The sequence below is a fragment of the Rhinatrema bivittatum genome, chromosome 2, assembly GCF_901001135.1.
Source record: "Rhinatrema bivittatum chromosome 2, aRhiBiv1.1, whole genome shotgun sequence".
Classification (NCBI taxonomy): Eukaryota; Metazoa; Chordata; class Amphibia; order Gymnophiona; family Rhinatrematidae; genus Rhinatrema; species Rhinatrema bivittatum.
In genome coordinates this window covers 558548240-558620328 of record NC_042616.1, presented here as the reverse complement: position 1 = coordinate 558620328, position 72089 = coordinate 558548240, and positions in this window count along the sequence as shown.

The window sequence follows — 72089 nt, the reverse complement described above, 5'->3', positions numbered from 1 at the left end:
TTGGTTCTAAGTCTTCCTCTCTGGAATTTCAAATTGTGGTCCCTAGTTCTACTGAATCGTTTCCAATGGAAAAGATTTGTTGATGACCATGGATCATTAAAACCTTTCAAATATCTGAAGGTTTTTATCATATCACCCCTGATCCTCCTCTCCTCTAGAGTATACATATTCAGGTTCTTCTGCCTCTCCTCAGAGGACAGAAAGAGCATGGTTCATCTTGTATAATATTTAATTTCTTTAGTACAGTGTCTCTTTTTTTTTCTACTATATTTTATCAACAGCTGTACTAGGAGGAAAAGAACACAATCTTTCTGAAACCAAGCATTAGCATTCTACAAATAAGAACACATTTTGACATTCTTGACTCTAATACCATTTAATTCAAATGTGTATTTATGAAATGCTTTTCAAAAATTCACTTAGCCCTTTGACTATGGATATATGAAAGCTACTTTTTCAAATGTACATTATTTAAACATAAGTCATGTTTGCCAATGTTAATACGGTTGTTGTTTTTTTATTCCAAACAGAAAGCACTCTAAAGTTAGCATGGGTATCTGCAGGGCTGCTCATTAGAGACAGGAAAAGACAGGGCAGGGTGGAAAATGAACAGTAAAACTATTCTACATAATACCATGGTTGAGGAATGAAGCACAGCTGGTATCACTGTAGGAGGTAGTTACTAACAACAAAGGAAGAATAAGCAATTTCTTAAGGTAACCTTGAGAAGTAAAGGCAGAAATAAATTACTAATGTGCTAAAGTTGTGATTTTTTTTTTTAAAGAGAAGTATATTGAAAGTGTTTCCAAAACTCTCTGTTCTGATACTACAGTAGGAAAAGGTAAATCAGTCAAGATGATAGATTATATATATATATATGATCATAGTCAAATAAAGTCACTAACTTTATCAAACTTGAATAATATTTCCCTTGCCCTCAGTTCCAATAATAATGTTGATATTTTTTGTAAATTGTGGAGCGATGGAGGACAGGCAGGAAGAGAGGGAACTCCCTTAGCATCCTAAACTACTGAATGTGGAATGTAGCATCACAAGCAATGGGCAGCACCATGACTCCTCAACCCAATTCCAGGATTTATGACATCTGATTCAGCACAGAGGAGAATGACCTTCGGTTCTATCAAGTCCTGGGGCACTATTCAGGACTCTCTGAGAGAGACTCCAGCAAGAAGTTCACAGTGGAAAGGGACAAGTAGTAGAAGGAGATAGCCATGGCCTTCATCAGTTTAAGGATTCCTGACATAAAACAAAAACAAACCCCAAAAACCAAAAACAATATGAGAAAAAAGTATAGAGACTGCAAGTGAAAACTTTGGGAAAAGGAAGTGAAGATTCAGGCTCATGAAAGGAAGATTTGAAGATAGAGGTCATAATTCATGCAGTATTCTTTATCCCTATGTGGGCTGTTTGAAAATGTCCTCCCTAGGGCTTTCCATATGGTTCTTTGAAAATCTAACTTAAGGAAATCATGTCTTTCTTCTTCTGATTATTATAACCTACAAATATGCAGGTCCACACTTTGATAAAAAAAAAAAAAATGTGTGATAAAAGAACATTTGAACCTCATTCTCACTGTACTTTGATGGCTTTGAAATAGTTGTTACCATTTTCAGGGACCATCCTCAACCAAAGCATCCTCTATAGTTAATACAGTAATGTCCTTCACTGACTTGATAGGTACTTCTTTTTTCTTTCTCTCATTTTCCTCCTCTTTTTTGTTCTTTTATTGGATACTTAAAATAGTAATTGTTTTTTTTTATTTCTTTTAATTGTAAGAATAAAATCTATTCAATATAAACTATCTCAACTGAAAAAGTATTTTCATGAAATGCAACTTTATTAAGTACCAAAACTGCACAAAAACATCATATCTGTGCTCCCAAAAATCTTATCCTCAATTATAATCCTCCCTGATTATCACCATTTCTATTGTTTTTTCTATTTTATTCTCTATGGAGGTAATTTTTAAAAAGGGGTTATACGCATAAATGTGACATACTATCATAGCAAAATTTAAAAAATGTGTACATGAATAAAGCCTATGAAAAATTCAATGTCATATATTATAACAATTTTCAAAAGCCCACTTATATAGGTATAGTGCATTTTCATGTGTAAAACTCAATTTTAAGTATGTAAATATATTTTAAAATCAGGCCTAAAGTTCTCTATTTTATTGTTAATACAAGCTATCATTTCATTCTGCTCTGTTCACTGGATTATTTTCTCCCTTCTCCGGTATTTCCATTATTGTAAGATAGTCTACTTCCTTTTTCTTATAAAGCAAGGGTAGGCAAACACAGGTCCTCAAAGGCTGCACAATGATCAGGTTTTCAGGATATTTTTAATGAATATGCAAGAGACAGATTTGCATGCACATTGCCTCAATTATATGCTAATTCATCTAACACATTTCTATTAGGGATATCCTGAGAACCAGATCAGTGTGCAGCCCTCAAGCACCAGAGGTGCTGTATAGCTTGCTGGTTATATAGAGATGCATTTAAAAAATGTCCATATTTATTTATTTATTTGTTCACTTTTTTATACCAGTATTCAAAAAGATATCATATCGGTGTATATAGTAAAACCTTCACATCAATCAAAACCTATAAAAGCAATTTCAATAAATAGTCAATAAAATACCTAAAATAACAAAACATTCCTACCATAAAACTTCATATTAGTACTAAAACTAGAGGGAAAGGAAGGCAAGGGAGAAGGGGAATAACCTTAGGCCTGATTTATCAAAATGCTCTAAATATTGCATGTGATAAAAAAAGGGGTATGTTTTATGGTAATAGCAAATCACCTGGACCGGATGGTATGCATCCTAGGGTTCTGAAGGAACTCAAAAATGAAATTTCTGATCTATTAGTTAAAATTTGTAACCTATCATTAAAATCATCCATTGTACCTGAAGACTGGAGGGTGGCCAATGTAACCCCAATATTTAAAAAAGGCTCCAGGGGCAATCCGGGTAACTATAGACCAGTGAGCCTGACTTCAGTGCCGGGAAAAATAGTGGAAACTATTCTCAAGATCAAAATCATAGAGCATATAGAAAGACATGATTTAATGGGACACAGTCAATATGGATTTACCCAAGGGAAGTCTTGCCTCATTTTTTTGAAGGGGTTAATAAACTTGTGGATAAAGGTGAACCGGTAGATGTAGTGTATTTGGATTTTCAGAAGGCGTTTGACAAAGTCCCTCATGAAAGGCTTCTACAAAAACTAAAAAGTCATGCGATAGGAGGCGATGTCCTTTCGTGGATTACAAACTGGTTAAAAGACAGGAAACAGAGAGTAGGATTAAATGGTCAATTTTCTCAGTGGAAAAGGGTAAACAGTGGAGTGCCTCAGGGATCTGTTCTTGGACTGGTGCTTTTCAATATATATATAAATGATCTGGAAAGGAATATGACGAGTGAGGTTATCAAATTTGCGGATAATACAAAATTATTCAGAGTAGTTAAATCACAAGCAGACTGTGATACATTACAGGAAGACCTTGCAAGACTGGAAGATTGGGCATCCAAATGGCAGATTAAATTTGATGTGGATAAGTGCAAAGTGTTGCATATAGGGAAAAATAACCCTTGCTGTAGTTACACAATGTTAGGTTCCATATTAGGAGCTACCTCCCAGGAAAAAGATCTAGGCATCATAGTGGATAATACTTTAAAATTGTCGGCTCAGTGTGCTGCAGCAGTCAAAAAAGCAAATAGAATGTTAGGAATTATTAGGAAGGAAATGTTTAATAGAATGAAAAATGTCATAATGCCTCTGTATCGCTCCATGGTGAGACCGCACCTTGAATACTGTGTACAATTCTGGTCGTCGCATCTCAAAAAAGATATAGTTGCAATGGAGAAGGTACAGAGAAGGGCAACCAAAATGATAAAGGGGATGGAACAGCTCCCCTATGAGGAAAGGCTGAAGATGTTGGGGCTGTTCAGCTTAGAGAAGAGACAGCTGAGGGGGATATGATAGAGGACTTTAAGATCATGAGAGGTCTTGAACGAGTAGATGTGACTCGGTTATTTACACTTTTGAATAATAGAAGGACTAGGGGGCATTCCATGAAGTTAGCAAATAGCACATTTAAGACTAATCGGAGAAAATTATTTTTCACTCAACGCACAATAAAGCTCTGGAATTTGTTGCCAGGGGATGTGGTTAGTGCAGTTAGTGTAGCTGGGTTCAAAAAAGGTTTGGATAAGTTCTTGGAGGAGAAGTCCATTAATGGCTATTAATCAATTATACTTAGGGAATAGCCAGTGCTATTAATTACATCGGTAGCATGGGTTCTTCTTAGTGTTTGAGTAATTGCCAGGTTCTTGTGGCCTGGTTTTGGCCTCTGTTGGAAACAGGATGCAGGGCTTGATGGACCCTTGGTCTGATCCAGCATGGCAATTTCTTATGTTCTTATGTTCTTATGCTAATACCTATATGAGAGAGAGAGAGAGGAGAGAGAGAGAGAGAGAAAGACTAGCCATAGCACTACGACACTAGATAGGTATTTATATATAAGAAAATAAGAACATAAGAAATTGCCATGCTGGGTCAGACCAAGTTGCTCATACAGTCTCCTCTGTCCCATTCACATTTTTGCTTGTCCACAGGGTGCTCATTCCAGGAAATGCCTTTCAGATTGTGCTCACCTGTTTTCACCAATAATTTCCCAGAACATTACTATAACTATTTCACACTTTTTAGTACTTTCTTTTATTACTAGGTGCAGTAGTTATAAATAGGGATGTGAATCGGGCTTCGTACGATTGAAAATATCATTGATATTTTCAAAATCGTCAGAAATTGGGGGCTCCCCCGAAACGATAGGAAAACTCCATGATATTGATCGTGGGGGTTCTCATATCATTTTGGGGGAGGGCGGGAAAAACGGCACACAAAAATAACCCCTAGACCCACCCCGACCCTTTAAAACTAATCCCTTTGCTTCCCCCACCCTCCTGAGGAGGAGGATGGGGGAAGTTTTAAAGATGGCGCCGGCCATCCAGTGCTCCCTCCATGTGACAGGGGCTTGCCAATGGCACAGATACCCTGTCACATGGTAAGGGCAAAGGCCATCGGCGCCATTTTGATTAGTGGCAGCCGACGGCCCGAGAGCGGGAGATCGCTCCCGGGACCCCCACTGGACCACCAGGTACCTGTAAAATGTTTTTGGGGAGTCGGGAGGGTGGGGGAAAGAAATGGATTAGTTTTAAAGGGTCGGGGTGGGTTTTTTGTTTATCGGGTCGGGTGCAGCTGATAAACAAAACCACGATCGGGCCCAATGAAAAAAAACCCACATGTGAATTGGAACCAGAATCCGAACCGATTCCGGTTCCGATTCATATCTCTAGTTATAAAAGTTAAAAAATCAATGCTAAAAACAGAACAGATTTTCACTGCACTGTTTTGATATTGCTGCTTTAAATGGCTACATTCTTCTAACTAGTTTCAGAAGGATAAATTTAGCAGCTCAAAAATTTGTGAACCTTGGGGTGAGGATATGTTAAGGGAACAAAGTTAAGAAACTAGCACTGATTTTCAGCACTGGACACCTAACTTGGCAGCCAATACTAGGCATAGGGATAAGAGGCTGAGGTCAAAATGCTATCTCTTTTTGTGAAGCCGGCAATCTGCCTAGTCTCTCTGGTTCCATTTCATTAAAAAAAGTATCAACACTGCACATCAGCCGACCTTCTGCCCTCACCCAATTATAGCAAAAAAAACCCCAAAAAACAACTCTTCCTAAGTATCTCCCTATCCTCCTCCCACATGTTCAATATTATAGAAAAAGACCCTCTTGACAGCTTTACAAATCCCTCCAACCCCAATAATTCCCTCAAAATGTTGTAAAGCTAAGTGATCAGGAGGAAGCAGGCTTAATTCTTACCGTTTCATTGCCCAGTGTTGCTCTTGCAATGCCTACCAACAAAGCAATGCTGAATGCCAAAGCAATAGCAGGTCAGCCTGTATGCTGTGAGTTCAGCTTTGGTATCATTTAGGGTTAGATTGGAAATAGGTTATTTTTATATAATGGCACAGATAGGAGGGAGGTTTGTTGATGTTATAAGATCCAGCAGGAGGGAGAGAAGGGATTTCCAGAAAGGAGATATTTTTGTTTTAAAATTTGGAGGGTGGGAGGGAAATCAGGAGATGTTCAGGGAGTTGCTTTTTCTTTATAAGATTGTAAAGGAAGAAGGGGTTTCATGCGATGTTTGGCCATTTGTGTAGGGGGGTAGTCTTTTTGTTGTACCTTCAAGCATGTAGGATGGGTCAGGTGATGTTTGGGAGAATCTTTTAGTTATAAGATCGACAGGATGAATTAGAAGTTAGGGTTGTCCAATGGCTCTTTTTGTTATATGACCCACTGGGAGGGATAGTAGGTTTTGCCTGTTTGAGAATATAATGGGTTTCATGATAGGAGAGGATTAAGCCAACTAGTAATGATTTTCAGGGAGAACTAGTGAACATTATTAGGCTCTTATGTCTGACAGGCCGAAGCAATGCTGTACGCTCAGGCTAGCTCATACGTTAACCTGCAGTTGTACACATGTTTTGGATACATGTCCATAACCCCTGATTTATCAATTTATTTTATTTATTTGACATTTTTATATACCGAACATTTGTTTATCACTTCATGTCGGTTCACAATATAATGGGGCCAGGTATTAATCCTAGTCCAAATACAACAAATAAAAACTTAACTATATAAAATTAAAATTAGAAATTAAAACTAGCAATAAATAAATCTTTTAAAATATAAAAGAACTTAACAAAATAAACAAGATAAAATAGAAAACCCAGTGAAATTCTATATAAACTAAAATATCCTAATTAAGTGAGATTACAAAATAATAAAATACAAACATTATTTTTATAAAACCTGCATAGGGCCAGTAACTAAAATATTAGCCTTCTAATCAAACTAAAAACCAATTAAATAATGGGAGAGTCAGCAAATCAGGGATTAACCAGTTGAAGAATAGGACTGCTCGAATAACCATGTTTTTAACATTTTTTTGAAAGAATGTATATTTGTTTCTTGACGTTTCTTGTATTCTTGATACAATAAGAGGATCAGTGTGTCTAAAACATGCGTCCAAAGCAGGGCATACCTAATAGCGCTCATCACATTGAAATGCCATGTTGATAAAGCTATTAGCTATTATTCCCTAATGTAAAAAATAACTGGGCACCTGACGCACACATTTTAACCCTCAAAAATTAACACTGGCCCTGGAGCTGGTGTTAAGTTTTGAGGAGCCCCAAAAGTTGAACCAGAAAAGAGAAAATATTGCTTTTCTGTGGTTCCTCTGACTTAATATCATTTCAAAATGAAGGGGGTCATTTATCAAAATGTGCTAAGGCTTTTTTGCATGTGTTAGCACCATATCACATGGTGCAATGCAAATAAGGAAAATAGGAGGAGTTTGCCTGGCTGCAAAGAGCTATTGCACAGACTTAATGCTGATTTTAACAACACCTTTTTGAAAGGTGTTAGGTTGTGTGATAGCTGCTGGGATGTAAGGTTTTTTTGCCTTGTGTGATGTCTCCTGCAGGGCCTATTTAGCTGAATTGAAGCTCCCAAAGCATCCAACTAGATGGATGGGTGGGTGGATGGGTGGGTGGGTGAGTGAGTGAGAGAGAGAGAGAGAGACTGGCCATGATGTCAGCTCCCTAGATAGGTATTTGTATCCCTATGGTAGGCCCACCTAGTAACTCGAGGTGAGGTTTAGGTATCAGTGTAGGGGGTTAGGGGCCCCTTTGACATTCAATGTTAGATGTACAAACAGAACAGTGGTTTCTTGTGAACATTTGATGACGCTCGGAGTAAGGAAACTCACTCCAAGATGAGATTTGGGCAATGTTCTCTCCACCTAGCTTGATGGACTCTCTACCTGGGTAACATCAAGCTAGGTGGAGAGAACATTGTCCATATCTCATCTTGGAGTAAGTTTCCTCACTCCGAGGGTCATCAAATGTTCACAAGAGACCACTGTTCTGTTCGTACATCTAACATTGAATGTCAAAGAGGCCCCTAACCCCCTACACTGATACCTAACCCTCACCTCCAGTTACTAGGTGGGCCTACCATAGGGATACAAATACCTATCTAGGGAGATGACATTACAGCCAGGCTCTCTCTCTCTTTCTCTCTCTCTCTCCTTTAAACATGGTCCCCCAGTGGTGATATGTGAAATACAACAGGTCTGGCTCCTATCACAAAATCTGATAATGTTATCACAATTTGCACTAACTTAGCTCTTCACATAGGTAATTAGCACAAATTGCAATACAATGAATATTTGCATAAACCATGCAATACTTATCACATTTTGATAAATCCAGGCCTAAGTTAGAGGAGCCACAGAGAGCAGTAACTGTGAAAAAAAATACTAAAAATGTTAGGTTAGGAAAATGGGATGCTCAATTTTACTAGCATCCATTTCCTAACAGCCATGGATTAGGAAAATGGACACTTTTAAATTGTGCATCTGTTTTCCTAACCCACACACAGTCACTTCCTTTGGGCGCCTGTTGCTGAGGAGGTGCTAGGAATGCACAATTTCCCCTAGCGCCTCTTTTTTAATGCAGCGGCTCATTTGCCTACTGCATCACACACCTGGGAGAGGTCGCTGGGCATGCAATACAGTAGGCAAATGAGCCGCTGCATTAAAAATGAGGTGCTAGGGTAAATTGTGCATTCCTAGCACCTCCTCAGCAACAGGCGCCCATGCAGATATTGCATCAGCATGTTAGTGTCTTAAATCTAGACAGCCATATTTTGGTCACTTAGAGTTGATTATTTTAAGCTAAAAATCTAGCTGCCTAATAGCTGCATTATAGCTGTGCTGGGCTATAAACCTCCCCGTTGCATAATGTGCTTAAAAAGCAGCTATTGCATAGTAAATTACATGTAAATAAAATAAAAAAGCTAACTTAGAAACTTTTCAGCCATGCTATTTTATCTAAAGCTGTACAGAAAATGGAATTTTAGAGAAGAGACACTGGGACACTAACCTGGTCCCAATGCTCCCATGCTAGAATTAAAGAGCCATGTGGCCCAACACGACCCCCTAAAAAAACTATAAAAAAAAAAAAGACTCCTGGGGTCTTACTAGATTTCCTGCCCAGCCCAGGGCCACCAGTTGAGGTGGTTCTGGAAAAAATAAAAAAAAAATGGAAAAGCAAAATCAGTCACGTGGCGATGTCTAGACCCTTGTCCAAACCCCTTCCCATTAAAATCCAATACCCCTCCTACAAATAGCTGCCCCCCTCTTTTTATCAATCCACCTACCTTCCAGAGCTGCCTCACTTCCCTTAGGACCCCCTTTCCATAAAATGTCAAGGTAGGTAGGGGCCTATCTCCCAATAGCCTGCCATGCTACTGCCCCTCATCCCAGACCCCCCTGATCCACCTCATATGTGTAGGGGTAAAGGCTGGTTGTTACCATTTTGGAAAATGTCACGGACAGGGCCTGGGATTAGGAGGCACCCCCACACTCTCCTTCTGCCCACCAATGTCATTTTTAAAGGTAGGAGGTTATGATGGACTATTTGTTGGTGCCTTGACATTTTATGGAAAGGGAAAACCTGGGTTCTTGGGGGGAGGGGGAGGTGGAGAATTGATTACATGAAGGAGCAACAATTGGAAGGGGGCATTGGATTCAAATGGGAAAGGGTTTGAATGGAGGGATTAAGTGTCACCACATGGCTGATTTTGCCTTTGTTTTTTCACTTTTAGGCTGCCTCGAATGGCAGTGCTGGGATGGGTGGGGAGTCTAGTAATGGCTTTTTTTTAAATACTTTTGGAGGAGGATAATGTGTCCTGTGGAGCTTTAAAGTGATAGTGGTCATTGCTTTGGGGCTACCATTGCATATTTTCTAGACTCTAGCCATGTCCTTTTGTCTTGCGGATGTTTTCCACGTGACAAAAGATTGAAGCAAAAGTGTCACAATATTTTGCCAGGGAAGGTATAATATTGAAGGGCCGCACTCCCCCTTGCCACGATATTAGGCCCCTTCTGCAATAAAAAACTGTGGCTTAGTGAAACTAGTCCTATTTTTGGATAAAAATGAACACAATTTAGTCATCCAAAATTTGGGTGGCTAAATAAGTTGCTCAGTTCTCTTTTGAAAATCAATCTTTAGTGTGTGTGCTTTGATTGGGAGACAAAAGAGAAGGAAGAAATTAGAGTAGCAAAGGGAACTTAAGATTGATAGATGACAAGGTAGGAGCAGCATTAGCAAGCGGATATTATTAAAGGAAGTAACAGAGCATTCCAAGTGTAAAGTAGAAGGGAAAATTGACAATGGGAAGAGAACAAAATTGATGTAAGAAGAAAATGACAGAAAAAACAAACCAGGAACTATAAAACAGTTCCCATAGATTTTAATAGGATTACCTGACAGTAAAAATCAGATAAAGAGTCAAAAGATTTTCTCTGCCTCACTAATGAGGCAGCTAAGTAACATACAAGTTCTTCCCAGGAAATTGATAGAAAAATTGCAATATTCCAGTTCAATGGTATGAACTATGTTGCTTTGCTCAAGAGTATCTATCGAGCCTACTTCTATTATGCATCATGAATATTATTTTTGCACACTACCTAGTAAATAAATAAAGAATAGATATGAGGATGATAATTTTTTGGCTACATGAAAATAGTCTTATTATTAACTCAGTATAGAATTCTATATTTCCAAACATTTCAGAGAAGTTACATTTGAATTAGACTAGAGCTGGGGAAAATAATTTGTACAGTTTTGAAAAAAGGCAGTGATGAGGCACATCCTTCTTTATCATTGTTTTCTTTCTCTGTTTATTTGCTGTTTGTACCTTTTCCAGTTTTCATTTCTACCAGCAAACAACTAAAGCTGAATTTAAGTAAAATAAAGTTGTGATGAAATACATTTATTAATTTACAGTTCAGTGACTTGACTTGTCTCTTCTATTGTATTTCAAGGTCAAAATTAAAGATTTGACAAGTAGTTCAGAAAATTATTATTTAAGAAAAAGAAAATAAATAATTTGTGCTTTTCTATAGAACATCAGTTTTTTGTAGGTAATGCAATTCAGATGAAGCAAATTTTATAAACTCTAATTACCATTTTGGAGATGGAAATTATGGTATAAAAATTGGAGGTGCTATAAGAAAAGCTTTATTCTCTCTGTTTTATTTCCTTGTCAGCTCAAGATTAGAGGATAATATAAAATAAAACTTTCAAATCACATTTTCAGGCAGATGAAATTGAAAAAGGCTAACCTATTACTTGAAGGTAATGAGTCAGAGTGATTCACTGCAGCCTCTTAGTGCTTTTTACATGAACCAATCATATGAAAGTGCACAAGACCCATTCAGAGTGAAGATGATCCTCAGCTCTAACTAATATTCAATCGGAGTTCATTAATATGCCTAAACTAAGAAAGATGGAAACTGTATTAGCTGAATAAAATTCACAGGCTAAGAAAATAATAAAAGAATCCCTTAAACATTTAGTTTAATAAAATGGCAAACACATCATACCCTGATACCAATCATTAATATTAAATTGTCCAAATGTGGAATCCAATGGTTCCTACCAGGTTAAAAAGGAATATAATCAAAGCCAAAGTAGCTCTTGGACAAGCTGTGCCATTTATACTTAAAAAAAAAAAAAAGCAGAGATGGGATCAGCAAATTTATATGAATCTATTCTGAATAATAAATCATGCCAATGTTATTTTACACTCCTTGAAATAAAGAAAATGCAGAGCCACCATCCTGAAATGACTTCACACAGAGTTGCTTTCACCTCTGCCATGGTATAATTGGAGAATGGCAACAAAATACTAATATAATTCAAACTAAGAAGCACCAAAGGTTTATAGCATGTCCTTGTGCTATAAATATTTGAGCTGGTTTGAAAACTCATCTATAATAAATGTGGAACTTCTTCAAAATCAAACCTGCAATTTTCTTTCTGATTATAAATATAAATGAACTCCTAAGAATGCTTTTCAATATAATACTATACCTTTAATAAAAGAATACAAAAAAACTCAGCTTACAGGGACGGTAACTTTCAAACCAGATCGCGTGCGCACATTTGTGCACGTTTGTCGGACCGCACTCAGGATGCAGCTGTTTTATAACTTGCATGTATATAGGCATGCAAGTTATAAAATATCCTGGCCCTGTGTGCATGCACACTAAATTTTAAGTGGGCACGCACAAGTGCATGCAAATGCTGCTTCTACTACATAAATCAGGGGATTTAAAAAGGGATGTGTACCTACGCCATTTCCAGTTTTACCAGTTTGTTCCCAGTTTGCCAGTTAAGAGATAGGTATTTCAACCCACTCGGTTTAATGGCCTTCACTCCCCCAGTTAGCTCTGACCCTTAAAACCCCGCAGATCTGCCTATTTATCTTTATTTTATAACTTACATGGCATCCGTAGCAGAAGTAAAGCTACACAGCAGGGAGCCTCAGTGAGCGATGAATCACATAAGTATTTATGCGCATATCTCAGCTTCATGCCCCAAAAGGCCTATTCCCCACCCAGCCCATGCCCATGCCCAGCCCTTTTTGGAAAACTTCAAGGTGTGTGCACTCCAGTAGATAAGCGTGTATCTCAACAGATTTTAAAATCCACTCGATGCATATGAACCTGACATATTAATGCATTCTTTAATTAATGCATGCATCTGACTTTTAAAATTCACCTTCAAATGATTCACAGTGTCTTCAGATATTTGACCTTTCTGCTGCAAGTCTCACATTAATTGTTTATTCTGTTATGTTTAAGCAGTTGCTGGTTGTTAGAGAATACAATGGTGATAAACTGAAGATGTAATTGCTGTTAGCAAAAAAGAATGATTGGAAAGACGGAGGCCAGCATGAAAGGAAGAGAATGTGAATATGCATGATTGAAATATACTACTAAACTTTAAGAAGACTTTCCATTCTTTCTTCTTTTTGTGCTAGCAGCAATAATATCTTCAATTTATCACCACTGGATTCTCTATCAATCAATCAGTAACTGCTTCAACTAACAGAATAAATAATTCATTGTGAAATCCTGCAACAGAATGGTCAAATGTCAGAGAAACCTGTGAAGGCTTGTAGATTTTTATATACCCAGTGAGTGCAGTAATGGTGGTAGGGACTTAAGAATTCAATTTTGTTTTCCACAAAAGTCCATTCATACATATTGCATTCCACTTCTAGAACTTCATCTTACCAATAAGAGTAGCTCAATTCAGATTTAAAACATTTCCTGTTTGAAAATCCAAATAAAAAGCAGTAAAAGTAAAATCAAATTTTATGATGAAGGTAGATAGTAAATAAGTTTGGATGCTATGACTTAGGAAGGAATGCATTTGATCACACATGTAGCTGCAATATTAGTCGCATATTCAAATAATCAACTTTCCTGTTTAATGGACCTATTCTTTCATTTGTTGTCCATATTCTGAATTAACATTTTGGAAGAACAATAAGGGTGTTGTAATTAGTGAGAATTCAAGAAAGGACACTTATAAAATACTTGGTCCAAAGGTCTTCAAAACACCTACATTTTAAAATAGAGAGGGCCCTAGACTTCTCATCTTCTCAAAAACATTAGTCCACCTATGAGCTTATTAATATGTAGTCTTCCAATTCTGTCTAAATATATTTAATTTCATATAATTTCAAACCTTTTTAGAATTAATGTCATACACCATATAATTACAAAACCTGTTTTAAAAATCTCCTTTCCCAAATACACTTTCAAGCTGTCTATGTTAGGATCGTGGACCCTTGGACCAGCTGAGAAGACAGGTGAAATGATGTGGAATCCCTCAGCGGGCGTTGCAGCTGGGAGGCGGCGCTGCGGAGAAACTTCGAAGAGGGCTTCACCACTGGAAGCCTGAGGTCCCCCCAGGAGGATCCCGTAGGGACCTGGGCCTCTTGGTCTTAGATGGATCCTATGCAACCAAGGATCAGAAGAGTAGCCTGCCGAGGTAATCCAATGATGAGATGGCGCCCAGGAGGACCAGAGAGACTTCAACCTTGGAAGCCCGCGGTCCCCCCGGGAGGAGCCCGCGAGGACCCGAGCCGCTGGGGCTTAGGAGAAACCTCCGGGCGGGTGAAGAACAAGTACCTGTGGCAGTAAAGGGAGACGAAGCTGAAGTCCATGAACAAGCCAAGGTCGGAGCCAGAAGTTGGATGTCGGATGCCAAAACCAGGGACGGAAGCTGAAGCCGGAGTCGAAGAATGAAGCAAGGTCAGAAGCCAGGAATCAGATGTCAAATGCCAAAACCAGGGACGGAAGCTGAAGCCGAAGTTGAAGAATGAAGCAAGATCAGGAGCCAGGAATCAGACGTCAGGAACAAGCAGGAACCGGGAAGCAGGAAGCACAACTAGCTACTCCGAAGAGTGAACCTCGTTGCAAGGCACTGGCTGGTTGTGGCTGCTGGGTTTAAATAACCCGGCAGCGTATGACTTCAGCAGGGGGGCTGTCCTCCTGTTTCCCATGCTGGCACCTTTAAATCAGAAGCCCTGGTGCGTGCATGCGCCTAGGGGGCAGGGCCAGCCGCGGATCGTCGTCGGCGTCTCCCTCGCCAAGAGAAGGTCACGGTAGGCCGCGTTTCAGGCCTGGGTGGCCGAGGAGGAGCTCCCGCAGCCAGACCGGGCCACATGGTGAGTGAAGGTCCTGGGGCATGGCCCGGGACCGCAACAGTCTATGCTACATTTATACTTTATATTCATCCATGTGATACCTAAATGGAGTTCTGGTTACTTCATCCCAGAATTTATATAGCACCCTAAACTAGGGTCTTTTACAACAAATCACAAGCAGCTACAAATAACAGCTCTGAGAATCTTACAATATTAATAGGTAGCTAAAACATTTATTTATTTATTTATTTATTGATTTATTGATTTGATTTGATTTGATTTGATTTGATTTCCCATTTATCCAACAAAGCAAGAGAGTGGGTTCCATTAAATCAACATCATAAATACAAATTACAAAGTATAACTTAACAATAGTTAGAATACACAAATCATGCACATGCTAACTCAGTCCCCCCTCTTCTTTGCACACACTCTCCCAATAACCACTGTTAACAAAATAAAGGTGCACACTTGTCTTCAAAAGATATAACATTTTTATTGTAATGTATTTAATGGAATTCATGGCTGCAGCAAATTTTATAACCAACATTACCAAATAATCACATTACTATGAATTATTCACTTTCTTACACACCCTATAGAATATAATCCCATTACCTGGATGGTCATGCCCTTCCTGGATACTTCCTTGTGTTAGCCTGCAAGAGATAGTTGATTCTTATTCATTTTAATTTGGTATTGGCTAGCCATAGAAGTGTGCCTGGACTTGTAATTCCTTATTCTCATTGGGAGTTTGCACAGTCAAAGCTTGGCCCCCTAGCTGTCCTCCAAATAATCTCTGCTGGGCATACACACGTTCAATGGTCCAACTATGGTCTGTAGTCACCCTGAAATGTACGCCTCATACAAGTCAAGGGAACTTGTTACAGCCATCAAAGCTCAACATTGCCCAGACAGGAAAACATGACTCATTACTTAATTAAATATTTCCTACAAACACTGGGTGGAACCATGGGGAGGGAGGGAGGGAGAGAGAGAGAGAGAGAGAGAGAGAGAGAGAGAGAGAGAGAGAGAGAGAGAGAGAGAGAGAGAGAGAGAGAGAGAGACTAGCTGTAATACCCCAACACTAGATAGGTATTTATATCTCTTTGGGAGACCCACCTAGTAACTCGAGGTGAGGTTTAGGTATTAGTGTAGGGGTTAAGGGCCACTTTGACATTCCAAGTGAGATGTACAAACAGATCAGTGCTCTCGTGAAGATTTGATGATCCTCGGAGTGAGAAAACTCACTCAGAGATGAGATTTGTGCAATGTTCTCTCAACCTAGCTTGATGTTACCCAGGTAGAGCGTCCATCAAGTTAGTTTGAGAGAACATTGCACAAATATCATCTTCCAGTGAGTTTTCTCACTCCGAGGGTCATCAAACCTTCACAAGAGAGCACTCTTCTGTTCGTACCTCTCACTTTGAATGTCAAAGTGGCCTCTAACCCCTACACTACTACCTAAACCTCACCTCGAGTTACTAGGTGGGCCTCCCATAGAGATATAAATACGTATCTAGTGTTGGGGGGTATTGTTGTTAGGTGCACTCTCTCTTTTTCTCTCTCAAAACTATTAAAACAGGTATTTGAGAACACATTGTAAAATATGATAAAGCCTTAATGCAAGCTATCACGTGGCTTAATGCTACTGAAAAATGTGAAGCTTAAAGCTGTGTGAAAGGGCTTTGCAAAATGGTAAATCCCACCCCTTACTCCTCCTCTTCTTCAGATTTGCATCACACCATGCATTAAAGGTGTTTTTGCATGCATTTAGCCCTTAACACATGCAAAAATGCCTTATAGCATTTTGATAAATGACCCTATTAGATGGCAATAAAACCTTTCTTCAATTTTCATGTCTTTACTCTTCAATATTCTGGCTAGCCTGTCTTAGGTGTGGCCACCCATCACCACAGGCTTTGGTAGTGACACCTCACTTGCCAAAGCCACTCCTCTCCAATTGCTGCGGCTATGACAACCGTATACACATTCTAGTGCATGTTGTAAGTTACTGCTGAAAATATTGAGGCCCACATCAAATAAGTGCACTCCACCAGGCTGATACAAAGGAAAGGCAATATGTGAAAAACCTCCAACTAAAGCCATAAACTTTTGTATTCATCTGGTAACATTCCTTCTAGTCCTTGCAACTGCATTGTGTGACTTCTCACTGCACCATACCATTTGAGGGATGATGAAGCACCAGACAATTCATGTGGATGTAAACAGGTATGCTATTGCCCTGCAGTCTTTCTGCATTTTTTGGATTAACTCTACACGTTTTGTGGTGCGTAGCTTTACGGTCCTATATACAACCTATATCTCTGGGAATGCCATCTGCCAATAGCCATAATCTTTTCAGAAGATACTCCAAACTGTGCTGCTATGGTAATGTGAAACTCTGCAGGCCTGGATTCTTATAGTAATTCCCCTTCAAAGTCCAGATGGAAGATATCCATTCTCTCAGTGTAAGACATTTCCCTTCTCTGGTTGGGATAATCTCTTCCGTTGGAACTCAAAACATGCAACTCGTTGTTTGTAATCCACTGGTGGAGGTTCCAAGATAGCAAAATCCTCAAAAACAGATTAGGCTTGTGTAGTCCACACTGCAGGTAGGAGTCCAAGAGTCATTCGGCAAGATAAAGAAGTAAAAAAAAAAAAAACCTCACAAACTTAAACTGCAGCACTGCTTAGCACATGAACTTCCAATGCAGCCTTAATAGTTTCCCAAAGAAAATGAAGCAGTTTTTTTTTTCAAAAACAAACTGCAGTCCTTCTCTTCCCTACCTCACTCTTGGATAGAGTTGAGGTGGGTTTGTCACCTCCCATTTATGGTAGAGCTCTACTTGAAGGAATGTTTCGTGTTCCTTATTCACTCAAGGTCAGCTCAGCCACAAACTAATTTCCCCTGTTTGTAAGTTGTACTATATCTTCTTTCTCTTCCTGGCACTCCCTAGGATTACTCAGTGTCCATGGCCTCCTCAGAAACACTTCCTTCCAGAGTGTAGTCTGTGTCCTCCTCCTGGCTTTCCCCTGTTGGAATGAATTCTATCTCCTCCCCTTCCACTTCTGGTTCCTTTAGGACCACCTCCTATCCTAGGTCACATGATTTGTATACTCTCTTTTTCTCTTCCAGTTGAGATCCACCCCTTTTTTGCCATAGGGCCTACCAGTCTGGGTTGAATCTGTCTACTTGCCTGATCCCTCCCTACTGGGGCTAGTTTCTCCATTCATGTTGAGAGTCTCAGATTAGTTCATTTTTAGGCTAGTGTTTTCCTGTCTTGTCCAGGGCTGACAAGCCTTTTTCCTCTTTCAGCTGTTTTCTGGGATAGAGGGAACCCCTTACTCCTTTACATGAATCTCAACCAACCCCCATAGATGCCAAACTATACTTGAAGACCCTCATGAACCGAAAACAGGATAGCAGACCGCTATCTGCATGTACTAACAAAAATGAGTGTCATTGCAGTCTTATTACCATGAAGTTAGCTAGAAGCTGCACCAGGCAAGTGTTTTAACAATTGAGATGTCTCAAAACTATTTACTGAGTTTTTGCACTACATCGTCCATTTTCAGGATGAATGGGCCCACATAACGTGCTGATTGGGCAACTAATTCACTCATTCTAAACGCACTGAAGATCGCTAAAGAGAAGGCACATCTAAAAAGGCAAGTTTCATATGCATCATGAAAACTCTAGCTACCACACTTATAAGATTAGATAGACACTTGTGCGCAATGGGGTAATGCTTGTCTGGTGTGACATAGCATTCATTTGCCCAACCATGCATCATTCTTTTTATCATGAAACTGCTGTTATGACTGTTACCTCCCATCATCTTGGAGAAGAAATCAATTCCTGCCAGCTTAGATGCCACAGTGGCTCTTGATAGTCCTTATTCTTTACATGCAAGTATAAATTCTACAATTAGCTTGGTCTTAACCTGCATTAGACACTTAACCGCACCACAGCCAGCAAACTCCTGAAATTCAGTCATATCCCTGTTGTAGTTTTTTCTGGTTCTCAAAGTCAGGGAGTTTAGCATCATCTGGCATGCATCACTGGGCCAAATTTCCATATCACTTCCAGAGCACGTGCTCTTTCAGCATCTGCCATGGTGCTAGGGACCTGAAAAGTGACCATTTAAAATGAGAGAGAGCGTCAGCAATGGCATTCTTTTCTCCCGGCACATGTTTAGCCCTAAAAACTATGTTATGACATAAGTACTGCTGTACTAATTCTCTTAATAATTAAATCACACCCTGTTTCCTGGCATGCATTCTTTAATTGCCTCCACTACTGCCATATTTTCTGAATGGAATACCAGAGCTCTATTGCTCATCTGCTGGCCCCAAATAAGTATTGCCATCACAATTGGAAATAATTCCAGGAATGCCTCAGTGCAACATGACTCTCTGAAATATATTCCCAAACCATCCCCTCCCAAGGCTTCAGTAAGCAATTCAATCTCACTGTTGGCTATATTGCCATAGCACTACCCTATTAAAATTCTTGAGAAAGCTCTCCCAGACTCTCAAATGATCTTTTATATTAAAGACTGAAACTGATGCAGTATGGCTTTCTTAAATATCAACATCCCTTGCAATGCCTCCTTCAACTTACCCACTTTGTCCTGTGGGAGCTTGAATGCCCATCCTTCACATCCTGCTCTATACCAAGGAAAACTATTGATGAAAAATGGACCTAACATTTTAGCTTTCACCAATGCTATCCCAAACCATACTATTATGCTCTTAAAAGCTGATAGCGTTTTTGCAAATGGGAGAATACCTTACCGCAATTAAAACATCATCTAGGTAATTTTTGATGTTATGATTGCCCAAGGGTAGCTCAGTAACCCAGTGCCTAAAAGAGCTAAATTTCTCGAAGAATGCACATGAAACTGAGCAGCCCATGGGCATACACTTTTCAACATAGTAGTTGCCTCCAAACCAAACCCCAGCAGATAGAAGGAGCTCAGGTAAACTGGTAGTAAGTGAAATGCTGACTCAATGTCAGCTTTAGCCAAACTAGCCTCAGTGTCCAACTTGCTAATTATAGTGATGGCATGGTCCAATGATGCATGCTAGACAGAGCATAAGAGTGAGTGGATATGTTCATTAATTGAGCAGCCCTCAGGATAGGAAAGGTGGTGAATTAATCTAAACTTTCCTTCCTCCTTTTTTGGGACAATCCCTTATGGTGAGATAACCAAATGTGGTCATGGCATCAACTGAAAAGGCCAGCTATTCTACCCATCATTACCTCCTTCTTGATTTTTTGTACTGCCACATCTGCATGTTGATGCAAGGATGCAGATTCACTGCTATTAATTGCATCAGTAGCATGGGTTCTTCTTAGTGTTTGGGTAATTGCCAGGTTCTTGTGGCCTGGTTTTTGGCCTCTGTTGGAAACAGGATGCTGGGCTTGATGGACCCTTGGTCTGTCCCAGCATGGCAATTTCTTATGTTCTTATGAATGCACAGAGAATGGGCATGCTGCATCACTATATGGGATGGTGAAACCCAGTGAGAAACCATCATATAGAAACTGTGCCACTTCATGGAGGAGATATCTTCTCAACTATGTGCTCATATTATCAAGCTTGACTGGGGACGTGGCTATTGAGCTCTGTGGACCAATTTTTTCCTCTGTCTTTTTCATTGAGATGCTGGGAGGCAACACCGCAAGTGGAGCACATGTGCCTAAATTTGTATGGGTTCCATGTGCATGAGCCCAAATTATTCTGCCTACAAGCTTGCCTGCCCACACCTTGGACCCCTGTATTGCTCAGACCAAGTTAAGAAGAGCCTAACATTAATCTGATTTGAAAGGCCTCTGAAGGATCATTTCTTCAAGCCATAAATCAATCACTCGGTGCTGCCAAGTAATGGATCTGTCCTCTGCCATGCTCTTTCTAAAGTTTATATTATAATTCAGCCATGCCCAACCACCAAAATGATTGTGGGTGTTCATTATTGAGTGCAAGTAATGAAAAAGATAGGGGCTCTGCTCAAGTTCTTTCTCAACTAACTACACTCATGAATCTGTCAAAAGCCGAAATCCAATTACTTATGGATTTGTATATAAGATGTTTCTAATATCTCTCTCATTGCCAGCAGAGGACTTATCCTTATTCTCACTAGCATTCCCATCAAAATACTTTATTAACAACAAAAAGATATCAGTGAATTCATTTTTCCAATTTTGTTTTCTTAATTTTCAAGGGAACCCTGTATGCTAATGTGTGGACTCCAAAATGCAGTCTTCTAAAGCTTGGGAGTCACCTGACATAGGAAGAGGTATTGCTTTCTTTATTAACTCACTAGCTTTTCCAGCTGCCTTCTTTTTTGCCCCAAACTTCACAAGGCATGCCTCACTTCTTGGCCACTCCCTTTTTTTAAAGATTTGAGAGCTTTTTTCATTATAGAAGCTAAGGCTGATGCCTTCCCACTAGAATCTGAGTCAGTAAAGCTGTCAGTTGAATCCACCTCACTGCATGATTATCTACCAGATTCTGTTGAGGAAGAAGATTCCACAGCATGTTACTTATGCTACCTGTGCTCATTTTCTTTATCCTAATGGCTGTCCTGATTGGGTTGTCTCCATCCAACCTCTTCCTGAACCAGCCAGAACCACGTTGAAGGCCCGGTAGTGGCTGCTCACTTGCTGGAAAATGGTCTCTGCATTCGCCCTCACTTTTTTTTTTTTTTACTCACGTGGCCTGCCACTCACAGACCAAACATTGTGACGATCATGCTGTAATAAGCCATGCAGTCCCCCCCATGCATTCCTCCATTGGCACACTTAATTGGGGTGCAGCAAAGTGGCTACACATTGTGACGTCTCCATTCCTGATTTTGGGCCTGCCAATCTGCACCCAAAATTGGCTCCACAACTTGATGCTCAAATTCCCCGATCAACCTCCTAAACCAACATGCTGCCTGTGCTGTCTCCTCAATACCATCGAGGGCCTCATCTCCAAGCTGGAAAAATTGTTCCCCAACCGTATATCACACTGCATGCAGGCACAAATCAATATTTAGCAATCCCCCAACCAAGCTAGGCTCATGGTCACCATCATTTTTTTTTATGATTATTATTTAATATAATTACTGTTCTACTCTGATGAGGAGGCAGGTGAATGCCTCATCTCACTCTCTATGTTGAGCTCAAGATCTAACTGTATGCCTACCTGCATCCTCGACTGTCTGGCTAACTTCAATGCCATCTCGTAGAGGAAGGTATTATCTGAAGGATCAGGCCTGATCCCATCACACAGGTAAGAGAATCACCAACAAAGCTGTTCAAGTGAGGAAAGAAAAGGGGCGAGCGAAGGCTTACGACTGATTTTATAGCCACAACATCACATCATCCCTCTCTCCAACTCTCCCTCTCACAGGCTGATTCAGTAAAGTCCGCGGGAGAGCAGACGAACGCCCGCTCTCCTGGCGCGCGCACTGGCCACTTGCCGGTGCATGCGATTCAGTATTCAAATGAGGACCGGCGGTAGAAACGGGCAAAAGGAGGCACTAGTGACACCAGCGCGTCCATAGTGCCTCCTTTTAGCCCGGGGCGGCGGCTGTCAGCGGGTTTCACAGCCGATGCTCAATTTTGCCGGTGTCGGTTCTCGAGCCTGCTGACAGCCACGGGCTCAGAAACCGGACGCCGGCAAAATTGAGCGTCTGGTTTTCGGCCCGACAGCCGCCGGCCCATTTTAATTTTTTTTTTCTTTTTTTTTTTACTTTTTCTACCCTTCGGGACCTCCGACTTAATATTGCCATGATATTAAGTTAGAGGGTGCACAGAAAAGCAGTTTTTACTGCTTTTTTGTGCACTTTCCCGGTGCCGGCAGAAACTAGCGCCTACCTTTGGGTAGGCGCTAATTTCTGAAAATAAAATGTGCGGCTTGGCTGCACATTTTACTTTCTGTATCATGCGGGAATACCTAATTGGGCCATCAACATGCAGTTGCATATTGAGGGCGCTATTAGGTGTCGCGGGTTGGACGCACGTTTTCTGCCCCTTACAGAATAAGGGGCAAGGGAAAACACGCATCCAAGAGCAGGTTATCACTGTACTGTATCTGTACTGTATCGGCCTGTCAGTTAGCCAGATTACCTATGCTATGCCTGTTCTTTGTCATCCCTCCTGTTTCCCTTTCCTTTTCTAGTCAGCCTCCCACCACCTCCTGCTAATCCTTTTATGAAGGAGGCCCGAACACTGCATGAGTTGTGGCCTCACATTCAGCAACCTACGTGCTCATCTCCTCTAATATCTACTGTTGTAATAGACCATATTCTCTTGCTCTAGTATTCAAGCAGGTTTGAAATAATAAAAAGTATATGAAAAATGTGAAGAAAATATATTTGGAACATGCAGGAGGTGAAACCTGACTATAATAGCATCTTGGCCATCTTTTATCTAGACATTGCTGATTTGTTTGATTCATATTTGCCTGTTTCCCATTGGTCAGTGTTATATTGCGGTGGTTTTGTGTAGCCATGGGCCTTAGCCTGACCCAGACCTTCTTGGCCAAGCCAAGGGTTGACGGTTGCCCCGCATGGCTGATGGTCTACCCTCCACCAGGCCGGCAAGCTCCCATGGCCAAACATCCGAGGATGTTGAAAGGTGAATGGTCCTCCAACCATTCTGGGCCCTTTCGGACCTGCTGCGAGCAGCATGGAGCAGCAGGCCTGGCCTGAGGTTGAGGGCAGACGGGCCTTGACATGAAGACATGACTGTGGATTGATGCGACGGCATCCAGACAAAGACACATGACTGATGCAACGGCATCCAGGGACGAAGACACATGACTGATGCAACGGCATCACGAGGCACGAAGACTAGGGGTTGATGCAACGGCATCCATGGCGAGGACTCAAGGCTGATGCAACGGCATCCATGACGTAGACACTTGGGATCGATGCGGACGGCATCCAGACAAGACTCTTGACATCCACAGGGGCAACACAAGGCATGGACATTGGCACTGTCTCTCAGGGCGCCCTACTCAGGCCACCCACGGGACTGAGTCGTGGACCACCCTGTCCTTTACGCGCCCTACACAGCCTTTGCAGACTGGTCACGGACCACGACGGGAGCGGGACAGCACAGGAACACACATCAGGACTTGACGGCTCAGGAGCACAGGACAACCGTCCACCAGCAGGCAGTCCACTCAGAAGTACTGCATCTGAGGGACCCCCGGCCTACCGGTACCAGAAGGCTCGAGAGCGTTGACGAGGCATGGAGTAGGAAGCAACATCACGGAAGGCAGGAACACCAGGACGCAGGAGAACGAAGACACCTGGACATGGACCTCAGGCACGAAGACTTGATCATGGAAGAATGAACACGACGAGGAGCTCCACGACGAGAAGACTGGAAAACCTTACATGGACTCTGGCAGGCCAGAGCCTCCAGAGCGAAGACTCACGATGATGCAAGGCAAGGTAACTTTTGTTAATTTTTGTTTTTGTTTGCTCTGTTAATTGGTTCCCCCTAGTTTTATGTAAACCGGTACGATAGGACCTGGTCTTGAGCATCGGTATATTAAAAGAATTTAAATAAATAAATAAATAAATAAATAAATAAATAAATAAGGCACTGGAACAATGAACGGAGCAGCCCTTTATAGGGCTGAGGAAGGAAACAGTCCTAAAGGTGGGGCCCAGACACTTCCTGTGTCTGGCCCTTTAAATATAGAAGAAAGATGCGGCCGCGCACCTAAGAGAGTGCAGGAGCTGTGCAGGACCGCGGACAGCAGCCTGCACCAACGTACAGCGCGAAGGAGCATCAGCAGAGGCAGGGCTGAGCCTGAGCGCAGGCTCCAACGTTGGCAGCGGCTCCAGCCACTGCAGGAGGCCCCGGGGGTGGCTCCAGCCGCTACTCGAGCCCGGGGCTGCAGCCTGGGCGCCGCGAAGAGGAACTCAGCATCAGGGGCGGTCCCAGCCGCGTGGAAGGCTGCGGCTCCGGCCACAGAAGCCAGGGAGAAGCAGGACGGCCTCCTGGCCGCGTGGACAGGCCGACGGCGGTGTCCTGCGGCGTCGGCAAAGACAGCTGCGGTGAGTGAGTCAGTGCCTGCTCGCGGGGGGACCTGCGGGCAGCGCTGTTCATAACAGTCAGTTTCTATTCAAACATAAAGTATAAATAGACACAATAAAATGGTGGATCACAAAGAAAAAACACCATGCTGCCTTTCCTGATGTTGAGACGCATGTAAGAATTCAGAACCGAGACACGCATATTATGTGTGCTTAATATTGAATGTTTATTTTTTCTCAATATGGATATTTTTCTTCTGATAAAGTATTTATTTTTCAGTGAATCAGTCATGTCAATAATATACCCCTGAGGAAGGACATCCTCTTTGAAACATGAGCCGTATCGGGCAAGGCATCCTAGAACTGCTGTTTCTTTAGACATGACATCTTTTTATCGATTGAGAAAAATCCCATTAAGATAAGTGTTTTCTCATTGTCTTTTTAGACATACCATTATATAAGAAAATAGAGAAAGAAAATATATATACACCCCTATTTGTGATGAACAAAAAACATTTTTTTATAATAAAAATATCTTTTATTCTATTATTGTTTATTCCATCATTTTAGTACAAAAATACAACAGTACAAACAATAAGTTCACAATTCATTAAAACCACTTTTCAAAGAATTTTTTTGAGCAGAACCAAGAATCTAAATAATGTCCATTTTATCCTTACAGGACAATATTCTAAAGATACCAATCTTCAAACCCTGATGACCATTCCAAACCTTCTTCTATTACACTTGAGGTTAATCTTCAAAACTTTTGAAGTTAATCTACAAACCCCAACATAGAGGCCTCAATGTTTCACTGCCAAATGGCTTCTTCAGGGAGAGAGTAACATCAATTCATATACTAGCACAGAAAACAAGAATATCATAAATGTCATCGTCAACAGCTCTCGTACTGCCTCTTTAAAACATTGATAACCAATACTAAACTTAAAATACTTACAAACTGGTACAGTCATTCATTATACTATAAATACTCCTTTTTTCTGAGTTTATAAAAATAATTACAAATTAGTGTATGCACCACGTCAACAATCAAATATTTAATTATTTCAAACATTTTCAATTTTCAAAGCAAGAACCCATCACCTGTGTACCATGTGTGATTATTATAGACCTTCATACCATCCCGTGGTTTTTTGGGGCATCTCTGCTCCTTGCTTAAACCACTTACGGGATCATCTTTAATCATCGGTCTTTCCTACATCGGTATCAATTTTTATTTTTATATTTTTCAAGAGATTTTTGTTTGTATAAAATATGCTGTGTGCTTTTTCAAAGCAAGCTATTAAAATCCTCTTATCATTTTACTCTAAAAGAGGAAAGTTCAGGATATTTTCCTTTAGCTGATCGACGTGATCATGTTTCACGACCAAAGCTGCCGCAGGAACCTCCCTGGTAACGGGTTTACTCTCTGTTGCTAATGGGATGTTCTGTGTTGCATTTTAAATTATTCTGAAAAGACAAAACATTATCACAACCACTCGCATGGGATTCAACTTGCCTTTCCCCACTTCTGAGATGCACTTACAGATCCATGAGTGTATTAATTAGGGATGTGCAGAGCAAAAGTTTATGTCCATATGTCCATATGTCCAAAGGGGGTCCCATTTGCGGTCAATATGGACATAAACAGAATTCAATGAGTTGGGTATATGTCCATATGTGCAAATAAAACTTTAAACCCCTCACCCTCCTTAATCCCCCCCCCCCCCAGACTTACCACAACTCCCTGGTGGTCCCAGCGGGGTCAGGACGCCATTTCTGACCAACTTTGCAAGGAGCACGTGACGTCGGCGTCACGTCGGAGTGACGCGGCGTCACGTGATTCCCCGCGGGGTCGCTTCCGGGATCCTCGTTCGGCCCAAAAGGAACTTTTGGCCAGCTTGGGGGGGCCTCCTGACCCCCCCCAAGCTGGCCAAAAGTTCCTTTTGGGCCGAACGGGCTGTTCCGGCGCGACCCCGCGGGGAATCACGTGACGCGGGGTCGCGCCGGAACAGCCCGTTCGGCCCAAAAGGAACTTTTGGCCAGCTTGGGGGGGTCAGGAGGCCCCCCCAAGCTGGCCAAAAGTTCCTTTTGGGCCGAACGAGGATCCCGGAAGCGACCCCGCGGGGAATCACGTGACGTCGGCGCCACGTCGAGTGACGCGGCGCCACGTCGAGTGACGCGGCGCCACGTCGAGTGACGCGGCGTCACGTGATTCCCCGCGGGGTCGCGCCGGAACAGCCCGTTCGGCCCAAAAGGAACTTTTGGCCAGCTTGGGGGGGGCCTCCTGACCCCCCCAAGCTGGCCAAAAGTTCCTTTTGGGCCGAACGGGCTGTTCCGGCGCGACCCCGCGTCACGTGATTCCCCGCGGGTCGCGCCGGAACAGCCCGTTCGGCCCAAAAGGAACTTTTGGCCAGCTTGGGGGGGTCAGGAGGCCCCCCAAGCTGGCCAAAAGTTCCTTTTGGGCCGAATGAGGATCCTGGAAGCGACCCCGCGGGGAATCACGTGACGCCGCGTCACTCGACGTGGCACCGACGTCACGTGCTCCTCGCAGAGGATTGCAGAAATGGCGTCCTCACTCCTCGCTAGTTCACCAGGGAGTTGGGGTAAGTCTTTGGGGGGGGATTAAGGAAGGTGAGGGGTTTAACTTTTAATTTTGGATCAACAATCGCAATTTCCAACATATCCAACATAGCTATGTTGGATATATTGGAAATCCGATCGTTTATGTCTCATCACTTTTTTAAGTAAAAAAAAAAATATGCGTAGCGTTTTTCATATGCGGTCAATACGAATGCACACCCCTAGTATTAATTATGTCGTCGCAGTGCAGGAGATGCCTCCTACTGAGGTGATCTCTGCGATCTTTCTTTTATGCACATGAGCTTGGCGTGAATCAGTGAGCAGATTATTTATGATTATACACAGATGCAACTGACTTGAATTATAATCACAGAGATTCACATGAACTGGGCCCATTCTATTTCTCGATTCAGCCCATATGGGGAGACTGTGCTTAATTGGAATATCCAACACTGTTCATGTTGCCTTAATTGTTTTACCCTGTCTCCACTGTGCTAATGTTTAGAAATGTATTCCAATACAGTCCAACTTAGATCCTCAAAGCAATGTCGATGCTCAACAAAATGTGCCATTAAAGGCACTTCCATTTTTCTGGTTTTTAGACAGCTTTTGTGTTCAATCAGTCTCATTTTCATTAATCGCTTTGTCATCCCGACATATGTTAAATTGCAGGGGCAAAAAATTGCGTACACTACAAAGCTAGCTTGACAGGAAAATTTCTCAGGTAAGACAATTTTATGTCCTGCAGCTAACAGAACCATTGTTTTGGGTGATTTCAATGCACAGAAGCTGCAGCCTTTGCATTCTTTTGCCATGGGAGGAAAAGATGGAACTTTATTGCTGGCGTGCACAACGTGATCTCTAACATTGGAGCCTCTGCTGTAGGTGAATCATATTGGATCTTTAAAAATTGGATTAATCTGTTGTAAAATTTTCCAGTGGTGACGGCGCCATACTGGCAGTCGATCGCCTTTGCCCTCACTTTGTCACAGGGAGCAACGGTCACTCCCTGTGACATAGTGAGGGCAAAGGCGATCGGCGCCATTGTGAAACCAGTCCAGCACCAGTATAATTGAAGGGATGGCTCCCGGACCCCCCGCTAGACCACCAGGTACATGTAAAAGGTTTTTGGGGGGGTCGGGAGGGTGGGAGAAGCAAAGGGGTAATTTGTAAAGGGTCGGGGTGGGGTTTTTTTATCGGGCCAAGGGCGCCATTTTTATCGGTGGTAGAAAAAATGGCGCTGATGGCCTGAGAGCGGGAGATCGCACCGGGACCCCCCCCCCCCCCCCACTGGACCACCAGGTAATTTAACATTTTGGGGGGGTTCGGGAGGGTGGAGGAGGGTAAAGGATTGGTTTTAAAGGGTCGGGGTGGGTTTAGGGGTTGTTTTGGTGTGCCGGTTTTCCCGCCCTCCCCCCAAATAATCCCCTTACTCGATTTAACGATTTTTCACGATAAATCGAGGGAATTCCTATTGTATCGAGTCCCTTACCAATTAATGATGATTTTAAAATTATCGGACGATAATTTAAATCATTAAAAAATGATTCACATCCCTAATTTGTGGGTTTGCGAAATGCATCGCGATCCCCCACGAATAAAACACATCATATTAGTTTCATTCTTTTGGCTCACAGTGATTTCTTAGCGGCCATTTGAAATAGGAGAAGGCCATGAGGGAGTATCCATAGCAAAACCAGCTCTTTCCTGTGAGTCATAGGTGACCTCACAGCCTTGTCATAGAGTGGGTCAGACAGGTTCACAAGAAGATGAGAATGCAAACTATCAGAGCTAAGCATTTTTGTAATGCAGCCAATCGCTCCTCTCACTCAGTGCTCTGTGACGCTATTCCTGATGATGCTGCACTATTAATACCTTAAGCATGGCCTGCTCTTTATTTGTGGGGGTGGTCAGGGGAGGTGGTCCAGGGATGGTGGCTTTACTCAGAGCTAGTTTGAGTGTCTGAAATCTATATTTAATTGCTAGCTACTTTGAAAGAATTTTCCATTGAAAAAGATATTTATTTCTTTGATTTTGCTGCAGTGCCGCCAGCTAGTCATGCTTTTTTTGACCACACTTTTTTTTATTGATTTCAGACAGTCTCTCTGTCTACACCACTGAGACAAGCTACGAGCAGTGGTATGTGCTGCTTATTTTTTATTTTACCCCCTGGGGTAGGTTGCAAGGAGGAATTGGGTGTTGTGGGTAGGAAATATATTCAATTTCTAGCTAGTTTGATAGAATTTTCCATTGAAAAAAGATATTTCTTCATTTTTGCTACTGTGCCAAGCCATGCTTTTTATTTAACTGCAGGTTCCTTTATTGAACTCAGACTGTCTCTCTGTCTGTCCCACTGAGACAAGCTGCTAGTAAATGGTATTTTGCTGCTTATTTTTATATTTTACCCACTGGGATAAGTTGCAAGCAGGATTTGGATGTTGTGGGTGGGAGATATATTCAAGTTCTAGCTAGTTTTATAGAGTTTTCCATTGAAAAATATATTTTTTCGTTTTTGCTGCTGTGCCAAGCCATGCTTTTCATTTAACTGCAGTTTCTTTTATTGAACTCAGACTGTCTCTTTGTGCTTTTTTAAGCCAAGAAGGCAGTGCACTCACTGGGCATTAGTGGGCACTGGGCAGTTTTGCAGACTCACAATATTGGGACAGCAGTGCTCTATGAAGCCAAATCCTCTATAGGCCTCTTTTGTAGTTACAAGTTTGGTACGTGCACAAGCATATACAGTGCTTGTAGGCCTCTTTTGGAAATAATTCTTTCAATTGCAATCCCTGGTAGGCAGTGACATTAAATCCATTATGTCAGGGAAAGCTAGACGTGGTCCAGTTATTGGGACTGGCAGAGAAGGCACTTCAAAAGGCAGTGCTAATCCCCCATTAAAGTTAAAAAGGGACCTGTACCAATCTAAAATCTCTGGAGGTGCAGGCAGTTCCATCTGGAAAAAAATGAAATTTAAAGATGATGCATCGCCACCACCTGTTTCTGACCCTGTAGTTTTGGAGGTGAGAGAAGGGGAGGCTGAGTCATGCAAGACAAAATGGTAACACCCAAAAGCAGCAGTGTGAGAGCAGCCTCGACTTAGCATTGAAAATGTAGCACACACACTGTTTCCTTCTGATTCCGATGAAGAATTATCTTGTGTGGGATTCTCATAATCAGAAATGGAATAAATAATAACTGAAGAAGGTTTAGGAGGATTAGTTAGTCCTGTCTTAGCCTCCACTTTAGTGCTGCAGGGGAGAGATGAAACTGATGATGATGAGGAGGAGGAAGAGCAGTCAGCACAGGCACAGAGTGTAACTGATGCCCCTGGCATTGCTTCTCAGGGTGCACCCACTACTTCAGCTCCAGTGCCAACATCCACCCCGAAGGCTATAGAGAATGGATCACGAAAGAAATCTGTGATCTGGAGCCACTTTAAAGTGATGGAGGACCCATGTTTTGCTCAGTGTAATTACTGTGCCTGGGCTATTAGCAGAGGCAAGCAAATGGGACATCTAACTAATTTTGGCATGATGCAACATATGCAGAAGCAACACCCAACAATACTGTCATCTGGGGATGGTGGCAGTACCAGACACGGGACCCCTTTCTCCAGGCAGCGTAAAGTGGTTGAAAAGGAGCAGAGTCAGCTCATGCTCTCAGCTTGACCTCTATCCTCTAATGCTGTGCCTGTCCATCCAGCCTTTGCATTCCTACAAGGGCTTGACCTCTAATGCTGTGCCTGTATGTCCAGGCTTTATATCCCTACAAGGGATTGACCTCTAATGCTGTGCCTGTCCAACCAGGTCTTACATCCCTATAAGGGCTTGACATCTATCCTCTAATGCTGTGCCTTTCCATCCAGGCCTTATGTCCCTAAAAGGGCTTGACCTCTAATGCTGTGCTTGTCCATCCAGGCTTTACATCCCTACAAGGGCTAGACCTCTAATGCTGTGCCTGTCCATCCAGGCCTTACCTTCCTACAAGGTCTTGACCTCTAATGCTGTTCCTGTCCGACCAGGCCTTATGTCCTTACAAGGGCTTGACCTCTAATGCTATGCCTGTCCATCCAGGCCTTATGTCCCTACAAGAGCTTGACCTCTTATGCTGTGCCTGTCCATCCAGGCTTTACGTCCCTACAAGGGCTTGTCCTCTAAAGCTGTGCCTGTCCGTCCAGGCCTTACATCCCTACAAGAGCCTGACCTCTAACACTGTGTTTGTCTGTCCAGGTTGGATATTTCATATGCTCAATAGTTTTCATGACCTTCATAATACGGGCCATTTTCCCTCGATGTTTCTTAAGTGCCAACATTAATGTTTCTAGTGCTATAGAAAACTGGTGGTAGTTGTAATCTAGTTCATCCTCTGTGTTCCATAGATTACAGAGGCACTGGGGTAGATTTTAAAAAAATGTGCGTTCGCGTACTTTTGTTGGCGCACCATTCGCAAACAAAAGTACGCTGGATTTTAGTAGATACGCGCGTCTACGCGCGTATCTACTAAAATCCAGGATCGGCGCACGCAAGGCTGCCGATTTTGGGCAGCCGGTGTGCGCCGAGCCGCGCAGCCTGCCTCCATTCCCTCCGAGGCCGCTCCGAAATCGGAGCGGCCTCGGAGGGAACTAGGGATGTGAATCGTTTTAGGACGATTAAAATTATCGTCCGATAATTTTAATATCGTCTTAAACCGTTATGGAACACAATACAATACAGATTCTAACGATTTATCGTTATAAATCGTTAGAATCGTGAGCCGGCACACTAAAACCCCCTAAAACCCACCCCCGACCCTTTAAATTAAATCCCCCACTCTCCCGAACCCCCCCCAAATAACTTAAATAACCTGCGGGTCCAGCGGCGGTCCGGAACGGCAGCGGTCCGGAACGGGCTCCTGCTCCTGCATCTTGTCGTCTTCGGCCGGCGCCATTTTCCAAAATGGCGCCGAAAAATGGCGGCGGCCATAGACGAAAAAGATTGGACGGCAGGAGGTCCTTCCGGACCCCCGCTGGACTTTTGGCAAGTCTCGTGGGGGTCAGGAGGCCCCCCACAAGCTGGCCAAAAGTTCCTGGAGGTCCAGCGGGGGTCAGGGAGCGATTTCCCGCCGCGAATCGTTTTCGTACGGAAAATGGCGCCGGCAGGAGATCGACTGCAGGAGGTCGTTCAGCGAAGCGCCGGAACCCTCGCTGAACGACCTCCTGCAGTCGATCTCCTGCCGGCGCCATTTTCCGTACGGAAAATGGCGCCGGCCATACGCGTATGGCCGGCACCATTTTCCGTACGAAAACGATTCGCGGCGGGAAATCGCTCCCTGACCCCCGCTGGACCTCCAGGAACTTTTGGCCAGCTTGTGGGGGGCCTCCTGACCCCCACGAGACTTGCCAAAAGTCCAGCGGGGGTCCGGAAGGACCTCCTGCCGTCCAATCTTTTTCGTCTATGGCCGCCGCCATTTTTCGGCGCCATTTTGGAAAATGGCGCCGGCCGAAGACGACAAGATGCAGGAGCAGGAGCCCGTTCCGGACCGCTGCCGTTCCGGACCGCCGCTGGACCCGCAGGTTATTTAAGTTATTTGGGGGTGGGGGATTTAATTTAAAGGGTCGGGGGTGGGTTTTAGGGGGTTTTAATGTGCCGGTTTTTCGATTTTTCGATTTTTCGATTTTTTAACGATTTTCACGATTTTTCACGATATTTTACCCCCCCCAAACGGCAACAATACGATTCCCTCCCCCTCCCAGCCGAAATCGATCGTTAAGACGATCGAGGACACGATTCACATCCCTAGAGGGAACTCTCTTTCGCCCTCCCCTCACCTTCCCCTCCCTTCCTCTACCTAACCCATCCCCCCAGCCCTATCTAAACCCCCCCTACCTTTGTCCACGGATTTACGCCTCCCAGAGGGAGACGTAAATCCACGCGTGCCAGCGGGCCACTGGCGCGCCGAGACGCAACCTGGGGGTGGTTCCAGAGGGTGCGGCCACGCCCCCGGACTGCCCCGGGCCGAAACCACGCCCCCAGGCTCGCCCCCGAAATGCCGCGTCCCGCCCCCAAAACGCCGCGTCAATCGGCCTCGCCCCCGACATACCCCCGACAAAAAACCCTGGGACTTACGCGAGTCCTGGGGCTCTGCGCGCACCGGCAGGCTTATGGAAAATAGGCGCGCAAGGTCTTGCTCGCGTAAATCCGGGCGGATTTACACGAACAGGGCTTTTAAAATCCGCCCCACTGTGTATACTACAAAGTCAACATAGGTTGATATTGTAGATTTGGACTTGAGTAGCAGTTTTCTTATTTCTGAGAGCTATTCAAGTTCCTTTGCCATCAGCTGAAGTACATACATACAGTTAATTGCTTCTGGGTAATCAGTAGATGCCAACGGAACCACCACACTCTAGGGGCCAACCCATTTTAGGGAGCCCTTTCCTATGCAAAGGAGAGGGAACTCTCCCCGGGTGTAGCTAGCCTCTTAGAACCCATTGACCCATGTTGAACTGCAGTTCACATGGAAACCTCCTTCATGTCAACTCACCACGCTTTGAAGGCTCGTGCTCCACTCTAGGGGTCAACCCATTTCAGGAGCTCTTTCCTGCGCAAAGGAGAGGGAGCTCTCCCCAGGTGTAGCCAGCCTCTCTCTTAACGCCCGCTGACCCATGTAGAACTGCTGTTCACATGGAAACCTCCTCCACTTCCACTCGCCATGCTTGAAGGCTCATCTTCCACTCTAGGGGCCAACTCATTCTAGGGAGCCCTTTCCTGCACAAAGGAGAGGGAACTCTCCCTAGGTGTAGCCAGCCTATCTCTTAGCACCCGTTAACCCATGTTGAATCGCTGTTCACATGGAAAACTCTTCCACATCAACTCGCCACACTTGAAGGTGTGTGCTCCACTCTAGGGGCCACCCCATTCTAGGGAGCCCTTTCCTGTGCAAAGGAAAGGAAACTCTCCCCGGGTGTAGTTAGCCTATCTCCTAACACTTGCTGACCCATGTTGAACCGCTATTCACATGGAAACCTCCTCTGCCTTGGCCTTGAAAATTCTCGTTTGTATATCTGCTACATCCACCAGATTTTAAAAGACCATCAAGAGCTCACTAGACACCAACGGAAACACCCCACTCTAGGGGTGAACCCATTCTTGGGAACCCTTTCCTGTGCAAAGGAAAGGGAACTCTCCCTGGGGCCAGCCTGTCTTGCCCCTATCAAATTTCTGCCACTCTGCCATGCTGTCATACACCAGATGACTCACTCTACTCCTTGTGGTGTTCTTGCCACTATCATTGTTCCTCAGTGTTTTGGTGCTAGTCTTTCTGCTGCTTTGTCCCTTTATTGGCACCTTGTGGTTTTATCTGACATTCTTTCTGCTTGCTATGTTCCCCCTTCATTGAGCTGTAGGATGTTGATGTCACTTGTCTTGCCACATTGCTTGTCATGCTGCCTTCGAGGTTTCATGCAACTGTTATCGGTGCTCTCTTTTGAAGCTGTGGTGTGTTTTTGACATGCTCGCTGCTGCTTTGCACCTCTGTTAAAGCACTCTTGCCACTCCTGGTACCCCTTTGCACCTTTACAGTGCCTTAGGCTATTCAGGCCACTTTGGTGCCACTTGGTGCCACTTGGAGCTCTTTTCTCATGTTGATGATTGCTCCCCAGAAGTTTCATCAGAATTGATAAGAAAACCCTAATTCTGCAGCCAAAAACAGGCTGCAAATACTTCCCCCATTGACTTTAATGGGAAAACGGACAACAAATAAAACTAATCCATGAATTGGTTTTCCCCCCCTATGAAACTAATGCAACAAATTTGGGTCCCAGCGAAACTAAAACCAAATTGAAACACATTTTTTCCTTTTGCACATCCCTACCGTCTATTCCAATTCTATGAATACTTTGACTATTACAGTCCCTTATCTTCATTGTATATTTTATCTCCATTTCGAGGCTACCTGTCAATGTCAAGAAGTTGTTTATTTGATTAAATGCCCATGATATAAGTTTTATGATGGAAAACCTACTCGAAGACTCTGCCAATGCATCATCAAACACCATAGCTGTTTGAGAAACAATCGTATGACAGCACCTCTGGAGGAACATTGTTCTGATTTAGGACATAGGTTTGAAGATCTCCACTTCTGCACATTAGTTCAATTAGCAGCATCATGGTGAGGAGAGGACTACCCCTGCCAGTTGATACAATTGGAACAAAATGGATTTACATTTTACATACTTTATCATCTACTGGGCGTATTTATGAATTTGAACTTACATCATTTCTTTGACAGACTATATGATAGTAGTTATATAATCTGGGTTTAAATGCCTGTGACCATTATTGCGCTCCCGGTCGCGGCTTCCATGCCCAGGCTTCTACCTCCGCTGCCGGTCCCGACGGGCAAACGCCCTCCTCAGCGTCATTTCAGCCCTGCACAGGCCTTTCCTCGCTGCAGCGTCTCCACGAGGGACACGCCGCCGAGATCTCTGGGTTGGCCCCGCCCACAGTGTATGTGCGTGCGCAAGGAGGCAGACTTTAAAGTGACAGGCGCGGGAAACCACGGCCGGTCTCCAGAGCGACGTCAGATGCCGGCATGGTATTTAAACCCAGGCCCTGCTCCAGAAGATCACCTTGCTATGATGTTCTCTCCTGTGTGAGTTACTAGTTGCAGTTTCTGCTCCAGCTTCCGTTCCTGCTCCAACCTTGTTCCTGTTTCAGCCATCCGTTCCTGCTTCAGCCTTGTTCCTGATCCAGCTTCTTTTCTTGCTTCAGTCCTGGTTTCTAATCCTTCGGTCTGTCTTCCTGGTTCTGATCCGGTACGCCTTCTGGTCTCTTCTGTCTGCCTACAACCCTGACCCTTGGACCGTTCTACCACGTGCTCCTTTTTGCTGTGACTTCTGGATTTCATCTTGGACTCAGCTTCCAGGAGACTTCGCCTAAGTCCCAGCGGCTTGGGTCCTCACAGGCTCCTCCCGGGGGCACCTCGGGTCTCCACGGGTGAAGCTTTCTTCTGGTCTCCTGGCATCTTCCACCTCCCGGCCATTACATCTTCTGCGGTGATCTTCTTTCTTTTTTTTTTTTTTTAATTTATAGTTTATTGTAATTTCTTCATCATTTTACAGAAAAGAAATAGGACTTATTGATTCACACAAAGCATATTTAACATATCAAAACAAACAATCACATTACCTGTGAGAATAACAATATCAAGCCCACATTAAGGGGAGCCAAAATAAGTAACTAAACATAGGAAATTTTCATAATTACTATGATTATTAGGTGCATGCCTACTTTTTAATAGCCAGTTATCCCCCATACTTAGGAGTGTGGCCCCAGCTTACCCACCCTTATCTAGAAGAAAAGACTCCAAATGAGAAGGATCCAGAAATACGAATTTATTTCTTTGATAAGTGATTAAACATTTGCAGGGAAATTTGAGATAAAAGGTGGCCCCTATAGATAGAGCCCTTTGTCTCAAATCTAAAAACTGTTTCCTTCTCAATTGGGTCTCTTTAGAAACGTCTGGGAATACTTGTACTGTCTGACCACAATACATAACATCTTTATTTCTGAAATAGTTTTGAAGAACCAGATTCTTTTCACTCTCCAAACTAAACGTGACTAACAATGTAGCCCTAGTTGAAATATTATCATTAGACGATTCTAAAAAATCCGTTAAGTTGGGACTAGTTGGTACCAAGCTATCAAGCCCAGGCTCTGAAGTCACTACCTCTCTTTTTCTGACTGGTAGATAATACATCTTTGAAATTAACAAGTCTTTAGCTATTCCCAGTGTTTCTGTTACATATCTTTTAAATAACTCTTGAGCAGACAATAGTCTAATACAGGGAAAGTTCAAGAATCTTAAGTTGTTTTTCCTTGTTATATTTTCCAAAGTTTCAATTTTTTTAAAAAACATTAGTGAGTCTTTCATAAATGCTGTGCTTGTAGCTTGTAGTGTAATCATCTGGGGATCATGTATTTCTCTAACACTCTCCAATTGTGCAATTCTTTTATTATGGTCCTCCAAGCACTTCCTAGTTTCAAGTTCCAAACTGGTGGAATGAGCCATGGAAAGAGAAAGCATTCTTTCCATTTTTTTGACCACCCTCCATACATCAGCCAGGGTAATGTTATCCGGTGGTTCAACATCACTTTCTATTTCAATCAAGCTACGTATCGGTAGCAATCCCTTCTCATTATTAACAGAAACACCTTCCTGCATCCCTGGTGAGTTCCCTCCAGCTTCTGGCGATCTTAAGGCCAAATTTGGGGTATCAGGGTTCTTACTGACCCCCATCTCGCCTAGGGATATGTTGGGGGTCTGGTCTTTGGCGGGACTAACGGATGCCCCTGAAGAGAAGGAGATATCTGGTATATCTACCCGGGTAGATTGACTTACCCTCCTCATTAGGTGTTGGTCCATTGGTCCGGATACAGTTCCACGAACTGGCGTTGAAGCTGCCATCTTCACCTTTCTTTTCTTGCCCATTCAAAATGATACAGGAAACCAAATCCGAAACCAAATGAACAAAACACAAAAACGCGCCCAGGGGCGCGCCCCTTTGGCGCGCGGCTTCGGCGCGCCGCTAACCTCCGGATTATATTGAGGCTGCGGGTGATGTCATCAGGTGAGCGGGGGCTGTTCAGGGAACCTCCTCCAATCGTCCCTCTGAGCCGTTTCAGCTGCTGCCGCGCTTCAGATCTCTCTGCGCGTCCCTCCTCGTGCTAGCTCCCGGCTTACCACCGCTAACCTCCGGATTATATTGAGGCTGCGGGTGATGTCATCAGGTGAGCGGGGGCTGTTCAGGGAACCTCCTCCAATCGTCCCTCTGAGCCGTTTCAGCTGCTGCCGCGCTTTCAGATCTCTCTGCGCGTCCCTCCTCGTGCTAGCTCCCGGCTTACCACCGCTAACCTCCGGATTATATTGAGGCTGCGGGTGATGTCATCAGGTGAGCGGGGGCTGTTCAGGGAACCTCCTCCAATCGTCCCTCTGAGCCGTTTCAGCTGCTGCCGCGCTTCAGATCTCTCTGCGCGTCCCTCCTCGTGCTAGCTCCCGGCTTACCACCGCTAACCTCCGGATTATATTGAGGCTGCGGGTGATGTCATCAGGTGAGCGGGGGCTGTTCAGGGAACCTCCTCCAATCGTCCCTCTGAGCCGTTTCAGCTGCTGCCGCGCTTCAGATCTCTCTGCGCGTCCCTCCTCGTGCTAGCTCCCCGGTGATCTTCTTTCTATCCATCTTCATCCGCTGGCTGGCCCAAGGGTCCACCTCTTCTAACAGTTTGCAAGGCCATGGACCTGGCAGATATTTCAGGACTACAGGCCATTCCTGGAATGGCACAGCGTCTTCAACAACAGCAGCACAGTTTGGATGTCCTGGCAGCCACAGTGGAATGACTGGCCAATCGTCTGGATGCCCAGCCACCAAAGGTTCCACCGATACATCCAGAGGCCCCCGTGCTTGAACACATAGCTCCCACGCAATTGCTGGTTCCTCCTCGCTACTCAGGTGAGGCCAAACACTGCCGTGGGTTCTTAAATCAGTGCTTCACACGGTTCGCCCTGCTACCAAATCAGTTTCTGACTGATTCCGTGAAGGTCGCCTATATCCTCTCTTTTCTGGATGGGAGGGCCCTATCCTGGGCTTCGTCATTGTGAGAATGCAATGATCCCATGCTGGGTAACTTTCAACACTTTATTCTCAACTTTAAACAGATATTTGACGAACCAGCATATCACTCCATGGTGACCACGGAACTGTTGCAACTTTGCCAAGGATCTCGTTCATTGGCGGATTATGCCATTGAATTCCGGACTCTGGTTTTGAAGCTAGGCTGGCGAGAGGACAGGTTTAGAGGTATATTCCTGGAGGGCTTGGCGTCTCGGAAAGGACAAATTGGCAGCCAGAGATCTCCCGGATGATCTTAATAGCTTAATCGATCTTGCAGGAAGAATCGACTGCCGGCTGCAACAAAGGTCTCGAGAGCTCCACCCACCCAGGAGACAGGTCTCACTGGCTCCCTCCTTCTCAAAACCTCTGATGCCTTCTCAATCTCCAGTAAACTCTTGTTCGGATCCTCAGGGAGAGGAACCAATGCAGTTAGGTCGCAGTTCCCTAACTCCGGAGGAGAGAAGACGACGACGAACAATGGATCTCTGCCTATATTGTGGCGGTAAATGCCACTTCCTGGCCCTGTGTAAAGAGGATTCAGAAAACAACAAAGCATAGGTGCCACAGAGGAGATGTCCCTAGGCTGTGTTATTCCTGCTCCTCCAGTAATACTGGAATATCCAGGAGGGATCTTTTCCACGGTAGCCTTCATTGATTCCGGGGTGGGAGGGAACTTTATCCTGCCGATCTGATACAACAACTTCAGCTTCTGGTTCTTCCCCATACTCCGCCGCTCCAGATCATCTCCATCCGGGGTACCCTACTCCCCAGATGCTTCACAACTATTACCAAACTGCTGACTTTCCGAATGGGAGTTCTTCATACAGAACACATAACTTTCCTGGTACTGGAAAAAGTGGTTCACCCCATTGTACTGGGGTTACCTTGGCTCCAGAGACACTCTCCTGTCATTCATTGGGACACTCTCCAAGTGGCAGCTTGGAGTCCGAATTACTTCTCCACTTGTCTGCCTGATCGGCCTCGTCCCAGTATTACTTTGATGACCACATCTCTAGCGATACCTCCCCAATATGAAGACTTTACAGATGTATTCTCTAAAGAAAAGGCGGAGTTGCTACCACAGCATCGCCTGTTCGACTGCGCTATAGATTTTCTGCCTGGCACCACTCCACCCAGAGGGTGGGTTTATCCACTCTCCCTTCCAGAGACATGAGCTATGTCAAAATACATCACCGAGAACGTTGCCCGTGGATTCATTTGACCCTCCAAGTCACCAGCAGGGGCCGGGTTCTTCTTTGTAGGGAAGAAGGATGGATCTCTTCGACCCTGCATTGATTATAGAGGATTGAATGCTATCAACCAACGAGAACACTATCCTCGATCGTTTACAAGGGGCTAAGGTATTCACCAAGCTTGATATTTGTGGAGCCTACAAACCTGGTGTGCATCCATCCTGGGGATGAATGGAAGACTGCCTTCAATACCCGGGATGCTTATTACGAGTATCTGGTGATGCCTTTTGGGCTGTGCAATACTCCACAGTCTTCCAACACTTAATGAATGAGGTACTGCGAGAGATGCTACACTCTTCTTTCATTGTCTACCTGGACAATGTGCTAATTTACTCCAAAGACTTAGATACCCATCGTCAACATGTAAGAGAGGTGCTACAGATACTGAGGGAGAATTGTTTATTTGCAAAACTGGAGAAATGCCTCTTCGAACAGGAGTCACTCCCCTTTTTGGAGTATATTGTCTTGGCTACAGGGTACCGGATGGACCCAGATAAAGTGTCCACCATCCGAGAATGGCCCCAGCCTGTGGGAATATAGGCCTTTCAACATTTCCTGGGGTTCACCAACTTCTATAAGCAATTTATCCCGCACTACTTCCGAAAGGTGGTGCTGCTAACAGCCCTTACAAAGAAAGGGGTGGATGCTAAAGACTGGCCCTTAGAAGCACGCCGGGCATTCAAAGTCCTGAAGGAGGCTTTCCTAGTAGACATGTGTTTACATCACCCAGATCCTCTGCCACCATTCATCGTAGAGGTGGATGCTTCCGACCTTGCTGTAGGCGCAGTCCTCAGCCAAGTTTCCAGTAAAGGGAAATTATTTCCATGCTCCTATTTTTCCCGAAGTTCTCTGCTGTGGAAAAAACTATGGTATCGGGGACAAGGAGCTACTGGCCATCAAATTAGCATTTGAAGAGTGGAGGCAATGGTTGGAGAGGGCCCAACATCATATTGTAGTGTAAACAGACCACAAGAACTTGGAGTTCTTATGCCGGGCTCAGCGCTTGAATCCTAGACAAGCCTGTTGATCCCTTTTCTTCAGTCATTTCAACTTCTCTTTACACTACTGACCAGCGACAAAAAATGTAAGAGCTGATGCATTATCCCGTATCACTGAGCTGGAAGAGGAGGGTAAATCCACCATAGTACATCCTATATCCAGCAAAAGTCAGTGTGGTCAGCACCATGATTGCTTCGGGAAGCAGGATAGTGGTGCCCTGTCATCTAAGAAGAAAAGTTTTGTCTTGAGCCCACAATTTCCTCACTGCCGGACATTCTGGAAGAGCTAGAACTCTGGATCTCTTGACTCAGTGCTATTGGTGGCCTTGCATGAGACAAGACATCAACCTGTATGTCAGTTCCTGTCCCACTTGTGCTAAACATAAACCTATACCCAGTCACTCGTAGGGGCTGCTCCAACCTTTGCCAATTCCTGTGGAACCCTGGACATACCTTTCCATGGACTTCGTAGTGGATTTGCCTACTTCTGAAGGGAAGACAGTTATTTGGGTGATGGTAGACCGATTCTCAAAGATGGCTCACTTTGTAGTTCTACCTAAACCACCTTTGGCTCTGGAGCTAGCCCAGCTCATCACACAGCACATCTTTCGAACCCATGGTCTGCCTCTACATATTGTGTCAGATAGGGGTCCACAATTCACCGCAAGATACTGGAGGGCATTATGCAAGACATTTGGGGTCCAGTTAGATTTCACCTCGGCGTTTCACCCACAAAGCAATAGACAAGCAGAATGCACCAACCGCTCACTGAAGACTTTCCTACGGACCTTCGTTACAGAAAGTCAAAATAATTGGGCGTCCCTATTACCATGGGCTGAGTTCTCCTATAACAACCATACTCACTCTGCCTCAGGGAAGTCTCCATTCCTGCTGGTGAATGGAAAACAACCCAAGATACCCTCGTCACTGCCAGTAACAGTTCCATCATCAGCTGCCCAAATGACAGCCCAGCAACTTCACGTTCTCTGGAACACAATCCAAAAGAAACGTCGGCACACAGTGGCAATAGCAAAGAGATTTGCCGATCGTCATCGCCGTCCAGCTCCAGTCTTCCTGCAAGGAGACAAGGTTTGGTTGAGCATCTTCGTCTACCTTCTAAACGCATGGCACCTAGGTTCTTCGGACCATTCAGAGTAGTAGAGAGAGTGGGGGCAGTATCCTACCAGCTTTGTTTGCCCTCTACATTGAAGATTCATAACGTATTCCACATTTCTCTCCTCAAACCGGTGATTATCTCCAAGTTTCATCCCAAACCCCCTGAGCCCTTGGAGATATCCTCTACTGCAGAAATGATCTATCAGGTCCGTGAGGTACTGGATGTCCGCTTCCATCATCGTAGATGGGAGTATCTTCTCTTTTGGGAGGGCTGTGGTCCTGAGGACAATATCTGGGAACCTGCCCACAATATCCTAGACAAATCACTGCTATATCAGTTTCACCTGGATCATCCTGGGAAGCGCAGTCCTCCTCCGAGGAGGCATAAGGGGGGGGGGGGTACTGTTGCACTCCATTTCGCAGTTTTCATGACCGGGCTCTTACCTCTTCTGCCAGTCCCGAAGGGCAGATGCCCTCCTCAGCGCCATTCCAGTCCTGCACAGGCCTTTCCCCGCTGTGGTGTCTCCCCGAGGGAGACACCGCTGAGCTCTCTGGATTGGCCCTGCCCACAGTGTACACACACATGCGAGAAGGCCGACTTTAAAGGGGCAGGCACGGGAAACCACGGCCGGCCTCCAGAGTGATGTCAGATGCCGGCAGGGTAATTAAACCCAGGCCCTACTCCAGAAGATCACCTTGCAATGAAGTTCTCTCCAGTGTGAGTTACTAGTTGCAGTTCCTGCTCCAGCTTCCATTCCTGCTCCAGCCTTGTTCCTGTTCCAGCTTCCGTTCCTGCTCCAGTCCTGGTTCCTTATCCTTTGGTCTGTCTTCCTGGTTCTGATCCGGTACGCCTTCTGTTCTCTTCTGCCTGCCTCTGACCCTGACCCTCGGACCATTCCACTGCTTGCTTCTCTTCGCTGTGACTTCTGGATTTCGTCTTGGACTCAGCTTCCGGGAGACTTCGCCTAAGTCCCAGTGGCTCGGGTCCTCACGGGATCCTCCCGGGGGGACCTTGGGTCTCCAAGGGTGAAGCTTTCATCTGGTCTCCTGGCATCTTCCGCCTCCCGGCCATTATATCTTCTGTGGAGATCTTCTTTCTATCCATCTTCATCCACTGGCCAGCCCAAGGGTCTACCTCTCCTAACAACCATGGCTCTTATTGTTCATTCTGTTCATATTGATAAAGCTTTTTGCATTCCAGATACTGACATCAGACACCAGTTGAGATGCTTCCAGAAGGGAACCATCTTTAAATCGCTGATGATGATTGAGTAGATTGGGCAAGCACCTGAAAGGTGGTCTTACACTGGCTTCCCAGCTTGCTGACACCCTTACAGTAGAGAGATTCATTAGAATTATGTGCTTTTTCACAACTGTTGTCTCCTATCCTGCTTTTAGTTTGTTATTGGTCTGAGTACAGAATTGTTGGGATTGTTGTTTTTTAGAGAAAAAAACATAACAGCTTAATATCTATGCTCACAATTATTCTTTAATGCTGGGAATCAAGACAAACAACCAAGCACTTCCTGACTTATAGTTGCAGGAGGGAAAAAATATAGCTTCCCTTATTGCCAAAATAGTCAAAAGTACATTTTCCCTTAACAAATAGAAGAGAGAGACAGAGAGAGAGCCAGAGCAGTTAACAATCTTTCTAGTGCTATTTTAATACAAGCTCACTGCAAACACTCAGGAGACTTTGAACCTGCACAGTACTTCCTTGCTGGCTACTATTTAAGCACAGTTGTGTAACCGGGCTAGGTTTCCTCAGTCTGATTAGGCCTAGCTCTGCCCACAATACATAGGATGATACTAAACCATCAATTTCCCAATTCAAACACAGTTTCCCTGGCAGGGCTCCAGGATCATACCAACAAAGCCAGGGGTTCAAAACCCCACAGATCCTTACAGGCTGGGTCTAAGCCCAATGCTGAAGCCCAGTATGAAAACTGCTCCTATAATTGAGGCAAGTCCAAGGCCTAGTCCAAGGTGCAGGACCAGACCTTCCTACATTTTATTTCTTCTTCCATCATTTAAAAATGACATCATCCATGTGAAGGATTCCACCATGATGGACAGTTCCAATTTGATGTTATTTTGGTATACAGTGCCTTCCTCCTGAGTGGCAGTACCATTTTGATGTACGGCCATACATGTAAACAAACTTACATCAAAATGGTACTGTCCACTCGGCAAGTACTACAGTGGTACCATTGTGGCTTGTCTATTGAGAGAATGGCATCAGTTTTGTTGATGGAAGAAAGAAGATGGTGGTAGGCTTGGTCTGTAGCATCCAGGCCTAGACCTGGGCTTTCATGATGGGGTCTAGCCTCAGGCTGGGTCCTGGTGTCTGGTCTAGACCTAGGCATAAGCCTGAACCTCAGTGACAGGACCCAGCCTCAAACCAGGTCAGACCCCAACATGAGGGCTGGGCCTAGGTCTGGAGCTCAGGTTGGGTCCTAATTTTGAGCCTAGACCTATGCCCACACCCAGTTCTCTGTGATGGGACCAGACCTCAGAGTGGGCCCCAACATAGGATCTAGGCCTAAGCCCTGATCAAGGTAACAGGACCTAGTATCATTCCAGGTCTTGACATTGGGCCGGAGCCCAGGAATGGGCCTAGGCCCAGGCCTTGGTGACAGGATGCAGTCGCTTGCTGGGCCCTATTGCCAGGGCTAGGCCTAGGAGTTAGGCCTAGGCCTAGGCCTGGAATTGTTGGAGACATATTTGTTTTTAAATTATCTGGAATATAAAAATATCTAACAATTTTGGGGCATTTTGTTGGAAGCTATTTTTATTTGTTTCATTCAGAATGAACTGAAAATGGCCTCATTGGTAGTGTTTCACCCATTTGCATAAAATTAAAACACATCCTTATTATTCAACTTCTCCTTGTTCTAGTGTTTTTTAAAGGCAAAAAACCTTTCCCTATTTATCTATTCTACCATTATTTGATAACTATAAATCATATCCCCTCTTATGTATCTCGTTTCCATGCTTAAGAACCTTAATTTATTTACTATTTCTCCATAAATAAACTTTTCCATCCCCTTTATCATTTTTGTAAACCCACTCTATGCTTTTTCTGAGCGTACTATGACATTTTGTGATGGGGTGACCAGAATTGCACATAATAATCAAGGTGTGGGTTCACCATGGATCTATAAAAGGGCATTATGATATTCTAAGTTTTGCTTTCTATTCCTTTCCAAATATTTTTGATCACTACTGCACTATGAACTGAAGATTTTAAGTTATTGTCCTCAAGGACTTTTCCTGGGTGTTTACTCCTAAAATGGAACCCAGCATCATATACATGTATTGAGATTATTTTTTCCCTACGTACATTACTTTGCACTTCTCCACATTAAATTGCATCTGCCAATTAAATGTCCAGTCTCTTAACTTCACCAGGTCTTTCTGCAGTTCCTCACAATCCACTGCTATTTTAATGAATCAAAACAATTTTGTGTCACCTACAGTTTAGACCATCTCATTCATTGTTCCTTTATCCTAATCATTTATAAATATGCTAAATAGCTCAAGTCCCAGTACAGATCTCTGGGATACTCCTGAGAAGCTCCAGTCTCTCTTATTTTTCTTCCGATTGGATATTTCAACAGCCTACTGTTATTCTACAAGTAATTGGTCATTACAAATGTGGTTACTGTAAGGTGTGCCCTGTCATATTTCAGACTAAGTAAGGTCAACACAAAATGAGTGCAGACCCTCTGAGTATGTCACATAAACATTATCAAAATGATTAGAGGTACATATATGCTAAAATAACATTTATTTCTACAATAACCTAATTTTTTAATACAATTCTTATACAAACTATATTTTTAGAGATCTTCTTCATACCCCCATGTGGTGTTTTCAGCAGCAAAGTATCCCACAATATTAATGATTAAAACATAATCATACCCTCCAATTGACTCTCATGTGTTTGCATTCTGGTGCCTTAGCTGGGAGTCTGAATCCATAATTTAAGGTTGCCATTATCAAATTTCCATTGCCTGTACATGTGAAAATAAGAACATAAGAACAAAATAACATGCCATACTGGGTCAGACCAAGGGTCCATCAAGCCCAGCATCCTGTTTCCAGCAGTGGCCAATCCAGGCTATAAGTACCTGGCAAGTATGCAAAAACTGTAGGGCCAGATTTTCAAAAGGTTACACTCACTGGGCCTATATTTAAAAGGCCAGGCAATGCACGTAAAGCCCCTGGGACGCATGTAAGTCCTGAGGCTTGCAAAAAAGGGTGGGGCAGGGTGGGGCAGGGTGGGGCAGGGTGGGGCAGGGTCAGAGGTTCCTGGCAGAGTGGGGCAGGGTGGGGCAGGGTCAGAGGTTCCTGGCAGAGTGGCCATGTACCGGTGTGTCAGGGGATCGCGCGCCGGCAGTTGGCCTGTGCGCACAACCTGTGCCTGCCCAAGGCAGGCGGAATAGGGTAGGCCAATTTGTCAATTTTTTGGGGGGGTAAGCTTAGGGCTGGGGGTGGGGGAGTTAGGGGAAGGGAAGGTGGGGTGTGGGGTAGGGAAGTTCTCTCCGAGGTTGCTCCAATTTTGTAACGGCCTGGGAGGAAACGGGGGAAGGTAGCGTGGCTCAGCATGGGCTTGGCACACGCATGGTGCACAATTGTGCACCCCCTTGCATGCACCGACCCCGATTTTATAACATGCCCACGCCTGCGCGTGCATGCTATAAAATTGTGTTCCATGTGTGCGCGCCGGGTAGCACACACACATGGACGCGCACGTCCATAGTGTACAGTTATTCTAAGTGTCTATATTTCTTTGGAAAAAGGGACAATATTGCAGTGTTGAGGTCAGATATGATGTAAGGCACTACTTCTTCAAGTGAGTATCCCTCTGGAGGTAATTATATAGAGGTCCATATTCAAAAGTCTTTAGATGGATAAATCAAAGTTCTCTGTCTAAAAGACAAATTTGGCATATTTAACGATTTAGCCAGAGAAAAACAGGCATTCTGGGAAGGATTTGAATTATCCGGTGGACATAGCCAAATATAGGGTACGTTCAGCTATGTTAGCCACATAATTTTAGGCTTGCCTCATAACTGGTCCTAAGTTATCCAGTCTTCTACAGCTGGATACTTTTCTACTTAACCAGCTGTGTTCAAAGATATCAGGTTAAGAAGCACTGTCAGTTTAAAAAAAAAAAACAAAAAAGAAATCAAAGAGCCCATGATCAAATGACTTCCTTCCCTAATCTTTTATATCAATGGCCCTGTCAGGCCTTGCATAGATCAGCCCCCAAACATTGCCAGGCCCCCTTATTCCATGTTTTCTTAAAAATATTTCTAGTCTTGACCCCCTCCCCCAAGACTTTCATCCCTCCCTGCAGGTTCAAACGAATCAGGAACACCCTTATCCCATCCCCCCCATGGCCAAACACATACACTTTACAATGATTGTATAATTTTTTGTATTTGTTTTATGTTTATTTATTATTTTTTATTTAAATTAAATGTAAATAAGATAAATGTTTAATGCATATTTTTCTTTCACACTTACACTGTTTTTCCTTTGTAATATTTTGCCATGCCAGAAACTTTAGAGAATGCAATAGTTAGGGTTTCTTTAAAAGTGCAATCCTAAAAGTGCTTTCTTGCATAAAGACTGCTTGTGGACTTCTTTACAAGTCATATGAAAAATTGATTGGAGATTTATCCACTACATGCAGCTTTATAAGAGCATCTGAGCAGCTATAAAAATACAATACTGTATATATATATATATTATTATTTTTTTTGCCATTCTGCAACTTGAAACCAAGACTGCTCAATTTGACAGCCTTATGTATTAAACAAGATAAGCCAGCATACAAGTTGAACTGTTCACAGGCTTGAGAAAACCTTTTTAGTGAACTGTTATTTCATGATTATTATTTTTTTCTGGCCTTCTGAAAGGAAACCATTATTTTGGTTGCTGAGAAGTCACTATTATTTTGTGCAGAAAAAGCTATTTTTCCATTGTTTGACACTGTATAAATCAGTAGATCCCAAACCTTTCTTACTGACCCCACAACCAGTCAGATTTTCACAAAGAAGTGGCATAAAATAAATTTCCATACACAGGAGACCCATTATGTGCAATGTTTTTCCATAAATGCTTATTGTGAATAGCCTGTGGCATGAATAGAATAATTTGGAATCAATGCATAAATAAAGTTGGCTATTATTTACAGCCTAGATTATGTGAGTACTCTTGATCCTCTTCAATTAGTCTAAAAAAGGAAATATTGGTTCTCTATGCTGAGCTGTATTGTACATGCCCAGGATTTCTTTTTTTTTTTTAACATTGCTATTCTTTCCCTCTTTACTATTTAATGGGATATTATTTGATATAGGCAGGCACTAGCCAGTATTAAAAGCAACATAGTAACACAATTCACCTATCACTTTTAATTTTGGTAGTATTTTGCTACATTGGGCTTAAACAACGATTGCACTAAAGTAATGAAATGAGTAAAGAAATGTTAACCCTGCCACATTGAGTAGCACAAGCTTTCCACGCTAACCAACCTAAAATGAAAGAGTAGCTTTTTTAAGAGACTTATTTCTGCACTTCTACCACTCAAATAATGGCCTCCATACCATTTATAACTCTTCTTAACACCTTACTAAATAAAAAAAATGATCCTCCATGATCCTTCTGATCCTCACATTCCTAAAGACACCTTTTGGACTCCACATTCATTCTGATCCTCCCAATATCTCTTAAGGACACTGTTGGCATCTACAACCAGTAAACATCTGCATCTACATTTATCTACACCTTCATCTCCACCCCTCAAACAGATATTATATCTAACAACCTTTGTACAATCATTTTATGCCCTCTTCGCAGACCCCAACTCATTATCCAAAAATTCTTCAATTTTTTATCACAAGGAAGGAGTTTGTTTTGTTTTTTATTTTTGAGAGATTTTTTTTTTCTTTATTTTTCATTTTGTTGGTTTTATTTATTATTTTTTCATGTTTTTTTCATTTTGGGGAAATAATGTGCCCAATTTAAAAATATTATGCTCTGTTCCCAAGTAGGGTGTACTATTTTGCTATTAGTTTAAATTATTTGTGAACAACAAACTGGCATTTTTTTTTCATATTTCAGTTCACTTGAAACAAAACAAAAATGGGTTCAATTCATCATGTTTTCCATTTTCTTTTCAAACAAATGCACAAACCTACCAGGTTATTTCCACATCTGTGGGAATAAATGTAAAATTATACTGGTACCTTTCTGAACCACATATGCTTTTTATACCTTGGATGGGAGACAGGGTGGGTAGGTTAGAGTGGCTTTCTATAGAGCTTAAGACCTGAGTTAATACAGCTTAAGGATGCATACAAGAAAATTATTCATTTTGATTCATTCATATATTTGTTGGGTTATTAGTTTTGAATGGAAAATAATTAATTTATTTGATGTATCTGCTCATTTACTTAACACTAAACCCACTGAAATTGTCTGTACACTAGAATAACCAGCATGCACATTTTCATGCACCTGTATTTTAGGCTCTATAACTGAAAGAAAAAACATAGGGATGGATTTTAAAAGGGTTATGCACGTAAATCCGGAGGATTTTCGCTCGTAACCGGATTTATGCATGCCGGGCCTATTTTACAAAGGCCCGGCGATGCGCGTAAAGCCCCAGGATGCATTTAAGTCCCGGGGCTTGCAAAAAGGAGCAGGGAGTGGGTGGGGTGGGGGCAGGGCGGGGGTGGGATCAGGCTCCCAGTGCAGTGGCCGGCACGTGCAACTTACTTCAGCCCCAGAGATAGTATAAGGTAGGGATGTGAATCGTTTTTTGACGATTTAAAATATCGTCCGATATATTTTAAATCGTCAAAAATCATTAGGGCCACGATACAATACCAATTCCCCCGATTTATCGTCAAAAAATCGTAAATCGGGGGAAGGGGGAGGGCAGGAAAACCGGCACACTAAAACCCCCTAAAACCCACCCCGACCCTTTAAATTAAATCCCCCACCCTCCCGAACCCCCCCCAAATGCCTTAAATTACCTGGGGGTCCAGCGGCACACTAAAATACCCTAAAACCCACCTCCGGCACACTAAAACCCCCTAAAACCCACCCCGACCCTTAAAATTAAATCCCCCACCCCAAATGCCTTAAATTACCTGGGGGTCCGTAGCGGCGGTCCGTAGCTTAAATTACCCCTGGGTCTGTAGCTAAATCGGGGGAAGGGGGAGAGCAAGAAATCCGGCACACTAAATCGTGGTGTCTTCAGCCGGCGCCATTTTGCAAAATGGCCGCCGCAAAATGGCGGCGGCCATAGACCAAAACGATTCGACGCAGGAGGACGTTCCGGACCCCCGCTGGACTTTTGGCAAGTCTTGTGGGGGTCAGGAGGCCTCCCCAAGCTGGCCAAAAGTTCCTGGGGGTCCAGCGGGGGCCCTGGAGCGATCTCCTGCCGCGAATCGTTTCCGTACGGAAAATGGCGCCGGCAGGAGATCGACTGCAGGAGGTCGTTCGAACGACCTCCTGCAGTCGATCTCCTGCCGGCGCCATTTTCCGTACGGAAACGATTCGCGGCAGGAGATCGCTCCAGGGCCCCCGCTGGACCCCCAGGAACTTTTGGCCAGCTTGGGGGGGCCTCCTGACCCCCACAAGACTTGCCAAAAGTCCAGCGGGGGTCCGGAACGACCTCCTGCGTCGAATCGTATTGGTCTATGGCCGCCGCCATTTTGCGGAGGCCATTTTGCAAAATGGCGCCGGTGAAGACACCACGATTTAGTGTGCCGGATCTCCTGCTCTCCCCCTTCCCCCGATTTAGCTACGGACCAGGGGGTAATTTAAGCTACGGACCGCCGCTACGGACCCCCAGGTAATTTAAGGCATTTGGGGTGGGGGATTTAATTTAAAGGGTCGGGGTGGGTTTTAGTGTGCTGGGGTGGGTTTTAGGGGGTTTTAGTGTGCCGCTGGACCCCCAGGTAATTTAAGGCATTTGGGGAGGGTGGGGGATTTAATTTAAAGGGTCGGGGGTGGGTTTTAGGGGGTTTTAGTGTGCCGGTTCACGATTTTAACGATTTTAACGATACTCTAAACACCCAAACGGCGACGATACGATTCCCTCCCCCTCCCAGCCGAAATCGATCATTAAGACGATCGAGGACACGATTCACATCTCTAGTATAAGGTTAACATGCCTGCAGCAAAAACTCATTCTCAACAGATTTGATAAATAAAACTAATAATCTGTGTATTTGAATTCAAGAGCAAACCTGAAGAGAGACTATTCATTTCAAAGCTCAGAGCTTTAGATCATTAGTTTAGATCATATGCCTGCCTAAACAGCCACATTTTTAGCTCTTAATGACATGAGAGTCCTTGTTAAAACCCACAAGTACTCAGGAAGGGACTCACCTAATTCTGGACCTGCTACAGCAAATTATTTTTCACAGGTTTCAAACAGGTGCACCATCCACAGACAGGGCACATTTATGATTGCTGCCTGAAAAACGAAGAGGCTGAGGAAGCCAGGAAATTTGTCCTAATTCATGTAGAAGCTTCATTATTCAAACCTTAATGAAAAAGCATGATCTTGTATTTCATTCTGCAGCAGACTGGCAGCCAATGATGGCACTGCAGCACCAGAGTAATGCCATTTCTTAACCTGGCTCCTGACAAAACCCACATAACAGAGTACTTGAAGAGCCCTCAGAGTAAATGTAGAAAAGCCTTTACAAATGGAGTTAACAATAATCAATTCCAGTTCAGATCAATGATTCTAACTTGGTACAAAGGTGTTGGAAACTTTATAAAAATATTTAAACCTACCTGCAGGACTGGATTTTGAGGTGAACAATCTGGATGCCACTGTAGGATGGGTGATGCTGGCTGTGCCCGGGGTGCCATGAGCAGAGAAGGGTGCATCCTGGGCACAACAGGCATCACCCTTCCTACAGTGGCATATGATGCCCCAGCATTTGCCCCTTGGGGAAGTGGGTGAATAGTGAGGGCTTTTGTGAAGTGAACTCTCTCATGGTCAGTACAAGAGTATTAGGTGCCCTAGGTAAATCCTATAGCCTTGTGCTTCCCTGCCCTCAACACATACCTTTGATAATTATACATTTATAATAACAGATTTTACTTGAAAAAGGACATTCAAAGCACAGTCTTCTGAGGTACAATCCACAAATACAACCAGGGCTGGCTCTAGGAAAAATGGTGCCATGGGTGAAAAGTGTCCCCCCCCACCTGATGGTGCCTTCCCCAAACTGATGGCACCACCCCAGGCCTCTCTTCAGCTGCAGCTGGATCCCATGCTGTCATTCCCAAAGAGAGGTCTGGTGTGGTCTTGGCAGATGCCATCCTGCCATGCTCAAAGAGAGGTCCAGGGGGGTAACATTTGGGAGGAAGTGCCATCAGGTGTGGGGGATGCTTTTCGCCCAGGGTGCCATTTTCCCTTGAGCCAGTCCTAGCTACTTAGAGTACTACAAGGGTCTAAAATAACAGCTCAGTCTCACTTTCTACCTTATTGCACTGTCAATCCTCCCCAGTAGCGGCCAGCTTACCTTCACAAGGATCCCAGCTTCCAGATAAACATCCTTTCATTGTCATGCCCACACTTCTATTTTAGGAAGACCATTCTTCTAATGGAGTTATGCTTGCCAGAATACAGTTTTGCCCAGGAGCCCTGCCTTATACTTGACATGTAGGCAAATGGAGTATTTAATAGAGATGTGGTTCGTTTTTCGCCCGAATTAGGAAATTACACGAAATTTCCTAATTCGTTGTGGTTTCGGAGGCCCCGAAACCCGAAAAGAATTTTCCCCGAATTTCGGGGAAATTTCGTTTTTCGGGTTTGCCTGGGGAGAGGGGCACAATTTTTTTTTTTTAATTAAAAACCACCCCAAACATTTAAATAAACTATAATACAACACCCCCCCCCTGATCCCGATCCCTCCCCAAGACTTACGAACATCCCTGGTGGTCCAGCGGGGTCCCAGGTGCCATTTGATCCTTCGTGTCCATGTTGTGCGCTATTGCCAGGCTTGCTCAAAATGGTGCCGAATAGCCTGAACTACCATGTCACAGGGGCTACCGGCGCCATTGGTCAGCCCCTGTCACATGGCCATCGGCGCCATCTTGTGCTCCTGTCATGTGACTGGAGCTGACCAATGGCGCCGAAAGCCTCAGTGACATAGTATGGGCAAAGGCTATCGGCGCCATTTTGATTACTGGCAGTCGACAACGAAATCGCTCCCGGACCCCCGCTGGACCCCCAGGGATTATTGGCAAGCTAGTTAGGCAACTAAGTGTAATGCCACATATGCCTCTTTTACAATGTAATGTTTACTTTCACAACTGTATTTTAAGTATAGTGTACTGGTGCATTGTGAAGACAAATCCTGAGTAGCCATATGTGTTTTATGCAACAGGGTGACCTACACAGCCAAGCAATGAGAGGAAGAAAAGGATAGTGAGGAGGGTAGCAGCTAACAGGCTTCAGATAACTCTCCCCTGGAAGGGGAAGTAGTAGGTGAGGCCTATCAGTCAAAGTGTCTTTGTAAAAGGGTTTGACGAATCTGGCTCCCACTTAGTATGGTCTCCTGGCCTCATGCAGGCAGACATGGGGGATCCAGGGGGAGTGGTTTCGTGGACCATCGGGAAATTCTGTTTCCTGCGGTCCAAACGTTTTTGGTTTTTTTTTTATCGGCTGCCCCAAGCTGAAAATCAAAAAACCCACCTGACCCTTTAAATCAAATTCTTTAGAATCCCCCACCCTCCCAACCCCCCAGAACTTTTCTAAAGTACCTGGTGGTCCAGCGGAGGTCCTGGGAGCGATCTCCCGCTCTCGAGCCGTCAGCTGCCACTAATCCAAATGGCGCCAATGGCTCTTTGCCCTTACCATGTGACAGGGGCTATTGGTACCATTGGCCGGCCCCTGTCACATGGTAGGAGCAATGGAAGGCCGCCGACCAGGCAGGGATGTTGAGAGTCCAGGCTATGGTCAGTGGCAAATTGCAAGCAGGGATATCGAGAGTCCAGACTATGGTCAGTGGAAAGCGGCAGGCAGGGATATTGAGAGTCTAGGTTAAGGTCAATTAACAGAAATCCATCCAAGGGTAGGAATGTGGAAGCTGAAGAGGATAGAGGGCAAGTTGAGGAGATGAAGGCAGGCTGGGAAAGGTTGAGAAGGTGAAGGCAGGTCAGAGAAGGCTGAAAATAAGCAGGGCAGGCTGGAGACATGGAGGCAAGGCTGGAGGACAAAGGCAAGGCTGGAGAACAGAAGCAAAACTGGAGGATGAAGGCAAGGCTGGAACAGGAACTGAAATGCTGGAGCAGTAACTCACACTATCCTGAAGATAGTCAACCTGTTGCTGAGGCACTGTAGTGTTGCACGTTTGTGATTTAAATACCGAGCCATGTGACGTTATCTGGGTGCACTGGCAAGTGCTGTTCCTGCCATGAGGCTTTTAAGTGTTGGCATGCATCTTGTACACATGCCCAAGGGAGGGCCCAGCATTTGCGAGCCCTCACCAGAGGAATGCATTCTACTGCTCACATGTGGATGACACAGTACTATAAGTGGGACAGTGCCCCACATGGTCCTCGACCCTGGAGAGCTACACCTATCCAAATGCTGTAAATCTGAAATAGCAGTGAAGTGAAACACACATGGGAAAATAACAGGTAGACAGTTAAATGTTTGAATGATATATTAAAAATATTACACCCTCATTTGAAAGTGCTTAAAGGTGTGCAGGTGAAGTGATAGCTCTGTAGTGGGTGTGCACAGTCACATGGGCATTTCCACACCAACGTGATACCAGTGTCTCAGTAGTGAAAGAGCCAGTGTACACTAGGATTTATAACAGCATACCTATTTGCAACACATTTCCATGTTTTCATGGTTGCATGCTGTTGGTGATGCACATGCATCTGACATCTGTGGACTACTGAACAGTTGCAATGCTCTAGGCTCAACAGTAAGTGGTGTAACAGACTTCTACTGTTAGTTGTGAGCAGGCAAGATCTGGTCCTACACAGTCCATGTAGTCCTCTGTGTGTTGCTTTCTCGGTTGACCAAGTCTGACGAGCTGAATTGGTTATGAGCCTACAAGCTGTCTCCATAGTAAATGCCACACAGTGCTGAATGTATAGGCCTACTGCTCCCACAGATGTCATGTGCTTGCCATGATATGTGATGGTCTTTATGTGTTGCTGTCTTAATAGACATGCATTTTGTGCCACCTAAGCTCTTCAGGGGCCCATGTCAAAATGTCACACTAAGTAGGGGTGATATATGCCCCTGAGAGAAGTATTTCCTGTGGGCAGCTATAGATAATGTTTGTATAGGAAGGACTCACACAGCCATATTAGCAGTTACTGCAAGCTGCCACACATCTCTATGTTGTTTTATGACAAACATTGCAGGAACATAGGCCTTGCACATGTGTAGGTGCAGGAACTGGAGCATGTAGCCCCTACTGCTAACATAAGTGAGTGTGTGACTCATTGACTGACGTGCTGTGTGTGGTTGTTCCCTTGGTGTGTGTGGGTGCTGTTGCATTCGGAGGTTGCTCCCTTGGCCCTGTAATCCAATACCCCTTAGCAGGCAGTGTGTGTACCAAAATTGAGCACAGACAGCTTTTGCAATGCATTGATTGAGTGTTTGCCCTCTGGAGAAGGTGTGCCTATGACAGGGCAGTATATGGATAGTGGTAGGAATGGTCTGACCCCCTTGTACTGCTCATATTCCCCAAGTACACTCACAGTTTATATGTAGTGTTCACCTTGGGGCAGAGGTATGCAGGTGGGCATGGTGATGTATAACTTGAATGTTATACTTAACATTTGGCTGCTGTTCTGATCGTGGCCTCCCCCCCACACTGTTGTATTACCATTGCCGAATTGGAGTAGGCCAAATAGTGCTGTTATTATGGGGGGTGTGTGTGCTGCCTACCTACACCTTGGCCTGGCCCAGAGGCTTGGAATTAATGGACGGAGGAAGTGCTGGTTAAGAAACTGCTCTGTGAATGTGGGAATGCTATGATGCATTGTAAAGGACTAGGTAATGCTATGCCTATAGGGACAATTCATCATGCTGCTTTACATGCTGTATGTAGTGTACTGAGAAACCTGATACATGGTTTTGTGTGTGTGGGCGTGTGTGGTTCGTGTTGCTTTGCTTGCCATGTGCCACAGGCTTGGCGTAACTCCTATTACATAGTCCCTTTTTGCTCTCATGGTTCTCATTTAGCACCTCTCAGTTGCTCATATCATACACAGTTCACATTGAGGTTTCCACACCAGCCCAAACACTCAGTCTATGCTGTGTAGACAGAGGAACGGTAGGCCTACCATCTTTTGCCCATATGAAGGACAATACCTTTTCTGTGCAAGCCTAGATGTAGTGTGCCTATATGTGCCTACAAAGGACAGGATGAAAGGCACTGTTTCCTAAACAATATACAAGCTTCACTTCTACAGTAACCAAACATTTACTTCCACTTGGTGACTCTTGAGGCACAGTGTCAGCTGCTGTGTTACAAGTAGGGAGGAGGAGTGAGTGAGTAGTGTGTGGTACACAATCTGTAGAGCTGCTGAGCACAGGACATAGTGGGATGCTGCTGGCGCTGTGGGCAAGGCAGACTTCCACAGATTGACATTCCTGTAGTGGCCTGCTTTTGGGATCTGGATGCTACCTGTACCATGTTACATTAAACGTATTATAAAGACCCTTAAGCCATACCAGTACAGGGGTTGGAGCAAGAGTGTGGAAGTCAGCCTGGTCCCCAGCACCAGCAACACCTTTCTAGGCCCTATGGTGGTTGCCCGTGGACATTATAGAGCAGATGGTACACCCTCACTCCTCATCTCTACTTGTAACCCAGCAGCTGACAGTGTGTAGCAGCACTCAGCAAGTACACATCGTATTAGGTTTACTGTGTAAGCTACAAATGGATCTGGTCAAATACCTTTGCTCTCCTGACAGAAACAAGGATACAGAAAATAAACTGTTGTTAATGATGACTCCAATTTTGTCTTTACACCACCCAAACTGTGCAAACACACTATATCATGTGTTGACCATGAAGGTACTGAGCAGGTCATATACAGGCGCATGTAAGTAGGAGTTACCAAATGGTATGTTGTGTGAAAAAGGCAACAAGAGGCAATAGTGAAGGTCCCCATTAACGAGCTTCTTCTTTACCTCTGGCTGTCTTCCTTACCAGCATATATGCAATTTTCATTCCTCTGCCATAGCCCATATGGTCTTGAATGCTCGAGAATTGCACAGTTGGAATGAGACAGGCCATTCTAGCATGCAAGGGCATGTGGAGAGCAAACCTTTAACCTTTGGTACCATAAACACTAAAACCAGACAATGAAAGGACACCACCAGAAAGCTGCAGTTTTTTAAATAAACACTATCTCTTAGGTAATCACATTCTGCAAGGACAAGATAACAAATGGCAAAAAAGCATTGTACATTTCATCAACAGCACATTCAGTATGCACCTGTACATTAATAGATTGAAATGGCATCATTACATATTAGGGATATGCAAAGCCTGAACCTATTGGTTCAGGCTTCGTTTTTGGCTCGCCGCAGGAAATCTTGCATTTCCTGCGGTTCAGCCTTTAAAATTTGGGGAGAGTCAAATTTAGGTTTAGTGCGCATTAACATCCATTAGTGCACGCTAACAATTTTTTGTTAGCGCACACTAATGGGGAGTTAGCACGCACTAACCCCGTTAGTGCACACTAAACCCGAAATGAATGCACATCCCTATTACATATAGAGGCATTGCATCTTATCATTTAGGTACAATCATGATTACAACTAAGAACAGAGAAAGAGGAACTGGCACCCCAACAGCTATAGTAGTGCTGTAACATAATAGCTACATGCAGCATTACTATGTGCTGTCAAGCCAAAGGTCCCAAACAGTCCAGGTTGAAAGACTGCACTCAAAAGGGACAGCCTAAGGGCCATGGCAGCAAAGTTCAAGTAAAGGCCTCAAACAGTCCATGTTGAAAGAGTGCACTTAAAGGGTACAGCCTAAGGGCCACAGCACCACAGTTCAGCATGAAGGCAGCAGGAGCAGGGCCACAGAGTATATCATCAACACAGTAGGAGCAGCACAAGACCCAGCACCATGGAGGCAGGAGGCTCAGGAGAAGACCTAGCAGAATGGAGACAGAAGGCTCAGGAGGAGACACAGTAGCATGGAGGCAAAGGGTCCAGGAGGAGACTCAGCAGCAAGGAAACAGGAGGCCCAGGAGGAAATACAGCAGCATGGAGGCACCACTTGCAGAAGACGAGATGAAATGAGATGATTATACAGCAGCATGGAGGTACCACTTGTAAGAGATGAGATGAGATGACATACAGCAGCATGGAGGCACCACTTGCAGAAGACGAGATGAAATGAGATGATTATACAGCAGCATGGAGGTACCACTTGCAGAAGACGAGATGAAATGAGATGATTATACAGCAGCATGGAGGTACCACTTGTAAGAGATGAGATGAGATGACATACAGCAGTATGGTGGCAACACTTGCAGGAGGTGAGTTGAGATGACACACACAGCAGCGGGCAGGAATGGGACAGCATGACAAGAGGCAGCAGCTGGAAAGTGATTATAGGCTACTTAAATGAACCTGTAATTGGGAAGAGCCTCAAGGAGGGGTTGTTAGTTAGTGTGCTGAATGAAAATGCTTCACACAACACCATCCATTGTGCATGGTGGCACAGCTACTCTTAGTGAGGACACACAGAGCAGGTTTCTTCCATCTAGATGACCCAGCAATTCTGTAATGAGGACATGCAGAGCAGGTTTCTTCCATCTAGACAGCACAGCAACTCTGTAGTGAGGACATCAGAGCAGATTTGTTCCATCTGGATGGCCCAGAAACTCTATAATGAAGACACACAATGCATGTTTCTTCCATCTAGATGGCACAGCAACTCTGTGAAGAGGCTGGTCCAGTCTTGTCCCAAAATTGGTCTTCTTGGCCCTTGCTGGCCATTTACTTTACATATTCAAGGCACCTTTCCAAGTTGTGCCTTCCTACTTGGGAGAGGCATAACTTTTGGGGGCCTACCCCTCAAGTGTCTTGCCTCTCTGGGGCTGCTGTGTGGTTTTCCTTTGAGTGAGAGAGCTGAGGACTTAGGAGGCTGCTCTGGCATGAAGTGCAGTATTTGTGTCAGCACATTACTCATGTTGCTGATGGCAGCAACAAGGATGTTAACATTTTGACTGTTGGCAGTTGTATTCTGTTGGAGGTTCCTGATCTGGCAATCCACTGACTTTCAGAGTAGGCGCATCTCTCCCCGCAAGTACCTCACTTCAGCTGCAGGCATGATTGTTGCTGGTGCGGGTGCTGGTGCCGGTGCTGTCATTGATGGTGGTGATGTCATTGCCGGTGGTGCTCTCACTGCCGGTGCTGATGGCGCTGCTGGAGTGTGAGGGTGCAAAATGGGCATCGGTGGGGTGGTGCCCTCCACCTGGCCTGGGGTACGGTGCCTCCAGATGCTGGCATGGTGTGCTGGCTTGTGATACATGCAGTTGTAAAGATCAGTCAAGATCGCCTTCCTTCATGAATGTGGACAGACTGAGGGAATCATGAAGTAGGCTTGTTGAGGCCAGATCTTGTAGCAACAGCAATGGCTGTGATTCCTGTGGCTGCTGCTGCTCCTCCTCATTCCACTGCATCTCAGCATCCATCAGTAAGGGCCTCTGTAGTACTGCTAGTGGGCGGCTGCTCCTGGGGGCATCCCAGCTGGGCCCGGGCATTCCTGGCTGGGTCCAGCACTTTGGTGCTTGAGATCTGTGGAAACAAAAGAGAAGAAACAAAAAAGAAGACATAAATATCTATGCCAGCAAGTATCCTTTTGTGATTTGGCATGAGAGGTGCCCTTAGTTTCGTTGCATAGTGAGCATCTTATGCCAAATGATGTGTGCACCCATTGCAGCCTGTCCATTTAGAGATGAGGTGAACTTACCGGATGCAGCTCACATCATGACCAGCTCCTTAGCCATGCCCTCAAACATGTCTGGTCCCAGCCTCTCAATCAGTTGCTCCTCTATCTGCATCAGCTGGACTGGATAGTCTGGGTTTTGGTATTTGCCTCTCTCCACCACCTTGGCCTTTAGCTGGGCTTTAATGTCCCTGTATCAGTGGGCGACCTGCTCCCCACTTCTTGACCTGCTGCTCCGCCTGCTGATGGACTGCGCCATATTGCACCATATCTAGCCCTTCACTGCCTTGGTTGTCTTGGCTGTCTGGTTATCAAACAGCAGGGGATAGTTCTGCAGGACCCCCACGATCATCAGGTCATTCTCCTGTGTGCTGAACTTTATGGCCCTTTGATGGTCACTTGGTGCTGGCTGGCTGCCTGAAGGGGGTGCCACTACCTCTTCGAGATGGGTGTCCTCCCACTCCACTCTTTCCTTCATTGCTTCCCCCGCACCTGCCCTTCCAATTCCATTCCCTTCTGTCCTCTTTGTCTATCTCTACCCTGCCTTACTTCTCCCCACAAACCCATCTGACTAGACTCATTCCCCTCCAGCACCCTCCTATCCCTTCCATTCTGCCTCTCTCTACTGCTACGTCTGCCCTACTCCTACTTTAATTCCTTCCCCTGGCACTCCTGCCCGCATCCTCCCTCTCCCTTCCCCTCCTATCCTGATGCCTCTTCTCTCCTCTCTCCCCATACCTATCACACCCAATCCTCTCCACAATCTCCAAACACCACTTTCGTACACATACCTCCTCAGCAGACACATACACACAAACACACACACCTCCTCATCACCCACACTCCTCACCACCTGCACTCATCACCATCTTTCCTCCTCCCCACCTCTTCACCTCCTCCCCACCTCCACTCCCCACCACCTCCACTCTTCCTCACCACCTTCACACAAAAAAAACTCAAACTGGACTAACAAACAAAATCTTGCACTCCAACAAAGATGATAAAATACAAAGGGAAACAGAGGACAACAGCAAACAAGACAATGCAGTCAATTATCACTATAAATCTCCAACTACTCACCAACAACACCTACCTCCTCTAACCAAACTCCTGATACACCCTCAAAGAGGCACATGCAGGAAACCAGTATTTGAATAGGAAAAAAACAATGTGCTGCACAATGACGCAATGAGGTGCACGAAGCCATAATGCCACTTGCATTATGTAGCTATGTGATGTGTCAGGCTGACAATTTGAATGTACACACCCTTTTTTTTATCGCACACCTTAGTCTAACAATAAACATAGCTAAATGATGAATCTAGGCCAATATTAGGTATTTGTATGTCATGAGTATCATAATTTGTAATACTGTATATACATTATTTATAAATAAGCAAAAAATGGCAATACAATTGTCAAATACTAGTGTTCTCAAATTTTAAGGAACAACAAATAATATATTAGACAAAACTCTACTTTTCCTTCAAAACATACAAGAATAACTTAATCAGATAAATTGCATTTAAAGTTTAAAAAGATCAAAAAACACCAGCTCATAACGTATGGCAAATAGCAGCAGACAAACAACAAGATGTTGTTTGAACTTCAATGCTGAACACTTGTTGAATAGTTTTCAATTTACTTTACAACACTTCAATGGTAGTTGTTTGAAGATTCTGGATTAATTATATTACCCATTTACTAGCATGTCACATATTTACCTGTATTGTACTTTTTCATCTTATCACATTTTTAATTGAAGTTGCAATGCAGTGAGATGTTTTTTCCCATGGTAATTAAAAGACCTCATTATATAAGCCATAGGGCATAAACAAGGCAGAAATTTTAATCTGCTGCTATTTGCAGTAGGTTATTAACTAATGTATTTCATCTCTTTAAACTTTAAAAGCCATTTATCTGATTAAGTTATTATGGGCTAGATTTTAAAAGCCCTGCACGCGTAAATCCTCCCGGATTTACGCGCGCAGAGCACTCGCGTGCCTGCACATCTTTTGCATAGGCCGCCGGCGCGCGCAAAGCCCCGGGATGTGCATAATTCTCGGGGCTTCGTAAAAGGGGAGGGAGGGGGCATGTCTGGGGCGTGTCTGGGGTTAGGGGGCGGTCCGGGCGGGTCCGCGGGCGTGGCGACGGTTCGGGGGTGGGCCGGGAGGATGGACCCGAGTCCCCCCGGAACTGCGGCCTGTGCTGGGGGATGCGAGGCGGCGCACGCAAGTTACGCCTGCTTCAAGCAGGCGTAACTTGCCCAACAAAGGTGGGGGGAGGGATTTAGGTAGGGCCGGGGGGTGGGTTAGATAGAGGAAGGGAGGGGAAGATGGGGGGAGCGGAAGTAAAGTTCCTTCCGAGGCCGCTCCGATTTCGGAGCGGCCTCGGAGGGAATGAGGAAAGCCATTGGGGCTCCTCTAGGGCTCGGCAAACGCAAGGTACAGAAGTGTGCTTCCCCTTGCGCACGTATACCCCAGATTTTATAACATGCGCGTGGCTGTTCATGCATGTTATAAAATCTGGCATAGATTTGTGCACGCCGGTTTGGGCACACAAATCTACGCCCACGCGCATGTTATAAAATCTGGCCCATGGCAATAGCAGAGGATGAAACCAATGTAACAAACATAGGGGCCGATGCAATAAAAAATGCGGGAAGAAAATGCGTTCATTAGGAGCACACGCGGATTTAACGTTCCCATACTTTTTTGCCATTTGCTCTGATGCAATATTGAAATGAAGCCGAAATAAAAAGCGCATGAGAATCGCGTGCATTGCTTGAAACACAGCGTCTAAGTGGAATTTTATTTTATTGCATTGGACGTTCAATATTGCATCGCTGGAGCGAAAATCGCGAAAAAGTCTGCGTATAACTGTCAAAAAGGTTTGGCAAATATAGTTCAATTGTTGAAGTACAAAAAATAGATATTGAAAAGGAATACTGCATATTTTATATTGGCAGGGGAAGGGGTGTGTCCAGGGGCATGTCCGGGGTCAGGGGGCGTTTCGGGGTGGGACCAGGGGCATGGTGCTGGCCCGGGGGGCGTGGTTGAGGCCTCCGGACCAGCCCCCAGGTCCAGAAAGCATTAATAGGTTAGATGGGGAGGGTAAAGAGGTTCCGGGTGGAGAGCAGGTGTCAAGAGGTTTATAGATGCGAGCTCAGTTGAGAGTTGGGATGATCAGATGTTTGAGGGTCAGTGTAGACTTTGCAGAACAATAATGTTTTTAGATCTTTTTTGAAAGATTTTAGGTCGTGTTGGGTTCTCAGGACTTTAGGTAGGGTGTTCCAAAGATTAGGTGAGGCAATTGAAAAGGCTCTCTCTCTTGTGGTTGTCAGATGTGCATCTTTGATAGGGGGGATGTTTAGGTAACCTGAGTTATAAGAGCGTAGGTTTCTTGAAGGATTTTGAGGAATTATGTTTAGGGTGTTTATACCTTGAAGATCATTGTTTAGAATTTTGTAAATGATGGTCATTAATTTGTAGGGAATACGTGCAGTAATAGGTAGCCAGTGAAGTGAGGTCAGTATGGGTGTTATGTGCTCACTTCTTTTTGTTCCTGTTAGGACTGTGGCAGCTGAGTTCTGCAGTATTTGGAGTGGTTTGAGGGATGATGAAGGTATTCCAATTAATAAGGAGTTGCAATAGTCGAAGGTGGAGAAAATAAGTAGTTGTAGGACAGTTCTGAAGTCGTAAGGGTTGAGAAATGGCTTTATATGTCTTAGGGTTAGGAGTCTGTGGTATCCTTCTTTAGTTTTATTTGCTATGTGGTTCTTGAAAGAGAGTTCTTTATCGATGATAACTCCGAGGTTCCTGGTGTGGGTGGTAGGGAGTATAGACATCATTTGTTTGTCTAGTATTGTCAGGGGTGGCGGAGTTGGATAGGGTTTTTTATCCATAAGTATTATTTCAGTTTTGCCAAAATTGATTATGAGTTTCAGAGAATTTAGTAGATGCTTGATTGAGATAAGTAGATCTGAGGTTTTCTCGTAGGTGTCTTCAATCAAATTTTGTATGGGAATTAGAAGCTGAATGTCATCAGCGTAGAGGAAGTGTATGATTCCATGTTCATTTAGTAGTTGGCAGATGGGGAGAGGGTATATGTTTAAAAGGGTGGCGGATAAAGCTGATCCTTGAGGGACTCCAGTGTTGAGGTTGATCATCTTTGATGGGTTGTTATTGATCAATACCTGGTATGTTCGATCAGATAGGTAGGAAGAGAACCAATGTAATGTAGTGCCAGTTAAGCCAATTTGGGATAGTCGCTCTAACGGTATATTGTGGTTTACTGTGTCGAAGGCGGCTGAGAGGTCAAGGAGTATGAGCAAGTATTTTTCACCTTTGTCAAAGCCTCTTATAATAATGTCATTTAGGGAGATGAGGAGAGATTCTGTGTTTAGGTTTTTTCTAAATCCATATTGGGATGGAGGTAAGATGTTGTTTGTCTCCAGATAGTCATCTAGTTGGGTGTGTACAACCTTTTCAATGGTTTTGGCTAGGAATGAAAGATTTGATATGGGGCGGTAGTTGGTAAGGATTTCTGGATCAAGGTTGCTCTTTTTCAGGATTAGTTTGATGACAGCAGATTTGAGGCATTTGGGGTAATTGCCTTCGGTCAGTGATAAATTGACAATTTTGGTGATGGTTTTAGATATGGTAGGTTCAATTGTTTTGAGGGTGGTTATTGGGATGGTGTCTAATGGATGGTTGGCGGGGTTCATTATATTTATTATAGTTTGAATTTCGAGGGTGGAGGCATTGTCAAAGTTTGACCATGATGAAGTTATCTTGTTGTTAAGTTTGATGTTCTTGTTGATGTTGGTTATGTTGAATTGGATTAGATGATATATTTTGTTGTTGAAGAAATCAGCAAAGTCATCACTTCCATGTTTGGTGCAGGAAGACTCTTGGGTAGTTTTGATAAGTTTATGATTTATTGCAAATAACATTCTGGGGTTATGATGAAATTTGGAGATTTTGTTGGAGAAGAATTCCTTTTTCGCATTGTTGATGGTATTTTTTTATTGAGCTAGGTTGTTCCAATAGATATTTAGTGTGGTGGTATTTTTGTTTTTTCTCCATTCTCTTTCTTTTTTTCTGAGTAGACGTTTGACAGTTCTGATATTTTCATTATACCATTGGCTGTTATGTTTGGGTTGTTGTTTATTCTTTGTAATAATGGGATTGATGCTGTCTGCTACATTTTTTGTGATATTTAGCCATGATGAGGTAGCAATGTTGGAGTTAGATAGATTGATGTTGTTTAATTCGGATTGAAGAGTTTTTGTAAGAGTTCTATGTTCAATGGTGGACGGTAGGATATTTTTTTTGGGGTGCTTTGAGGAGCTTTAAGGTTGAGGTTGGCATGTAGGTTGGTTTGGATTAGGTGGTGGTCAGACCAAGGTATTTCAGTGGTGTGAGTAGAGATTGATTTCCATATTTCAGTGTTGACAAAGATAAAGTCGATTGTGTGGCCTGCTTTATGAGTTGGAGATTGGATTATTTGTTCTAGATTTAGAGTTGATAGTGCATCAATGATAGTTTTGCAGGTTTTTGATTGGGTGGGTAAGTTGAAATGAATGTTGAAGTCACCAAGTATGATGATAGGTTTGTTGAGGGAGATTTTCATAATATATTCAATTAGAGGGGAACAGTTTTTATCAAGTGCTCTGGAGGAGAGTAAGTGAGGCATATTTGAAGTTTTGGTGAATAATATAAAGCAATTTCAAATGGTGGAGGACTGTTAGATGGACGAAGTGTTAGTTGAAGGCTTTTTTTTAGATATAAGCATTAAGCCACCTCCTTTTTTCTTTTTTCTGGGGATTGAAGAGATGTTGTAATCCTGGTTGGATAGTTGGTTTATTAGGACGGTATCTGTGTTTTTGAGCCAGGTTTCTGTAATTGCAATGAAATTATGACAAGGTATATCTTTATTTTCATATTATTATTATCTGGCAATTCCACAGACTTAAACGGACAGGCTTCTTGCAGGGGTCCCCCGACACGGACCCGTGTTTCGCCGAGGCTGCATCAGGAGGGACACAAAACTTCAAAGGAAATCTACAAAAAAAATATAAATCGTGGAACTACCATAAAAGCATGGACTTACAAGCCAACCAACATATAATGACATTTCAAAAACATACCTTCAACTGTGATTTCTGAGTTATGGCAGGGAGTGCGCCTCACCTGGTTCAAGACAGACTTTTAAACCCAGTAAAGGCACAAAAGGGGGATCAATCGCAAGATTCTGGAGAACCAATCAAAACGCTCATCTCCCCCCAACCGCCAATCACAGTCAGACGAATAGATGCCACTCAATCTCTCTATTTAAACCCAGTGGTGTTACGGTATCAAGTGTGTAAATCCATCTCTGTTCCTTCCAACCAAGGTGTTCTGAGAAGTCACCAGCCCATGAAGGATATCTGACCACCTCCAACACCAGGAAGAAAAGATCAGAGATAGAGTGTGACAATTGTGCCCAATGTTCAACCAAGGGCTCATTTTCCCGACAATTCCTGATATTAGAACAGTGTCAAATCATACGGGTCTTCACCATCCTAGTAGTTTTGCCTACATAAACCAGCGGACATGGGCATTTAACAATGTATATAACCCCTTGCATGGTGCAATCAGACTCCATGCGCAAATGAATCATACGTTTTGTAGAGGGGTTCTCAAAAAATGATACCCTATCAGTATGGCTACACATCGTACAGTGTCCACAAGGTCTATGTATACCACCCGTTGAAGTTTGGGTGTCTTCAGTAGTAAACTCAGTATGGACCAACCTATCCCTAAGATTCCTACCCCTCCGGTATGTAAACCTCAAGGGACTTTAAAACAGCTGATGTAAAGACAATGACTGCCAATGCCTCCGAACAATATCTGTAACAGCCTGGCTCAAAGTCAAAAAAGGTAGTATACAATTGTTCACATTGTCAGCCGACTGGGTTTGGGGGAGAAAAAGCAAGTCACGATTCACATAAAGTGCCCGCTTAAATGCCTTCCTAATCAATTTCGAAGGGTACCCCCGTTCTGCAAACCGAGCGGACATCTCCCTAGCTTGTACAAGGAAATCAGATCGTGAAGAGCAGAGGCGACATAGCCTCAAAAACTGTCCAGTTGGTATATTATTCCTCAATAGCCTGGGATGAGAACTACTGTAAAGAAGCAGGGTATTCATGTCGGTCCCTTTTCGAAACAACGTGGTAGTAAAATTGTCACCCTCAGAGAAAATAAGGATATCTAGAAAGGAGATCTGGACTGGATCAATACAAAAATTAAACTGTAAATTCCTGTTCAATGTATTTAGCCAATCCATAAACATAAAAAACTGGATTTCAGTACAAATTCAGATAATAAAGATATCATCAATAAAGCGTAACCACAGATATATCAACCAAAACCACTCAGATGGATAAACAAAGGTCTCCTCAAATTTAGATATGTACAGGCATGCCAAACTAGGGGTCATGGTGGCCCCCATGGCCGTGCCTTTAACTTGTTGGTAGAAAGTGCTGTCAAAATGAAAAAAAAAATTTGTCAAAGCAAATTCTGAAAGCTGTAGTAAGAAGGCGGTTGACACCCTGTGGGGAAGCGGACGCGAGTTCAAAACATCCTCTATCACTACAAGTGCCTCATCTTGGGGAATGTTCGAATAAAGAGAGACAATGTCTAATGATACAAAGAAAAAAGAACCAGATGGTACAGCTAGATTGGCCAAAATTGAAATTAAGTGGGACGAATCCCGTACATAAGACCTGATCTGAGGTACAAACGGCTTTAAAAAAAATGTCCACAAACTTGGATAAAGGCTCCAAAAGTGATCCTATTCCAGACACAATAGGGTGGCCAGGGGGCTTAATCAATGTTTTATGGACCTTGGGTAAGGTGTAGAAGATAGGAGTAATAGGAGATGTAGCTGTCAGAAACTTCGCCTCCCGATTTGTAATCATTTTACAATCCACAGCTTGTTTAACTAACAACTCAATCTGATTTCTTAGAGATTCCATAGGGTCCCCAGGCAAAGGTAAATAAAACGAAGCATCGCCTAGCTGCCGCAAGACTTCAGCTTCATATTCTCTCCTGTCTTGGACCACAATCCCACCCCCTTTATCAGCAGATTTAATCACAATAGACTGATCATTAGCCAGATTATTGATGGCAAGATTTTCACTCTTAGTAAGATTATACTGTACATAGTGCTTATGTGACACCAGATTCTGGACATCCATGTTCACCAGACATTCAAATGCCAGTACCAGGGGATCTGTGGGTCCCGGTGGAATCCAGCAAGACTTATTATACACTAGAGGACCATCCTGGGGAACTGGGGAGTCTGCAAAGAAAAGTTTGAGTTTAAGAGACCTAAAAAAACGATATAAATGAATCTGCAGATCAGTTATTACATTTTACAGTAGGTACAAACGAAAGGCCTTTTTCTAAGACCCGTAACTCGGTCCCCGATAGGAGGCGAGATGATATGTTAAAGACCACATCGGATTTCATTGCCACGGGTCCACTTGATGGCTGGTCGCTCTGGTGACTCTCTGTGACTGTTGTAGATTCAACCGTCCATGGGAGCGCGTGCTGCGGCTGCCCCGCGGTACTTGTCCCGAGTCCAAAAAAGACGCTGCAATAGAGGAGTATTGTGTAGAAGCCGGTGCACTGTTGATTGAAGGCTCTACCGCTGGTACAGTGTCCACCCGATTGGAGCGACCCTGGCCCCGACCCCGGCCAGAGTCCTCTCCTGAGGAGTCATCTGAAGAGGTATCCTGTGTGAACGTGACTTTTTTCTGATATTTCTTGGGCATCCATTGATAGATATACCCAGTTTAGTAATCCGATTTGTCCCTTTGAAACTTCCTGAATTTGATAGCTTTCAAATCATTTCTAAATTTAGTATGATTCTCATGAAATTCACACAGCAGTTGGTCAAACACTTCAATAGGGAAAGAATTTTTTATAGTGTCCAGCTGGTAGGAAAGGTTGTCCTGTAGCGTGGTTTGAAGTTGTTTGGTAGCTTCAATGATCAGGACCATCAAATCGAATGAGCACTTATTCAATATTTGATTCCATCGGGTCAATAAAGAATGATTGTCTGTATGTAACCAAGGTTTCTTTTGAATACTAAGTCCCCTCGGTATGCGTCTTACCCTACAGTATTAAATTAGAGTTGAAGCATGGAGTTCTGCAGGGGTCAAGCGCTTCTACAAATTAATCACATCAGTCCATGATACTGGGGGCACATCCCCTGTAGAGGGGATGTGTTGATGACAAGTGAGTCTTGAGATATAGAAGATAGTTCACTAGGAGTTGTATCATCTTCATCTTGAGATATTAAAGAACATTCACTGGTTAGTGTATTGTCTTCATCTTGAGATATTGAAGAACATTCGCTGGTTAGTGTATTGTCTTCATCTTGAGATATTGCCGAACATTCACTGGGTATCGTATCATCTACCTTTCTGCCAAAGCAAATGTCCGCACCAGCTGGCGACTCTGATGGTTGAGTGAAGTCCTTCTGGAGATTCTCTTCCATATTTTCCGACATTGCTTTATTCTCAAAAGCTGTGAGAAAGTACACCTGTCCTTTCGGAGACTCAGCTCTAGACTGAGTCATATGGCACAGTCATAGGGCTCTTGTGGAGGAAGAATATCAACTACTTCTTTGGAGAAGATCTCCCTGAAGGGAGTGTACTGGAGCGGCAGTCCCAGTACTGCTGGAGTCACAGGCATGCCAATAATAGGCGATATCTTCTTAAGGCATTTCCCATGACATTCTGGGCCCCATTGGGAGAGATCAAGAGATGCCCAATCAAATCGGGGTTGGTATACTTGCAACCAGGGTAACCCCAGGACGATAGGGTGCACAGTCTTTTCCAGTATGAAGAAGGAGAGCGATTCCATATGAAGAGCTCCGGTGTGGAGAGTAACTGATTCGGTTTGGCAAGTCACATCCCCCGGTAAGGGCTCTCCATGAATAGAGGATAATTGTAGTGGGTTTTTCAACTTGATGTGGGGGATCCTCAAATATTCCACTAGACGTCTGAGAATGAAGTTGCCTCCTGCCCCCAAGTCCACCAGGGCAGGAGTCTGAACCGTGACTGGTCCGTAGGTCAAGGAGACTGGGAAAGAGAGCATAAGAGAGGGCGCAGTAAGGCCTAAGAACAGTCCTCTTGTAGGACATTGGCCCGTCTGTGCTTTCAGACAAGTGGAGCATGTAGAAACATCATAGCCGGGCTGACCATAGTACATGCAAAGGCCACACTTCTTCCGAAATCTTCTCTCTTTGGGAGTCAAGCATCCATGACCAAGTTGCATAGGTTCATCTGTATCAGCAGCAGGGATTACTGGAACCATCCGAGGTGTAGAGACAGCACTAGCCTGTTTCAACCCAGGTAACACCTTAGGCCGCAGTTCCTTCACCTTGTCCCGGAGCCGGTGACCAATCCGAGTGGCCAAGGCTATTAATTCGTCCAGAGTCAGGTGTTTGGCGAGCAGCCAGCTTGTCCTTCAAACGGTTATCCAGACCTCTGCAGAAGAGAGTCTTGAGACATCTGGGGTCCCAGCGGAGTTCTGCCGCAAGAGTTTTGAACTCTATGGAGAATTAAGCCAATGATCTGTTGCCTTGCTTCATATCCACTAAAGCAGAACTGGCTACAGAAGTTCGAGCAGGGACATCGAAAACGGATTTAAATAAGGCCATAAATCCTTCGATGTCCTACAAAATGGAGTCCTTGCATTCCCACTAGGTAGATGCCCAAGACAAGGCCCTACCATCCAGGTATGAAAGGATGTAGGTAGTCTTGGAGAGAGCTGTAGGAAATAGAGATGGCTGTAAGGCAAAACGCATGCAGCACTGTTTCAAAAAGCCCCGGGTCTTCTGGATTTCTCCGGAAAAGCGGATTGGAGCCGCCAGTGGTACAGCAGTCTTCAAAGTTACCTCCGGTGACTGACCTTCTTGGTTGGAGGCTGTGCCTTGAGCCTTCTGTGTGTGTAGCTGATGAAATGCTGCAGTAAGTTTCTCCAACTCTTCTTGCTGCTCCGTAATGCACTGGGCCAGGCCCGGTATGGCATGCAAAGCATTAAGTTGTGCAAGATCCATGGAGTTAGCAATCTGTTTGGAGTTAGCAGTATGTTGTTATTTAGGAGAGTTGTGGGTGGATCCTTGGACCAGTGGCAGATGACCACGCATCTGGGGGAAGATCCCGAGAGGGACCACCAGTCAGGCTCAGTTAGGACACAGACACACACTAGTTCTTTTATTAGACAGTATACTGAACCACTAGAGGTGGCAGTAGTGAGCTGGAATGCCCGGCTGGGCTGTAGTCCCTCAAATACTGGAACAGCGATCCCTGGAGGCTGAGCTGTAGAGAAACTGAAATATAGTGAGTAGGCAGGGTATGCAGACTTCATGCACCGAACTGATGGTAACACACACACAATGTCTCATAGAAGCCCAGGAGCTGTAATGTATAGGCCCTCGAGGAGCGAGTACCTGGTTCCAGGGAAAGCTCTGAGAGAGTGATGGTAACTCACTGATGTAGTTGGCAGTGATGACTTCCAGGCAGAAGAGAATATGGAGCAAGTCTGGGAACGAGGGCCTTTGAGGAGCGAGTACCGGTTCCAGACTGTCACCTGAAAAACAAAGGAGAGAGCGAGGCCCCTGAGGAGCGGGTACCCCTGATAAGTCCAAGGAGGCAGAGTAGCTTAGGTAGAGTAACCCTTGCTAACTCAATCTGTTTGCAAATTCTAAG